This window comes from Schistocerca americana, chromosome 8, assembly GCF_021461395.2.
Source record: "Schistocerca americana isolate TAMUIC-IGC-003095 chromosome 8, iqSchAmer2.1, whole genome shotgun sequence".
NCBI lineage: Eukaryota > Metazoa > Arthropoda > Insecta > Orthoptera > Acrididae > Schistocerca > Schistocerca americana.
The window spans coordinates 421,644,811-421,716,899 of record NC_060126.1 but is presented as its reverse complement, the minus strand read 5'-3'; positions in this window follow the sequence as shown (position 1 = coordinate 421,716,899).

Sequence of the window (72,089 nt, the reverse complement as noted above, 5' to 3'; positions counted from 1 at the left end):
CTCATTACGATCGTTCTATCGAGTGGAATCTTGGCTGGGGAAGAAAACTGATCCATGTTAGGGGGACTGAAAGAAAAACATCAGGCTTGTTTCCCATGAGGATGACGGAAGATGCAGCACCACACGCGCTACTGAAGTTGGTTTCACGCGCATGCACAACAGGATGCGCAGAAGTATGTGGAGGTCGCAAATTTCGACTGAACTGCTCCTCGGCATGCAAAACACTGTTGTGGCTTATCTTGCGAGAACGCTCCAGAAAATGGGATCGACACGGATGAAGAAGAGATAGAAGGTATGCCCCAGGACGAGGGAGTTGGTGAATGTGCCTCTATGGTTCCTGAATATCGGATGCTGGACCGGGACATGTCGCAGTCTGCCAAACGACTTGGGTGGAATTAAAATTTGATAAAATGCCAATCTTTGAAATTTAAATTGTTTTTTTTAATGTTGTCATGCCATTCTATAGCAACCCACTGTTACCAACTAAGGCATGAATAAAAGTACATGTGAATAAACACGATTAAAAAGATATACACAGAGAACACATTGCGCTTATTAGAGAGCAGTTTTCCCACTGGAAATTTTATTTCATTGACTAACTTTGACTTAAAAGTAAAACAACAAAATAGAATTAGTTTGGCTTTCAGGTGTGTAAACGCTTAGTAGTGCCTAAAACTGAAAAGCTAGATGCTTTTGTAACATGAAATTTCATGCTCTACAACTTCGATAACATGACCTTTTTCTTTTGGAGTAACAGTTTTTGAGTTACAGGCGTTGTAGCCGACTTTTTAGCCAAGTTGGTAAAAATGAAAGAACTTTGACAACTGATAACAACCGAACGGTTGCACCGATTTTGACATTTAGATCATTCAAAGCAAAATTTAATTTTCTTTCATTTTGGTATGGGTAACATTTTCAGTGGGATACATAGTTTCAAAGTAGGAGCCGAGAACCTGAAGAAAGTAACAATATTTCTTGGTTTTTTGGCCACAAAGGTTGTCCCAAGGATTTTGGAGGTCGAAAACTTGGATTCAATATACTCTCAAACAAATACCCAAAATAAAAAATAAAATCTTGTACCTCGTTTATTGCAAGAAAAAAGTATTCCTTTGCTGGACTATTTGGGTTTCCTAGTTTTAATAGTACAATGTGGATCAGTGTGACAGTGCTTGACAGTCTACATCTACAACTACATATATACTCCGCTAGCCACCAAGCGGTGTGCGGCGGAGGGCACTATTCGAACCAAAGTCATATCCCCCCCCCCCCCCCCCCTCTGTTCCACTCGCGGATCGCGCGAGAGAAAAAAGTCGATCTGACCGCCTCAATACGAGCTCAAATTACTCTTATCTTTGAATGGTGATCATTGAGCGATATACAAGTTGATGGTAATAATATATGCTCTACATCCTCGGCGACGACCTGATTTTGGAATTTAGTGAGCAGCCCCTTCCGTTTAGCGCGTCGTCTATCTGCAAGTGTATCCCACTTCGTACTTTCTATGAGATTTCTAACGCTGTCACGACGGCTAAATGTACCAGTCACGAATCTTGCCGCTCTTCTTTGGAACTTCTCAATCTCTTGAATCGGACCCAACTGGTAAGGGTCACATACAGACGAACATACTCTAAGACTGGACGAACTAAAGTATTGTAAGAAAATTTCCTGTGTTGAAGGATTGCATCGCTTCAGGATTCTACCAATAAACCGCCATCTAAAGTTCGCCTTACCCGTTACTTGTGTAATCTGATCGTTACATTTGAGATCATTTCGAATAGTCACACCCAGATAATTGACGGATGTTACCGCTTCCAAGGACAGGGCTTTTATATTGTACTCGTATATTAAGGGGGATTTTTGCTTTGTTACATGCAGTAGGTTAGAGTTACTAATATTAAGAGATAAGTCAGTCATTACAAAAAAAATGGCTCTGAGCACAATGGGACTTAACTTCTAAGGTCATCAGTCCCCTAGAACTTAGAACTACTTAAACCTAACTAACCTAAGGACATCACACACATCCATGTCCGAGGCAGGATTCGAACCTGCGAACATAGCGGTCGCATTTTACCGTCCACCTCGCCTTCTGCATCCGTTTACCTTACCCCATAAGGATCCTTAACAAATTCATCAAACCCCCGCCTCCCTTCACTCACACTGGACGCCACCGAATAACCTACGCCATCAGCAAACTCGACTTCAGTAATCCACCAGCTTCCCCTCTTCTAATCCCCGAAAGTTTCCGCGCGTCCACCGACATGTCCAACCAAACGTTCGCCAACAAACCCTCTGCGTACTGTCCCAAAGAAATTTCAGCCAGCTCCCTTTGCCAGACAATCAGATCCGCCCCGATATTTATCCCTCATACCAATTTAAACTCTTCCTCACCTATCCCACTCCACTTCAGGGCTCCTCTCTCCTTTTTCCCTCTCCATTTATCTCCATCCTTTTCCTCTTAATTACCACTACCTTACTCACACAACAAAGTACTACTCACCCTATGTTTTCCCCTTCGCTGTCTTTCCTCTATGCACCCCAGTTCCTACTTTCATATCCACAGTTTCCTACGCAGCAGACCGCTATCATTTCTAACCACACCTTTCAACCTCTATGGAATATATTCTCTCCTCCCGAAATCGGTCTCTCCCAGTGTACAGGCCCGTCTGACCTTAAAAGAAAGTGCAGTGGTTTTTCTCAGAACAGTTTCACCTTCCTTGGAAAGTGTTTGTACAATGCACATATTTTCATTTTTTAGCTGTTCTTCCCATGATTTTGCATCAAACAAAAGAAGTAGTCTTAATGTTTCTTATGTAGATTCCAACAAAATCCATCCGTTCATTGTTTTTAAAACCATGTGTAACATTTTTCCTTTCGTAACACTTCTTCCTAGTTATAATTTAAAAAATGCTCTAGAATAGCGGAATATTGTACCGCTGACTACCCCCCCCCCCCACTATCGTTCCTCCCTCTCCCATATAGAACGAGTGGGGGGGGGGGGGGGGTGAAACAGGAAGAAAGTAAAAAGATAAAAAGATAGACTTGGCCCCTGACGACGATGATGACGTAATGGTGATGGAAGGCCTCGGATTTTATGCAAATTTGGCGCGATCACATAACCGAGAACTACGTCGATAAATGCTTCACAGCCGTAGTACAGTTATAGTTTGTGACCTATCAAAATGGTGGCACATAGTCTGAGTTCGCTACCCATGAAATCTGTATGGCATGTTACTCGAAACTGACTATGTGAGCTTCAGCTAGTCGTAGAACTAAGAAGAGATCCTACTAAATATTTTAGCGCGTTGAAACTTGAGCTGAATCTTTAGTTTACGGCGAAGTTTCTCCGCGAGGACTGCACTTGACTGCAAGAGTGGAGCTGTCTGTTAACCAGAGTGGCAGAAGACGCGAAACTGAGCGCAGTCTTTTTTTTTCCTTCACATAAAAGAAGAAGAAAGCGTAGCCACGTAGCACTCGACAGAGGCTTCCGTGTCGGAGGGCTAGACAGAAAAGTGGCGTGATTGGTTATCAAAATGTTCTGGGAGGCATCCTTCCGAGAACTTCAGGGAAGCTGCTACACTACTGTGTGATTTTACTACGGTGTATTCCACTGGGCTCCAGAATTGTCGTTGTAATTCCAGCAGCTGATATGACGCCACACGTCGGTACCAGACATGGCAAAGTAAGGCCGAAAATTGCCTCACCTCTCAAGTAAGTCTTCAACGCATTAGAGCTTCCTGCCTGCACCTTCTTAATGGAGGGAGGACTTTCATGAAATTGACCGAAAATGTCGATTTTCAAATCATTATTAGTAGTATTCACGGGCAGTAAGTTCCCTAAGATCAGTGATGTAACCGAAGTTCCTGAAAAATAGTTACATGTATGGCACGACCTTCTTTTTATGCACGCTTTTTGAAGTAACACTTCACTATCTACGTGCGCCGAGGGGTAAAAGCCGAAACTTTCAATATGTATCTTCCTCTAAAAAGTTCTGTTCGTGGGAAAACAAAGAACTCAGATGAGTCCCTAAATTCACTCATATGGACAAGATTCACTAAAATCACATTCATTTGCAGTAGTTGTCGGAATTACAACTTATGATGCAGTTCCTATTCAGTGATGAGAACGTAAGGGGGATGAAGGTATTAGAGAGAATGGGCTTTAAGGCAGGAAATTTCACTAAAGACATTTTTGAGAAAAATAGATTTACAGCGCCTCTCTGCAGCTTAAAAGTCAGTTGAAGACCTGATAAAGGAGACAAGGCAGAAAACAAGAAGCCAGAAGAGAAGTCTTGAAGGTAAAGAGGACTGAGTACAAATCTGGGGCCTGCTGAATAAATGACAAGGAAAAACGTTGTGTTGAACTTCAAACTGCATTTCTTAAAAATTAAAGTTAATGCATTTTCTACTCAGAACCGTTGAAGGCCAGAATTATGAAATTTCATACACTTGGAACTTCCTGGCAGATTGTGTGTCGGACCGAGACTCGAACTCGGGACCTATGCGTTTCGCGGGCAACAGATCTACCACCTGAGCTACCCAAGCACGACTTACGACCAGTCCCCACAGCTCCAACTCCTCCAGTACCTCGTCTCCTACCTTCCAAACTTCACAGAAGCTCTCCTGCGATGGTAGGTGACGAGGTACTGGCAGAATTGAAGCTGTGGGGAATGGTCGTAAGTCGTGCTTGGGTAGCTCAGATGGTAGAGCAGTTGCCCAAGAAAGACAAAGCTCCCGAGTTAGTCTCGATCCGGCACACGGTTTTAATCAGCCAGGAAGTTTCATATCAGCGCACCCTCCGTTGCAGAGTGAAAATCTCATTCTGGTTTCATACACTTATTTCTATAAACGTAATTTTTTTTTTATGTTGTTTATATAACAGAAATTATGTTGAATCCAAGTTTTCGATGTCCAAAACCCTCGAGACAACGTTTTATAGCCAAAAGACCAAAAATTTTGGCCATTTTTTCAGGTTTTTGCCTATTACTTGGAAACTACGCATCCTACTGAAAGTGGTACCCTTACCAAAGTAAAGAAACATGAAATTTTGCCTCGAATGACCTACTTAAATGTCAAAGTGAGTGCGTTCATTTTTACCAACTTGGCTAAAAAATCGGTTCCAACGCCTGTAAATCAAAAATGGCTATTCCAAATTAAAAATGTCGAGTTATCAGAGTTATAGAGCATGAAATTTAATGTTACAAAAGCATTTAATTTTTAGTTTCAGACGCCATTAAGAGTTCACACACTTGAAAGTCAAAGCAATTCCATTTTGTTATTTTTTTGTAAGTGAAAATGAATTCTAGGTAAAGGGAAAAAGTGTGTTGCTCTGTCACATGCAGTGATTTCTGCAGTAAGGTAACGGTCATTTCCATCTTCACTATTGATTGGGATCAGTACATCCGTGTACGAAAGATTCGGATCAAGACTTATTGTCGACGTTGTTAGTGCAATTGGATTCGCAGCTCCACATACGGAAGCTTCCCTATTTGAGACGTCCTCGACTGTATGACCTGATCATCCTAATATAACCAGTGAGTGATTCATCCAGCTCATCTCTGATAACCCAGATTTTAACATCTGCACCACTGACGGTTGAATACTTTCCGTTCCATGCGAGGAATCGTGGCAGTCTCTCTCTGCATAGCTATAGAGTCTGAAAGGTGCATTGATCTGGAAAGAGGACGATCAACTTCTGAATTTTTGTCTACCCCTTAGCAAAGGAGAACGAAGTCTTCTAAAAGATCTCGTCTCCATCAGATATAATTTTCGATGAAAAAGCAAATGCTGCAGTCGAACATGAGAAGTTTCTCGCAAATCAGAGCGAAATGAACCACTCGATTTTTTATGCCCATAAGGTAGTTTGAGGATATTCAAGTGCTACAGTACAAGCTAACATCCTAAAGGGGTTGAACCGCACTTGTCGCATTACACGCCCTAAATTAGACACTTGTGACCCTTTGGTTATATTGTCTGGATGATGACAATTTTGCGAAATACAAAGTAAACATAACATGTAGTAACAGTAATAATAATATTGGGAACTAAATTAACGACCTATAAATGATGTAGGCCACACAGTTGCCATTTGGTTAGAACAATATTTATTCCGAAAGCAAACTAATAGTGAAAGTGGTGTCATTTAGAGTTATTGTTACACTCGAGCGCACATCCATTTGAAACAGTTACATCAGTTACAATCTCATCGCGAATTGCCAGTCCAATACTCCACCTCGTTAACTATGCGAAAAGTTACAGTTCCCAACAGGCGCGCGGCTGCTCACCGCTCAGATACCAAGTCCCGCGATATCACAAATCGCGAAGTTTTCTAAGTCGTTTCACTTCCTAGCTGCCGAAAGACCGACTGCCCGTTTTCGCGTCTCAATCCGAACTGTGCTCTTTGATGTCTAGACCAGCACTGTCTCTCTGCTCGTCACCGGCCGCGTTTTCCCGCGCGCTGAACATCTTCAATCAACTGACAAGGGCAGTTCCCTCTCCTAAGGCAATCCAATGGATTGACTGCAGCTTATTCTACATTATTTTACGTTTTTACATAATTAATCAAAGCGTGACCACATTCACGTTCTAAGTAAGGTAAAAATAATGTCCATTACATGATAAACGTTAAATTATTTCACATAAAATCAATACAATTTCCAATATTAACAGTAGCCTTGCAGCAATATGCTGTGTGATAAATAAATAAAGAACAAAAGTAACTATTATGCACTAAACCTTACAACAAATATTGTATTACCTAATGATTCAATCAGGTGTCATGCTGACATCGTTCAATGTGTTTTGTGTGGAAGAAATGATGATCTGATGCTTAACCAAAAATACATATAATTTAAATTTACTTTATCTTTTAAAGAAATAAAGTTTTAGGGTTGACATTAACAACGTTTGTCATTTTAATGATGAACTTCTATATGAAATGTCGATCTTGAAGATCGACGAAATCGTTCAGATTTTAGCATTCAGGTCTTTGTTACATAACTTGTCAGTTACACTTTAACAGTATATCCTGAACTATTATAGATATGAATAATATTTAACAGTAAATCCTAAATTATTATACCAAATGGTACCAAATGGCTCTGAGCACTATGGGACTTAACTTCTGAGGTCATTAGTCCCCTAGAACTTAGAACTAGTTAAACCTAACTAACCTAAGGACATCACACACATCCATGCCCGAGGCAGGATTCGAACCTGCGACCGTAACGGTCTCGCGGTTCCAGACTGTAGCGCCTAGAACCGCACGGCCACTTCGGCCGGCAAATTATTATAGATATGATTAATATTTTATTGGGATCACCATGAAAATTTATGAAGGATGACGGATTAAAATTACTGTGGCTTAATTCCCTGCACTACTACAGAATTAAATAGTTTTGATAAATGTTTCCTTTTATGGCCGATCTTAGGTCCGCCATATTTAACTCTGCTACCTCTCCTTGGCCACAAAAGCCTTCTACTGGGTTTTCCTATAATGCAGGTCCTCGTCTGTCTCACTCGCACACTGCAGTCCTTAGGCCTCAATAAACCATAGACGTCTGTGAATTCCCCCATCTCGTGGAGAATCAGCGCCCTTTGCGGCACGCAGTCCTGGACGACAGGGTTCGTTTCACAATTCCTGAAGGCTGACTCTTTCGGGCATATATTTAAATGAGAGCGAATGCTCGTTAACTCACAACAAATAATTGTCAAAACAGCTATTCCCCAAGTTCCTGAGTCTGCCAGCGTGAGAATCATAAGCGAAGACATTGGCGTGCTTGTTCTCCTAATGGGTCGAGGAAACAACTACAACTTGTAATAACATAAACTGGGAAGAGGAAAATCAGCAGTATTGTTTGCAGATGGCGCCGTCATTTACTGTCTAGTTACGTCATCATATGACTAAAACTAATTGCAAAATGATTTAGATATCTGTAGGGTGTGAAAATTTGCTGTTGACCCTGAATAAAGAAAAATGTGAAGTTATTCACAAGGGTACTAAAAGAAATCCGCTAAATTTCGATTACATGATACGCTACACAAATCTGAAGGCTATAAATTCGACTAAATACTTAGGGATTACAATTACAAATAACCTAAATTGGAACAATCACATAGATAACGTTGTCGGTGGTGCAAACCAAAGACTGCGATTCATTGGCAGAACACTTATAAGGTACAGCAGTATTGCTGTGCGGTGTGGGATCCGCATCAGGTGTGACTGACGGATGACATCGAATAAGTTTAAAGAAAGGCAGCTCGTTTTGTATTATCGTGAAATATGGGAGATAGTGCCACAGACATGACAGGTTAATTGGAGTGACAATAATGAAAACAAAGGCGTTTCTCGTTGCGACGAGAACTTCTCATGAAATTTCAATCACCAAATTTCTCCTCCGATTGCGGAAACATTTTGTTGGCACCCACCTACATAGGGAGAAATGATCATCACGATAAAAGAGAGATCAGGACTCGCACAGAAAAATTTACGTGCTCGTTTTCCCACCAGCAGTTCGAGAGTGGAACGGGTAGAGAGGCATCTTGAAGGTGGTTCATTGAACCCTCTGCGAGTCACTTTATTGAGAATAGCAGAGTAATCACGTAGTTGTAGATGTAGCTGAGTGTGGTACTCCTGCAGTTCTTTCAATTACGATCCTACATGTCCCTTTTCAGCCGTACTTTCACAGACTGTGATAACACATCCTCTTTTCTTGGCCAAAGAAAAGGGAAATTACTAAGCTTTACGGAGCAACAGCCACACTTCAAAGGGCAAGCTGCTGAATTTGTTAAACCGTCAGTCTCTCAAGGCTTAATAGCACAGACTAGAGAGCAGCCTGATGTTAGCACTGTATGGGAATTCCAGTTGCGTTACTTTGGACGAGCTTTTGGTAAAGTCTGGCCCGAGAAAATCTTTCAAATATGGAAGGCAACATCCAATATCGGAAGCAGCAAGGTGCTACTCATTACGATCGTTCTATCGAGTGGAATCTTGGCTGGGGAAGAAAACTGATCCATGTTAGGGGGACTGAAAGAAAAACATCAGGCTTGTTTCCCATGAGGATGACGGAAGATGCAGCACCACACGCGCTACTGAAGTTGGTTTCACGCGCATGCACAACAGGATGCGCAGAAGTATGTGGAGGTCGCAAATTTCGACTGAACTGCTCCTCGGCATGCAAAACACTGTTGTGGCTTATCTTGCGAGAACGCTCCAGAAAATGGGATCGACACGGATGAAGAAGAGATAGAAGGTATGCCCCAGGACGAGGGAGTTGGTGAATGTGCCTCTATGGTTCCTGAATATCGGATGCTGGACCGGGACATGTCGCAGTCTGCCAAACGACTTGGGTGGAATTAAAATTTGATAAAATGCCAATCTTTGAAATTTAAATTGTTTTTTTTAATGTTGTCATGCCATTCTATAGCAACCCACTGTTACCAACTAAGGCATGAATAAAAGTACATGTGAATAAACACGATTAAAAAGATATACACAGAGAACACATTGCGCTTATTAGAGAGCAGTTTTCCCACTGGAAATTTTATTTCATTGACTAACTTTGACTTAAAAGTAAAACAACAAAATAGAATTAGTTTGGCTTTCAGGTGTGTAAACGCTTAGTAGTGCCTAAAACTGAAAAGCTAGATGCTTTTGTAACATGAAATTTCATGCTCTACAACTTCGATAACATGACCTTTTTCTTTTGGAGTAACAGTTTTTGAGTTACAGGCGTTGTAGCCGACTTTTTAGCCAAGTTGGTAAAAATGAAAGAACTTTGACAACTGATAACAACCGAACGGTTGCACCGATTTTGACATTTAGATCATTCAAAGCAAAATTTAATTTTCTTTCATTTTGGTATGGGTAACATTTTCAGTGGGATACATAGTTTCAAAGTAGGAGCCGAGAACCTGAAGAAAGTAACAATATTTCTTGGTTTTTTGGCCACAAAGGTTGTCCCAAGGATTTTGGAGGTCGAAAACTTGGATTCAATATACTCTCAAACAAATACCCAAAATAAAAAATAAAATCTTGTACCTCGTTTATTGCAAGAAAAAAGTATTCCTTTGCTGGACTATTTGGGTTTCCTAGTTTTAATAGTACAATGTGGATCAGTGTGACAGTGCTTGACAGTCTACATCTACAACTACATATATACTCCGCTAGCCACCAAGCGGTGTGCGGCGGAGGGCACTATTCGAACCAAAGTCATATCCCCCCCCCCCCCCCCTCTGTTCCACTCGCGGATCGCGCGAGAGAAAAAAGTCGATCTGACCGCCTCAATACGAGCTCAAATTACTCTTATCTTTGAATGGTGATCATTGAGCGATATACAAGTTGATGGTAATAATATATGCTCTACATCCTCGGCGACGACCTGATTTTGGAATTTAGTGAGCAGCCCCTTCCGTTTAGCGCGTCGTCTATCTGCAAGTGTATCCCACTTCGTACTTTCTATGAGATTTCTAACGCTGTCACGACGGCTAAATGTACCAGTCACGAATCTTGCCGCTCTTCTTTGGAACTTCTCAATCTCTTGAATCGGACCCAACTGGTAAGGGTCACATACAGACGAACATACTCTAAGACTGGACGAACTAAAGTATTGTAAGAAAATTTCCTGTGTTGAAGGATTGCATCGCTTCAGGATTCTACCAATAAACCGCCATCTAAAGTTCGCCTTACCCGTTACTTGTGTAATCTGATCGTTACATTTGAGATCATTTCGAATAGTCACACCCAGATAATTGACGGATGTTACCGCTTCCAAGGACAGGGCTTTTATATTGTACTCGTATATTAAGGGGGATTTTTGCTTTGTTACATGCAGTAGGTTAGAGTTACTAATATTAAGAGATAAGTCAGTCATTACAAAAAAAATGGCTCTGAGCACAATGGGACTTAACTTCTAAGGTCATCAGTCCCCTAGAACTTAGAACTACTTAAACCTAACTAACCTAAGGACATCACACACATCCATGTCCGAGGCAGGATTCGAACCTGCGAACATAGCGGTCGCGCGATTCCGGACTGTAGCCCCTAGAACCGCTTAGTCATTACACCACGCATTTATTATCTGCAAAATCTCACTGATACGTTCACAACTATCGTGTGATACTACTTTCCTGTAGACTGCAGCATCATCGGCAAACAGTCTAATACCGCTGTCAGTATCATCACCCTGGTCGTTTATGTAAATCGTAAAAAACAGCGGACCTATTACGTTGCCCTAGGAAACACACGATGTCACGCTTGTTTCTGTTGAAGTCTCCCCATTCAGGACGACATACTGCTCTCAGTCTCTTAGAAAACTCTCTATCCAAGCACATATGTCATCGGATAGGCCGTAAGCGGACACGTTTTGGAGCAAGCGACAGTGCGGAACTGAGCCGAACGCCGTTCGAAGGTCAAGGGATATGGCATCAACCTGGGAGCCAGTATCTAGAGCCTGTTGTATATCATGCACAAAGAGGGCCAGCTGTTGTATATCACGCACAAAGAGGGCCAGCTGTGTCTCACAAAAACCGTGCTGGTTTCTGCAGATGAGCTTCTCAGTTTCTAGAAAGTTCATTATGTGTGAACACAAAAAATGTTCCATAATTCTTCCAACAAATCGATGTCAGTGAAATTGGCCGGTAATTATGAGCATCCGATATTCTACCGTTTTCATAGATTGCTGTGACCTGGGCCTTCTTCCAGTCCCGTGGAACTTTCCGCTGTTCCAGTGATCTCTGATAGAGGATGGATAAGAATTGTGCTATGTTTGTAGCATAGTCAACAGAAAATCTTACGGGGATACCTTCTCCCTCTGGGCCAGACACCTTCCTGGCGTCTAAGGATCTTAACTGTTTCACAATCTCAGATACACTATTCACTATGTCAGCCATCCTTGCGTTTGTTAGATAACTGAAAGGGAGAATGGTGCTCCATTCCTCTACCGTAAACGAGTTTTTGGAAGCTAGGTTTAGAATCTCGGCCTTCTGTTTATCATCATCCGTTACAAATGGTTCAAATGGCTCTGGGCACTATGGGGCTTAACATCTGAGGTCATCAGCCCCCTAGAACTTAGAACTACTTAAACCTAACTAACCTAAGGACATCACACACATCCATGCCCGAGGAAGGATTCAAACCTGCGACCGTAGTAGTCACGCGGTTCCGGACTGAAGGGCCTAGAACCGCTCGGCCACCGCAGCCGGCCATCCGTTATATTACCCGTACTGTCAGCAACAGAAGGTATTGAATTATTTGTAGCGTTCATAGGTTGCACGTACAACTAGAATTTTTTTGGATTATTTTTAGAATCTGCAGATAAAATATTGCTTTCAAATTCGTTAAACGAATGTCTCATTGACCTTTTGACAGCTCCTTTCATTTCGCATAATTTTTGTCTGTCAGCAGGTTAGTGACTACGTTTAAAATGACTGTGCAAAATTCTTTGCTTCCGCAGCAACTTCCTAACATGTTTGTTGAATCAAGGTGGATCCCTCCCCTCCCCTATATTTTTGCTAGGCACGTATTTCTATAACTCGTGGTGGACCACGTGCTATACCAAAGATGCTCAATTCCGACCAAAGATGCTCTAAATCTTTGTGTCCAACGGTGAATGCTTGCAGCTGACTATGAAGATAATCATTAATGCCACTTTTATTTGCTTTCCCAAACAAGAAAACTCTACGCTCTTTCTTTGGTTTTTTGCAACTGCCACTGACATATAAGCCCTAACGACATTATGCTCGCTAATACCTTCCTCTAGATTAACTTCCTCAGAAAGATCAAGTCTGTTTGTCACTAAGATATCTCATATGTTCCCATCTTGAGTTGGTTTTCCAACAAATTGCTCAAGGTTCTATATTGAGAGCGCTCCTAGAATAACTTCACACGATTATTTGCTTCTGCCCCCTGTGATAAACGTGTTATGTATGTAGTGCCCAGGCGTCCTACAACCTTCCACTTCACACCGCAATTCGAGGAATCGACAACCATTTTCGTCACAGTCGACGTAGCCTCTGGTTTACATTCTTCAGTCAACTCCAAACCATATGAGTCTTACTACATTGCAAAGTATAGGCATGTTCGGGGATGTGCACATTTATGAAATTGAGAGTTGTTGTTGTTGTTGCTCTTAATGTGCTTTTTAATTGTTAAAGGCCTACAACTAGATTTATTAATTGGTTTGATTGGTCTTTTAAGCATACGTTTCTCAATAACTATAGTATTGGTCATAAATGATGTTCAGTCCTTACATGGGCCTAGTCCTGCCCCCTCCTAGACAACCTCACACACTAGCAGTGTACCACTTACGCTCTTCCAGTTAATTGTGTCCGCCTTAATGCATCCTTCCTTCTAATCGCTCATTCTTGGTCACCATTAACCACACCAAATCCCGTATATCCCGTACCTTCCATCCCACTGCAGGACTCTCCTCTTCTCTCGTGTCTCGTCTACAAGGTGGATTCGCCCAAACCACTTCCATCAGTCCACCTCCTCCTGTATGCTGATTACAACGCTCTCTACCGTACCGTACAGAAAGGCACCAAATCCACCTCAGTTTACCTCCTGGAATAACCAATGGCTCTTCTAGGTCAGTCCTTACGAATCTCAGGTAATAATTATGGGACGTATGACCCGGCTATCCGTTTCCATGACTTCTACATCACCATTTACAACCAACCTATGCAGTTAACTAATGCACTAAAATGTCCTGGACTAACCACTGACCGACAGCTAACGTGAAAATTTCACCTATGAACCATCCAGCAAGCAGTGAAGAATAAATAACCAACTACTAACTGGTCGAACCTGGTGATTGCATCACATCACTGGCCTCCATACCTACAAAATCTTGAGCTGATCATTCTCTGCCATGCAATCCTGGAACATTTTACCGTCCACCTCGCCTTCTGCATCCGTTTACCTTACCCCATAAGGATCCTTAACAAATTCATCAAACCCCCGCCTCCCTTCACTCACACTGGACGCCACCGAATAACCTACGCCATCAGCAAACTCGACTTCAGTAATCCACCAGCTTCCCCTCTTCTAATCCCCGAAAGTTTCCGCGCGTCCACCGACATGTCCAACCAAACGTTCGCCAACAAACCCTCTGCGTACTGTCCCAAAGAAATTTCAGCCAGCTCCCTTTGCCAGACAATCAGATCCGCCCCGATATTTATCCCTCATACCAATTTAAACTCTTCCTCACCTATCCCACTCCACTTCAGGGCTCCTCTCTCCTTTTTCCCTCTCCATTTATCTCCATCCTTTTCCTCTTAATTACCACTACCTTACTCACACAACAAAGTACTACTCACCCTATGTTTTCCCCTTCGCTGTCTTTCCTCTATGCACCCCAGTTCCTACTTTCATATCCACAGTTTCCTACGCAGCAGACCGCTATCATTTCTAACCACACCTTTCAACCTCTATGGAATATATTCTCTCCTCCCGAAATCGGTCTCTCCCAGTGTACAGGCCCGTCTGACCTTAAAAGAAAGTGCAGTGGTTTTTCTCAGAACAGTTTCACCTTCCTTGGAAAGTGTTTGTACAATGCACATATTTTCATTTTTTAGCTGTTCTTCCCATGATTTTGCATCAAACAAAAGAAGTAGTCTTAATGTTTCTTATGTAGATTCCAACAAAATCCATCCGTTCATTGTTTTTAAAACCATGTGTAACATTTTTCCTTTCGTAACACTTCTTCCTAGTTATAATTTAAAAAATGCTCTAGAATAGCGGAATATTGTACCGCTGACTACCCCCCCCCCACTATCGTTCCTCCCTCTCCCATATAGAACGAGTGGGGGGGGGGGGTGAAACAGGAAGAAAGTAAAAAGATAAAAAGATAGACTTGGCCCCTGACGACGATGATGACGTAATGGTGATGGAAGGCCTCGGATTTTATGCAAATTTGGCGCGATCACATAACCGAGAACTACGTCGATAAATGCTTCACAGCCGTAGTACAGTTATAGTTTGTGACCTATCAAAATGGTGGCACATAGTCTGAGTTTGCTACCCATGAAATCTGTATGGCATGTTACTCGAAACTGACTATGTGAGCTTCAGCTAGTCGTAGAACTAAGAAGAGATCCTACTAAATATTTTAGCGCGTTGAAACTTGAGCTGAATCTTTAGTTTACGGCGAAGTTTCTCCGCGAGGACTGCACTTGACTGCAAGAGTGGAGCTGTCTGTTAACCAGAGTGGCAGAAGACGCGAAACTGAGCGCAGTCTTTTTTTTTCCTTCACATAAAAGAAGAAGAAAGCGTAGCCACGTAGCACTCGACAGAGGCTTCCGTGTCGGAGGGCTAGACAGAAAAGTGGCGTGATTGGTTATCAAAATGTTCTGGGAGGCATCCTTCCGAGAACTTCAGGGAAGCTGCTACACTACTGTGTGATTTTACTACGGTGTATTCCACTGGGCTCCAGAATTGTCGTTGTAATTCCAGCAGCTGATATGACGCCACACGTCGGTACCAGACATGGCAAAGTAAGGCCGAAAATTGCCTCACCTCTCAAGTAAGTCTTCAACGCATTAGAGCTTCCTGCCTGCACCTTCTTAATGGAGGGAGGACTTTCATGAAATTGACCGAAAATGTCGATTTTCAAATCATTATTAGTAGTATTCACGGGCAGTAAGTTCCCTAAGATCAGTGATGTAACCGAAGTTCCTGAAAAATAGTTACATGTATGGCACGACCTTCTTTTTATGCACGCTTTTTGAAGTAACACTTCACTATCTACGTGCGCCGAGGGGTAAAAGCCGAAACTTTCAATATGTATCTTCCTCTAAAAAGTTCTGTTCGTGGGAAAACAAAGAACTCAGATGAGTCCCTAAATTCACTCATATGGACAAGATGCACTAAAATCACATTCATTTGCAGTAGTTGTCGGAATTACAACTTATGATGCAGTTCCTATTCAGTGATGAGAACGTAAGGGGGATGAAGGTATTAGAGAGAATGGGCTTTAAGGCAGGAAATTTCACTAAAGACATTTTTGAGAAAAATAGATTTACAGCGCCTCTCTGCAGCTTAAAAGTCAGTTGAAGACCTGATAAAGGAGACAAGGCAGAAAACAAGAAGCCAGAAGAGAAGTCTTGAAGGTAAAGAGGACTGAGTACAAATCTGGGGCCTGCTGAATAAATGACAAGGAAAAACGTTGTGTTGAACTTCAAACTGCATTTCTTAAAAATTAAAGTTAATGCATTTTCTACTCAGAACCGTTGAAGGCCAGAATTATGAAATTTCATACACTTGGAACTTCCTGGCAGATTGTGTGTCGGACCGAGACTCGAACTCGGGACCTATGCGTTTCGCGGGCAACAGATCTACCACCTGAGCTACCCAAGCACGACTTACGACCAGTCCCCACAGCTCCAACTCCTCCAGTACCTCGTCTCCTACCTTCCAAACTTCACAGAAGCTCTCCTGCGATGGTAGGTGACGAGGTACTGGCAGAATTGAAGCTGTGGGGAATGGTCGTAAGTCGTGCTTGGGTAGCTCAGATGGTAGAGCAGTTGCCCAAGAAAGACAAAGCTCCCGAGTTAGTCTCGATCCGGCACACGGTTTTAATCAGCCAGGAAGTTTCATATCAGCGCACCCTCCGTTGCAGAGTGAAAATCTCATTCTGGTTTCATACACTTATTTCTATAAACGTAATAAATGTTGTCTGAAAAAAAATTTTTGAAATTTTGATTGTCAGCTGAGATATCGGGTAAAGTCCTCGGACTTTTCCGTGAATTTTATATTATACTTATAGAATTATAATTTAAAAAATATTAAAATGTTCCTATTCGATATCTTCAAGAAACCTCATGAGAGAAGATTACTATACGAAAAGACAATAAACAGAGAAAATTTTGTAGAAATATCTTTAATAGTTTGAGACAAAGGCATATATACTAGTTTTTGAAAACAAAATTTTTAAATTCCATAAAAAGTTTATTACATAATATTCAAGGCACTTAACAATAACTGCCTTATTTTCAGGTAAAGCGTGATAAAAAATTTCATTTCATATCTTCAAAATTGTAGATTTGGTGCATATATTAAATAGTGTGTGTTTTTCATGAACGCCCCCTTTTATCGATAGTGCGAGGGTGTACTGAAACTGTTCATTGACTTCCTGCTATTTTCATAGTGATGCCCAACAGGGGCAGCACTTGCGCATAATGGAAAGGTTGAACATTCACGAATGTATACCTCAGATTTCCACTGGGAAAAAGTGCTTCTGATGCACCTGAAACATAGTAGAAGTTAATGTACACAACTGTAGCCAGAGAGTCTGAAAGCGTTAATTATCCTGCTTAGCTCATGTGATCGTACGTGCATCGGATTATCCGATCCCATATTGCAACGAGTATGTTCTAAGCACACACAGTTACGGAATCTCACTTTTCAGTGGTACCAAAATTTTGATATCAGAATTTTAAAATATGGAAAAGTTTATTCTTATTGGTTGGCAATGGAAATACTCCTGACATTTTCCTACCATAAAGTATAAAATGGCAAAATATAATAACATGACAAATAATTATGATGCGTCCATGGACGCGCACATGAATTCAGTACATGTTACTAATCTGGAATAATCAGCGCTGCTACTGCAATTACATATGTTGTGCAGTTAATGAAATATATTAGTGCAAAAGCCAGAAGATTTCCTTGCAGCGACTTTATACAACTTTAAGTTTCAAACACACTAATGCACTGTGGTTTTGGACTAGAAAATAAAAGAAATGGAGTTCATTACATCGTCTTTTAATAAATTCTGTGTTGAAAGATTTGTGGAAATAGGCGCTGAGAAGCGGCACTTTACAACAAATTTCTTGATAAGCTTAGTGGTTCGATGCATTGTTCGCGTGGGCTCCGCGTATTTTAGTGGCACAACAATGGCATTTTCTCACCTCATCAGACTGGGTAATAACTTTTCCTTTCCTTTATTAACACGTTGGCGCTAACTTTATGAAAAGCTGCACTGTTATTACAGATAGTACTGTTCCATGTCACGGCATTCCAAGCGCGCACATACCGCCACACTGTCAACCGGCAGAGGAATACTACTTATACTACTCTACGCTTTTGGAAGGAATAAAGTCATTGGCTAACCAGAGCAGTTATTTTGCTAACGTACTAAAATGTCTGCATACTTCTGTTCCTCTCAGTACACGCTGTACTGTTTCGTCACTTTACGCCGTTATATAAAGTGTACCACAAAAATGATAACATTTATTAACTCTGGTCAGAAAGAAACTGAAAACATTTATGGAAACAGTTTCCTATGCCACTAACAGGTGGCATTATGTGTTAGGTTCATAACACGTGCGCATATACAATGTGAATCACCTACAACTTGCACCGCAAATACACTCCTGGAAATGGAAAAAAGAACACATTGACACCGGTGTGTCAGACCCACCATACTTGCTCCGGACACTGCGAGAGGGCTGTACAAGCAATGATCACACGCACGGCACAGCGGACACACCAGGAACCGCAGTGTTGGCCGTCGAATGGCGCTAGCTGCGCAGCATTTGTGCACCGCCGCCGTCAGTGTCAGCCAGTTTGCCGTGGCATACGGAGCTCCATCGCAGTCTTTAACACTGGTAGCATGGCGCAACAGCGTGGACGTGAACCGTATGTGCAGTTGACGGACTTTGAGCGAGGGCGTATAGTGGGCATGCAGGAGGCCGGGTGGACGTACCGCCGAATTGCACAACACGTGGGGCGTGAGGTCTCCACAGTACATCGATGATGTCGCCAGTGGTCGGCGGAAGGTGCACGTGCCCGTCGACCTGGGACCGGACCGCAGCGACGCACGGATGCACGCCAAGACCGTAGGATCCTACGCAGTGCCGTAGGGGACCGCACCGCCACTTCCCAGCAAATTAGGGACACTGTTGCTCCTGGGGTATTGGCGAGGACCATTCGCAACCGTCTCCATGAAGCTGGGCTACGGTCCCGCACACCGTTAGGCCGTCTTCCGCTCACGCCCCAACATCGTGCAGCCCGCCTCCAGTGGTGTCGCGACAGGCGTGAATGGAGGGACGAATGGAGACGTGTCGTCTTCAGCGATGAGAGTCGCTTCTGCCTTGGTGCCAATGATGGTCGTATGCGTGTTTGGCGCCGTGCAGGTGAGCGCCACAATCAGGACTGCATACGACCGAGGCACACAGGGCCAACACCCGGCATCATGGTGTGGGGAGCGATCTCCTACACTGGCCGTACACCACTGGTGATCGTCGAGGGGACACTGAATAGTGCACGGTACATCCAAACCGTCATCGAACCCATCGTTCTACCATTCCTAGACCGGCAAGGGAACTTGCTGTTCCAACAGGACAATGCACGTCCGCATGTATCCCGTGCCACCCAATGTGCTCTAGAAGGTGTAAGTCAACTACCCTGGCCAGCAAGATCTCCGGATCTGTCCCCCATTGAGCATGTTTGGGACTGGATGAAGCGTCGTCTCACGCGGTCTGCACGTCCAGCACGAACGCTGGTCCAACTGAGGCGCCAGGTGGAAATGGCATGGCAAGCCGTTCCACAGGACTACATCCAGCATCTCTACGATCGTCTCCATGGGAGAATAGCAGCCTGCATTGCTGCGAAAGGTGGATATACACTGTACTAGTGCCGACATTGTGCATGCTCTGTTGCCTGTGTCTATGTGCCTGTGGTTCTGTCAGTGTGATCATGTGATGTATCTGACCCCAGGAATGTGTCAATAAAGTTTCCCCTTCTTGGGACAATGAATTCACGGTGTTCTTATTTCAATTTCCAGGAGTGTATTACGGAAATGGAAAGTCCTATTGATGCGCGGATTTCAGAGAATGGATTGTTAAACAGGCACTCGTATTGTTAGGGAATCAACAGATTGTAATAATGCTGAGAAAGTGTAGTTTTTGTTCAAACATACACATTTTAATGGAACTTTGCCTACTGACTTTAACAAACCAGGGAAAATAAGAGTGCCAGCGGTGCTTTTTGCACAATTCTTGTGCGAGTCGTTTACGAAATATCGTATTTGGAAAAGTTTCCACGCCGAGAGCTGTACAATACCTGTCGTAGCACAAATTACAGAACAAAGCAAGTGTATACAATAGTTGTTTGGATTCTAACCCGTAACGAGACAATTGATCATTACAGGTTGTGTTCAGAATGACCACCAGCAGCGGAAATCCTTTAAGTCTGACAATGAACGACTGCTGCACACGTTCTTGCATTTCAGCGGGAATGCCCGATCAGGCTGCAATACGTCGTTGCGTATGTCTTTTTAGACAGCATCTTTCAGCTTTCCCTGCAGAAAGTCTACAGGTGTCAAATCCGAGAAACGGGCCGGCCAATGCACAGGGCATCAGCGTCCGATCCAAAAATTTGGAAACAATTTGGGTAGACATGCTGTAGTTCTTCGTGTACTATGGGCTGGACAGCAATGATGTTGGTGCCACAGGCTCCTCCAAGTCTACAGGCGAACGTCATCTAGCATCCGTGAAAGGTGGTCTGTTTGGAGGCTGCGATACATATGCGCGTCAATCTATGCATAACGGTTCCATGAGCTGACGGTTCAGTGCCCTGCACCATACGTTTACACTCCATGGACGCCGACGTTCCACCTGACGATGCCAGCGGGGACTGTCAACTAACCAACAGTCCGTGTTTCGGCGGTTTACCTGGCCATGATTGGTAAATTTCGCTTCATAACTAAACTTGATGCATGATACATCTGGAGTATCCTGTCTTAATGGTCATGTCCAGAAGTTAACACGATTCTCATAATGGTTTCCCTGCAGCTCGTGACGGAGAGAGATGTGATAGGCAGGGAACGTACGTCGATGGAGAATGCGTAGGACACAAGCCTGACTCACGCCACTTCCTCGTATGATTGCGCGGGGTCCAACGTGCGGATCCACTTCAACAGTAACAAAAACATTGATTTCCCCTCTTCTGTCACCGTTTGTTTCCTTCTGTTATTTTGTTTCGGTGTTACACTACCACTTTCACGTAACTGGTTGAAGAGTTTGATAAATAACTGCCGGGATTGATGACGTCTATTGGGATATTTTCCCACATACATCGTACTAGAAAGAACTGCATTCTTCCTACACTCTCCGCACACCATGAACATTTCGGCTTTTTTCGCATTGGTAAACCCCTTCGTTCACTCACTACCTACTGATTGGAGTGTCATTCACTAACTGACTGGCAAGTCGCAATGCACTCAAGGAACACACAAGCACACTGTAAGCAAACATAACAATATCGTAGAACGAAAAACCAGTCCAAGTTGCAAATTTTGACTTCTTATTCATTCGATGACTCGTTTCAGGCCGAGACCCATTTTCAAATCATCGTAACACAGTCTAAAGTGGCGTTTCCGAAAATGTCAAAAATATACAATCAACATTTGCACCTTGGACTGGTTTTTCGTTCTAGTGTTTAAAAGAGGTTGCTAACCCAAGCTACTGCAGCATGCTGGAAGTTCATAAGAACATCGTAATTAGCAACTAAGCAGGTTGAATAGCTCAGACAAGTGTCGGTGTGTAAAATCTTCAAGATACGATATCTCGAAAACAACTCCCACTAGAATCCTGCACAAACACCACTGACATTCTGATTTACCCTTCTTTTAGTCATTCTTCCATTCAAAACGTGTATGTTCGAGCCCATGACTACTAATCAATTCTGCAACAACAGCACATAAGTATCACTTTTCATTTCCGCGATATCTGCGGCACAAGTTTTAGGTGATTCAACCTGTATAACGGAATGCTCCATAAACTCATTTTAAATTTGCAAGACGGAAGGAAGAAAAGATGCCTTGCATTACTTTGTATGTCTTTTAAGTGTGCATTGTTGTCTAGGATTTACTGTGTCACTACAGCAATGAGGTCGCCAGCACAGTTAGTGCAGGCCAATATTGATTACTAGGAACCGTGCCAATTACTAAAAACGCTGACCTTTAGATGGTAGAATTTCTGCCAAACGATAAATATGAACAGCGGGACAGTAGGTGTTGCAAACATACCACTTTGTCTGAGGTATCAGATACAGTTTTGAAATTATTTCACTGTGTCTGTAAATGATGATTCAAGAAATATAATTTAAGTGACATGTTACAACCCGTAATGCAGTATGATCTCAGTTGTTCTTCTACAATATCGTGAGAGTTCCGCGCCCTGTGGCTTCCTAAAAAGTTCTTCCACACAATTGTGACTGACACCTTGCTACTGTTACAACACCACTCAAGAAATCTGTCGAATGTTCATCTGTCCTGAATTCCTTCAAATATTTCTTTTTTCAACACACAAAGGAATTGACATTACCTGCCAGTGTGCATTGATTCAAATCAGTAAAGCTGAAAATTTGTGCCAGTCAGGTCTCCTGCTTACTATGCATAAGCGCTGAGCAGTACGTCATCCGGACACAGTGGTCAATGCAGTGGATGGACTACCCTAGCGCACCTCCCGCCAGACGTAACTTCCCAACCTAGTGCCCCTTGCCCATTGTCCTCATTACTCGCGGAATTTTACCGTTTTCCGTAAGAGTTCGAGTGTAGTGTGCATCTGCTATAAAATGAAACGGCACCCCAGACCACAACCCCTGGTTGTCGGACCGTATGAAGGGCGATAGTTAGGCCGGTATCCCACCGCTTTCTGGGGCGTCTCCAGATGCATCTTCGGCCAGGAATCTCATTTACTCGAGTGGAATTGTCTTCAGTGATCAGTGTCGCTTCGAAATGAGCTCCAATGACCAGAGAAGGCGTGTTTGGGAATGTCCCAGACAGTGGTGCAATACCAACCTGACTGTCGACCGCCACACGGCTTACAACCAGGAGTGTTGGTCTGGAGTGCCTTTTCTCTTCTAGCAGGACTCCTTTGGTTGTCATTCGCGGCACCCTCACAGCCCAGCGGTACGTCGACGATATTCTACGCCTCATTGTGTTGCCCTTAATGGCATCCTCTGCTTACGTTTCAGTAGCATATTGCCCGCCCACAAACAGCGAGAGTTTTTACCGCTTGTCTTCGTGCTTGTCAAACCCCACCTTCGCCAATAGTGTCGCCGGATCTCTCCACAATTGAGAACGTTTGGAGCATTATGGGCAGGGCCCTTCAACATGCTCGGGATTTTGACAGTCTGGCGCTCCAGTTGAATGTAACTTGGCATGATATTCCCCAAGATGAATCCAATAACTCTATCAATAAATGTCAAGTTGAATAACTGCCTGAATAAGGGCCAGAGCTGCATCAATGTGTTATTGTGGTTTGGAAATTGTGAAGCTCTTTCTCTTGAACAAATCGTTCGATTTTTTTCTGAATTAGTAATCATTTGATTGTCTGTACATGTACATCACATCTACCAGTTGCTACCCCATTCGGATAATTCCTCCGTGGTGCGACCTTCTCCTTCTTCGAGTGTATATGAGCAAGCGCATCACATTTAAACTGAAATCATGAGCAGGAATCTCCATTACGAACTCGGTATCGTTATGCAATACTACGTCACCTTCCTTGGGATATTCAGGATAACAGCATAGCAGTTAGGATATACTCTCCATTTCGAGTCGTGAAGAAGAAGATTCCATCCTTTGAAACAGGAAGCTGAAAGCTGAGCTTGTTCCTTCAACAAACTTAAGGAGGGTAGGACGTCAAATGGACCGACTTGGAGCTGGAGAGGTACCACAGGACATTTTAATTCGTAAGACTTTGTCAGCATACCCAGGAAGGATTCAAAATTCACACTCATAGCAGTGGAAGTTCGAAAACGTAACGAAATAATTTTTTACATGTGAAATTTCATCATTTTTTCACTTACTAATTGCAGTATTTGATGCTATAGGTACACTTTTCTTCATAAGTAAGAGATTCTTCGATGATTTGTGCACAGCATACAAACCATACGTAAAGGTGTATGAAACTCTAGAATTTTCGAAATCTATAAAAACTGTGGTGTTTTTCCTAAACATGAAGTTTAAAATATAACAGTTCATTCGGTTTTTCACAAATTAGATAAATTCTAGAGTTTCATACACCTGTGAGTATGGTATGTATGATGTGCAAGATTCATCGAAGAATCTCTCTAACTTATGAAGAAAAGTGCACCTATAGCAACAAATGCAGCCATTAGTAAGTGAAAAAATGATGAAATTTCACAAGTAAAAAAATTTATTGTTATGTTTTCGAACTTCCACTGTAATGAGTGTGAATCCTGAATCCTTCCTGGTAATGCTGACAAAATTTTATGAATTTATTTGTAAAAGGATAGACACTGGAAATTAAAATGTCCTGTGATGCCTCTCCTGCTCCAAGTCCCATTAAGGGGACCAAACCCTGCCTATGTAACCCATCTTAATTTAGGTAAGTATTGGACCCATTTCTGAAAAAAACTATTTGATGCAAGACCTTAATGGTTTTACTGTATATTACATAATGCTAATAGTCAACTGGACTAAAATCTACTTTATCCATGTTATAGTTTTTAAGAAATACTTCTTTAAATTTATTAACAAAAGTTAAATTTGTTTAGCAGAAAATGTTTTTGTGAACTTCTTAATGGGGGAATATTAATGAATGTAGTAACAGAGGTGACTTTTCCAGGTGCCTTTTTATGTTATGCAGACATAATCTCTGAAAATTTCATTCATTTATCTGTGATAGTTTCTGATATAATGGGGCATATGTACTGAAAATTTTAGTTTGCGGGAAATTGACTTTAAAGAAAACACTTTTGAAATTTGTTACTTACAGTTAATTAATACTGTTCAGCTGCATATTATGGCCCTTCTTTGGCCTCTATCAGGTCTTCCAGCTTCTTTTTCACCTTCCTGGATGTTTGTCTTGCTTTCTTGGCCATATTAAATGCAGACCTGTCTGTATCGTCTATCTTCATTTTATCGCAATGTTGCAGCCCAGTGATTATAATTTCACTGGGATTAATTCTCATCTTTTTCAGTACCCAACACTTTCCAATATTACCACAACTGAATGTAATAACAGCATCATGAACTCCTAGTTTCATTGTATGCATGCCTACAAATACAGTTTTAGGAAGGCGGTTCCAAATTATGCTGTTGAAACAGTCCTTTGCGTTCTGTCTGCCCATGCAGACATTTCCTTAGAAGGTCAGGATGAGCAAAGTCTCTGAAAATATGTTTAATTTCTGTAATAACAGCAGCAGGAAGAGAATGCTGGTGAGAATAAGATTCTCCATTTGCCTGAGTCCTATTGTATTTGCACCACGAATTTTCTCCTGATGGACACAATCCATGACATGGCTTATCATCAATAGAGCAGTTACGGAAAAATATGGCCCAAACATCTATCTGCATTGCCTCCAGATTTATTTATTTCTCCTAATTGCCTACCCATAGTATATCTGCATCTTTTCTATAACAGTTACTCGCAATCACACTTGAACAAACCTAACCGCGTGATTGAAAACATGTTGTTTACAAACAGCAGAAACTAAACAATACCGACCGTTGCATTCCAAGGATAGCCAACAGACTCTGGAGTAAAAACAAAATCCCTAACGTGCAATGTAGGGGCTATAAAGATCTAAAATATATGCTGGAAAGTGGGTGACAGAAATGTGGGCGTGGCATATAAACACACTTGGTAGGAAAATGCTCGAAAAATTTTTTTTTCATCGAAATCCTTTTCAGAGTACTTAAATAAAACCTTAATCTATCGAAATCTAATGAAAACCGAAAATCGATTATTTTGACCTGAACCACGGTGTGGTCCCCTTAAATCATCAAGATCGTTGAAATCCACTTGGGACAAAAATGTATCAACTTTGAATCAGAATGGCGTTGAAATGCTGGGTGGCCCCCACTGGATTCGCCTCCACTGTCACATTATCAGTGGGCACTGGTGTCGAGAATTCTTCAGTGTGACGCACAGTCCTTATAACAAGTGGTAAATTAGGCTACTGCGCAGTTTTTCTGTTTTAAAGGTGATTCCATCTATTGTTGTTTGACAAAAATAACAGTTCGTCTGTGGTCCGTTGGTTCCCTTCAATTCACGGTGACAGCAAATGATATGCGACGTGATTCTTTCAACCAGCCAGTCAGGAGTGCAGGACAGGTCTAGCAGCACATGGGAGGGGCCATATTCTAGTGCTCGTAGCCAGATTTACATCCGATATAAAGCTTGTAGCAATTCTGTACAAGTGTTAAGTTATCCTTTTCGCGATTTGGCAGTCAATTCTCTCCAGATACAGCAAAAAGGATTTCCGCTATTTATGCAAGTGCGAATCTTTCATTCTTCTGAATTAAAACAAGAGACAAACAACAAACCTTCACGAACTCAGAATAACGGGGACTCTACTCCAACAACTGTTAGAAATCTGAGTGCTAAGATGCAAGCGACAGTAAACAGCAGCGTGATGCAACAGCTGTGCTGCCAAACGAGCTTCATTTCCCAGAGGTAGCTTTCATGAGCTAGAGTCATGTGCGGTAATCCCTTATAGATATTTCGATTATTTTCAAACAACTGGATCTGCATATTACGCAATTTAAGCTGCAGCAGAATAACCAAAAAAGGCAGAGTTTTCAAATTATTTGACAGACAGAAGGCAGCGTGCCACGAGAAGATTCACCCCGATAGACTAATGTGTGTCTTTTCGTATTCAGCACCCAAAATTTAGCAAACAATACCATTTACGCCCTTTGTGACAAAAAAGTGGTTTACTGCTGTCGAGAAGTAGAGGCTATACAGAGGACTTGCGCCTGAGCCGGTAGGCTGCTCTGTGAAACAACGTGTTAGTTCGGATGGATGGAAAACTGTCACAGAAAGTGCGGAACACGCGCGGTGGCTAGTAACCGACTATAATTCAAGTGGATCAATGACCACTGCTCACCGTTACCTTGTGTACACCTCAATACGGTGACAGATACACACACACACACACACACACACACACACACACACTCACACACACGTATAGGCGTGGCTCAGGTAATGCGCCGGACAATACATCACCCAGTTAGTCACAATGCCGGGTAAAGCGTGTGTTGACTGATCGTAACGGATGATCATTGAAGAGGACTGAAAACTATGACAACGGCTACAATAGTCACACCAAAACTGAATAACGCACTCGCCAACTCTTAACTCTGTCAGCACGAAGGCAATTGCAAGGCAAACTGGAACTCGAGAACAACTTATCAATAATGCAATTTCCAGTAACTGGAAAACGTGGTGCCGAGTTCATAAAACCTGAACTACGGAGGTGAGACGTGTAATACACGCTCAAGGATACTTCAACTCAGTAAAGACAAGGCAATAATTACCGATGAAACACAAACTCTGGCTTGTAATTTCCAACAGATTTTATTTAACAGTTGCATGATAAGAGAAAACTGCTGCTACCCAGAATAACATACGTAATTGCCCTAGAATTTGAAACATTATTAAACAGAGAAAATGTATGTGGTCGTCAAAGTCCACCCCAAACAATAAATAATTTTAAAACCCTCTTTACATAAGTCTTAAGAACCACACAAACAATAAATGGTTTACTCAGAAAACTTCCACAGAAGCAGGACACCTTTTAAGATATAACAGCAGAAACAACTCACAATTTCTCTTTCAAAATAATATATTAAAAATCCAGAACAATGCAAGGCATCTTTCAGGTATTACAAAATTTCAATAACAAGTTCAAATGGTTCAAATGGCTCTGAGCACTATGGGACTTAACTTCTGAGGTCATCAGTCCCCTAGAACTTAGAACTACTTAAACCTAACTAACCTAAGGACATCACACAAATCCATGCCCTAGGCAGGATTTGAACCTGCGACCGTAGCGGTCGCGCGGTTCCAGACTGAAGCGCCTAGAACTGCTCGGCCACTTCGGCTGGCAAACATTAGAACAATTTCAAAACAGCAATACGGCCACAAGGGACCCACAAGCCATTCACATTCAGTATTAGTCTAAATATCTGCACTACCTTGTCATTAATAGTATTTGTAGGCAGGCTTCTTACTGCAAGAGAAGGAAGTGATAATGTACTCGAATATATAAGAAGCTGGTAATAGTGCTAAATTACCCTCTCGTAGCTTAACTCATAATATAACCCCAGAGCCAATTATATATACATATATATATATATATATATATATATATATATATATATATATATATATATATATACTCACAGTAATCACAATAAGACAGGACTCTAGCACATAATCATTTTTCATCATTAAGCCGTTACTTGTTTACCTCTGAACACCTTACGTAAATACCAGGAGACAGCCAGGAAACCGAATCTGTGGTTATTTCGGAGTGCACAGACACACACTTAGATACACACTTCTTGCCCATATCTCACGTGCATCCAAAACAGGCAAACCTCATTCACGCAGGTAACCACTGTTCAATAAGTTGTGCACCAGTGGTCAATACGAAACAGATAACATGGGCGTCCAAACAACGGGAGAGCCATTAACTGTAAACAGCACGAAATTCAATATACATATACTGGGTGTAGCGAAATTCGCGCACTCGGGCTTCGCAACGCGACACCCCAAAGGCAAACGATAAAAAAAATGTCTCTCACAAAATTCCGTCCGGCCAGTATATTCGGCAGAAAAAGAATTTTAAAGAGTGGCAATCTGGCAACGCTGTAACCACATGTATGGTAACTATCTCTGTTGGCATATCTGAGTGAAATGTTCAAAGCGACCTCCCTGTATGTCCAAACGTTGCGCAACCCGCCGGATCGTACAGCTCTGGACCCTTTGCAGCAAGGCTGCGTCCACAGTAACAAGAGCAGCATGAACACGCCCTACCAATTCTTCCACATTCGTAGACGGATTAGAGTACACGTGCTCGGTCAGGAGTCCCCACAGGAGGAAGCCCAGGGGATTTACGCCACGTGAACGTGGTGGACATACAGCTGGACCTCCACGTCTGGGCCATTTCCCTGGAAATGTTGTTCTGTCCAAATACTGTCGCACATTAATTCCAGAGTGTGGAGGTGCACCATCATGTTGGAACCATATCCTCTGCCAAACATGTAGAGTAACATCTTCTAGTGCATCAGGCAGATAGTTTGAGACGAATGCATGACACCTTCTCGCAGTCAACTAGTCAGGCAACGTGTAGAGGTCCAAACACCTATCGCCCGATATTCCAGCCCAGATTTTGATACCAAATCGAACTTGATATCCAGAGTCGCGGGTGACATGCAGGTTAACCTCACACCAATGGTGGGCATTGTGTTCATTGAAGACACCCTCAAGAGTGAATGCTGCTTCATCCGACCATATTACGGTGTTCACAAAGTCATCGTTGGCTTCCTGTTGTTGTTGGAACCATTCACAGAATTGCATCCGCTGATGTCGATCTGCAGAACACAGGTGTTGCCTGAAAGCATAATGATAGGGGTGCTGCCCATGCTCGTGCAGCACCTTAACTACTGTGCAATGCGAGACATGCAGCTGCCTTGCTACGCTTCGTGTACTTCGCTGAGGTCCCTGGTGTATGACCTCCAGAATAGCTTTCTCAATAGCTGGAGTATGGCGAGTCCGTGGATGACCTCTATCGCACGATGGTGGAAGGAGAGAACCTGCACCCGAAGGCGCAGCTCCAGTCGACGAAACACGTTTTTATCTGGATGGCGTCGACGAGGATATCTAGCAGCATATTCACGAGTGGCAACACCAGCCCGGTTATCAGATGCACCAAGCTCCAGAAGCATATCCACATACTCATCGTTTGTGTGCGCCATAAGTCTGCCACACTGGTTTAAAGGTTTACAATGAGAAAATTCCATATGTGTACGCTTGTACGTTGCAATCTGTCATGGGCGCGTTACTTCGATCACAAGTAGTCTCTGTCTTATGGACAGCGCATACAGTATAAACACGCTGTCAGTCCTGCGCGTTGTTCCATCTAACGGCATTGCCCCTCTGACGGACGTTGTTCTGTATGAGTCATCCCTACACTGCTAATTGTGAAATTTTCAATTTTGAATTACACTATTTCCATAATGGTAATAGACGTGATGTTTCCAAAATCCCATCGATGGAATAATAATGACAACAACAATAATAATAATAATAATAACAACAATAATGCATTGAGAAACGCACTGAACAGCATGCGGTTATCAGACTCAATGTTGAAAGGCATAATTAGTGGGATCATGGTGATAACACATACAAATAGTAACCGAGTTTGGACATTATTCGCAAGGCCCTAACGAAATGTAATATACCTGAACGAGGCAAGACTAATAGTTGGTACTAATGTATGGGACCACTGGAGGAGGGTACAAAGAAAACAGGTTTCGCATCTAGCAGCTGAAGTGGTATGAATAAATTCACGCCCACGACGTGGAAAGAGCTTCTTTCAAAGCTGATCAATCTTCCATTTCTACGATTGTAGTATGTAAGTAGAAATGTTTTCTAGAGGACCCGCTGCAATCGCTGTTGAAGATTACGATGCCAGATACCATACCACCCGGTGTACATTTACCAAATAAAAACATATGCCTCGACCCAGGATCGAACAATCAACATCCTTCATGCTAAAGCAAAACTCTATTCACTGCACCAACTGTAGTGCACAACTAAAAAGTTCTGTCACAGGTAGTTACCATACATGTCGTTACAGTGTTGCCAGATTGCCACACTGTAACGTCGTTTTTGTGCCGGATGTACTCGCCGGACGAAATTTTCAGAGAGAGAAATTTTTTTGTAGCTGGCATGTGAGGAGTCGCGCTGCGAGCCCCGAGTGCGCGAGTTTCGCTTCACCCTGTATACAGCATGACTTAACCTGAATAATTCCCACCGTTTGCTTCTGTAGCGTATCCGGTTGCAGGCTGATGCATTTCAAAGCCACTTTCTCATGTTCACATCGTTTAGCAGTACACACGAGACCACCACCCTCTCACTGGACGGAGTACACACTCGCCGACCGCAGGCACGTCTCCGTCCACAGCCCCACTGGCCAACTGGCAGAAAGAGGCAGAGCATGCGCAAAGAGCGACCGCCGACAATCGGAGCGCGCACTGGAGCGCCAATCCCCGACCTATAACCAGCCGTCTCCCCACACCGTAGCCGAAAAGTGACCAAAGAGGAAAACCGCGACCACGAGATACACAGTCGATCGGAGAGATCTTAAATGAATAAATGGCTCTGAGCAGTATGGGACTTAACATCTGAGGTCATCAGTCCCCTATAACTTAGAACTACTTAAACCTAACTAACCTAGGGACATCACACACATCCATGCCCCAGGCAGGATTCGAACCTGCGACCGTAGCGGTCGCGCGGTTCCAGACTGAAGTGCCTAGAACCGCTCGGCCACCACGGCGGCTTGTTAAATGAATATAGAGAAGCGAATGGCACCAACGGTGCCACGTATCACGTGGGATGGGAGAAAGTCATTTTGTCGAATGAATCTTGTTTCACACTGGTTCCAACTTCTGGCCGAGATTACGTTCCAAGAGCGGAATAGAGCGGGGCTCAGTAATGATTTGGACATCCATATCGCGGTATTCCATGGGGCGCTTGGTTCCTCTTTAAGGTCGCATTAGTACAATTGGTTACGTGACCATTTTTGTTGATCTGGTCCAACCCATGGTGTGACGTTTGTTGATCCTGTGCTGGCGCTGTACTGCAAGACGACGGATCGGCTGGTCTACCCGTTCACAAAGCTCGCTTTGTCCAGGATTGGTTTTGTGAGCACCAGGGTGACCTGTTGCACGTCCCGCGGCCACGACGCTCAGAAGACCTCAATATCATTGAGCCTTTGAGGTCTACTTGAAAGGTCTCTGTTGGATTCCTTTCATGTTTGATTTCTTAAATCTGTTGTCATTTACGGCATAAATTCCTCTTCTAAATTTACTGTGGCGTTTCTGACTATCTGGGAGGAGACTGAGTAGTGGAACGTGTTACTTTTACACATAAACAAGAACGATCTGTCACACTACTACACTTTAAAACACAGTTTATATGTAATTCATGTCACACAGTCTCATAAGGAACCTACATCCGCTTATATACTGTATATGATAAGATACTGTCATCCCCCTTCCCTTCCGTGTGAGAGGATGAATGAGCAAATGTATTTCTAGTTGCATGCTTGAGGGTAGCAGACAAGCCTGTCTGCTAGAGAACAGTAGGACCAACGTCGGAACGGGTAGCTACGCTTTCTAAAAGCAAAGAGGTTTCTATCCTTAGTATGGTTCTGTCCGTCTCTTGTCATGTTGGTATAGGAAGCTGCCCCTCTGGCCACTTCCGTTTGTATTTGTGAGCCACCCTCAGAAAGGGACCATGCAGTCTGTCCGTGGCGAGCGTCTGAAGTGGTAAGATCTCCGGCTAAGCGCGTGTCTGCTAAGTCCGTAGGACAATGGATTTCTTAAGTTCAGCCTAACTGAAAATTTAATCACCTTTATTTCAGGTTTAGCTCTAAAATATCTAATGTTATCTTAAATTGCAGCGCAGTGTAATTCTCGTGTGAAGTTCAGAATATATTCCGGTAGTTGCTTTGTCACTACTTTGTGAGTAAAGTGGAACCACGTGTTGATCAGTAACTCTAACTAAATTCATCAATCTTCAATGCGAATGTGTGTGAGATTATAAAGTCTCGTCTTGACAATAATTTCCAATATAGCAACTTTTCTTTATGTTCAACCCACGTGGGGTGTACTTTGTGAAACCAGTACCACGTGCTTATACAATTGTTTGACCCATCAGGTTAATAGCAAGACGATAGTAACCAGTTCGAGGTTTTTCTTTTGTAAATTTCTTTTCGATCTAATTTATTTTAATTATCAAAAAAAATGGTTCAAATGGCTCTGAGCACTATGGGACTTAACTACTGAGGTCATCAGTCCCCTAGAACTTAGAACTACTTAAATCTAACTAGCCTAAGGACATCACACACATCCATGCCCGAGGCAGGATTCGAACCTGCGACCGTAGCGGTCACGCGGTTCCAAACTGACGCGCTTAGAACCGCACGGCCACACCGGCCAGCTAATTATCAAAATTATTGTGGAGTTACACTCTTTGTGTAAACCAAGTTTACCACGTGAAGCATGTGGTGTAATCATCAAAATAGCCCTCAGCTATTCTTTTCGGGAAGATTTCACAAAGAGTTAATATGAATTTAATATACCAGTGTGTGGTAATTACATGACGGACAGGATTGTGCTACGAACGTAACTTCTTTGGGTGAAAATTGAATTGGTTGGTAGTGGTTAATTTTCTGTTGCATATGTTTCAACGTTCTTTGTGTGTTGTTTTACGAATGCAGTGTTGTATGCAGTCTCCCAATCTTGGCTCCATATTTGATGTGTTCCATAAGATTACAATCTCACATTTTCACAATCCTAAATAAAACACCAGTGTCGTTAGGAATCAAGTTTAATATGCTGACATTTCAATGATCAATGTTAAAATAAATTTCCAAATATAAACTGATTTATTTCTTTTTATTTAAATTCTCTGTTATATATATATCCCCAGTTGTCGTATGACTATTAAAAGATTATAATTAATGTTAGTCTGGTTGGGAATTTGGTAAGCTAGACTGGATACCTGGTGAAACAGTTGCTCAATAGTGCAAGGTTAACTTCCCCAGACAGCTCACAGTTTTAACCCGCTTTTAGTGTCCATCAGCACCGCTAACAACACAAGATAAAGCAACAACTTTACACATGGCGACCCTGTTCTGTGATCCCGCTAGACTCTGGAATCTGTGAAACGTTAGATTGCAAGTGTTGAACAATCTTAATTTTTTTCCCTACAGCACTCAAACAACTTCTGCGTTGTTTCTGAGGAGACTTTCAAAAGATTCACTGCGTTGTTGAGCGGCGTTGTGTTGTTTGTCTTGTTGTTTTGTTTTCTGTATTTGTGTGTTTTATATGTGTGTGTGGTTTTTTTTCTTTCTCGCTTGTAAATTCCACTGTTTCGATCAAAGATAAAAATTTGTTTTGCGTGTGAAAAAGTGCGTACTAGGTTGGGTATCTTTCGTGTGACTGTCGTAATTTTTGTGGGATACATTTATTGTGATTATTGTGTTGCGTACTGGGTATAAATTGAACGAATGCAGACACGTAACCAAGCTAAAAGAAGGCGGTCCAACAACTTAAGCAACATGGACCAAGGGGGTAATTTGATTTCGAATACTAACACGTCAGACGGTTCCGAAAATGCATTGGGGAATACTTCAGAGGAAATGCAAAACAGGACAAACGGGCTCACATCAGAGCCAGAAATTAGTTTGCCTCCAACTAACCAAATTGATTTGGCAGAACTCATGAAAGCCTTATTGCAGCAAAATAAAGAAAACGCAGAGAAATCTGAAAAATCGATCCGAGAGCTAGGCGAACAAATGGCGCAGAAATCTGAAAAATCTATCCGCGAGCTAGGCGAACAAATGACGCAGAAATCAGAAAAATCGTTCCGAGAACAAAAAGATTCATCCGTGAGCTAGGCGAACAAATAGACGAAAAACTAATCCAGCAGACAAATAAAGTTGACAAGTCGATGCAGAGAGTGTCCGATGATATCTCACAAAGAATAAACAATCTGGCAAGTGAAATAAAAAGCGATATTATGAAAGAATTAGGTCGTACATTTGAACAAATCGATGATCGTCTGCAAGCCTTAGAACAGGGCAAGCGGAGTCGCGATGCGGAATCGAAAGAGAGCGAAGAACAGCTACTTAGGAATTTCCAAGCGCTGAGAGAAGAATGCCAAAGAGAACACCAGCAGGTACTCTCGAGGGTCCAGGAGGTGGAAACGCATTGTCCAGCGTCCATTAGCAACACAGTAGCGGACAACAGTCAAGCGATTCACACTCTCGAACAGCAAGTAGAACAATTGAAGCAGACTGGGATGGAGGACAACAGACAAATACATGATAAGATTGCGGCATTAGAGGACATCGTAGGCACGATGAAGGTGACGGAAAGCGAGAACAATACTGCACCGGTAGCGGTCACAGAGACCGAAGAAGTGCGTTCTTCGCTTCTTAGATTTCAGAAGGGACAGTTCGAAGTGAACAGGCGGCACAAAGCTGTAACAGGCGAATTACAAGAACGCGTGGCACATCTGGAAAACCGCATGGCGTGTGATTTTGAACTCGCCAATAGCACAAAAAATAGCCGTACGGACAGTGCAGAGAGGGATTCCGGCCACGAGGGAGATTTTGACGACAGGGAAGAATGTGTTTTGAGGGGCAGACATGAGAAAAATAGAAATATTCAAGGGCCTCGCCAGGAGGAAATGCGGGGATTTGATTTCAAACATTTCCTTACGGTGAGAAAGTTTGAGATATTCCGAAATTCGCAAAAAGGAATACATACACGAGCATGGCTCGAGCAATTTGAGTTTTGTCTTCACCCGACTGGGCAAGTTCACATAAGGTAGAATATATGTGTGGCTATTTGGAAGGCGAACCGGCGATTCGCATGAGGTCGGCAGCGCGTCACTGCAACTCCACTCGGGAGTTTCGACAAGCCTTTCTGTCCGCCTATTGGTCGGAAGCGCCACAAGATAGGGTCAAGCATGGCATAATTATGCTGCCAAATTTGAACCAGTCTGGTTTCGGCAGCCCAGCACGACTATTCGACCACATGCTGCAGGCAAATCAATTTTTATACGACCCATACGGGCCTGCGGAACTAATTAGGATATGCATCACCAAAATGCCGATGCACTTGCGCCACGTCATTCTTGCGGGACGATGCAAAGAGGACGTGGAAACGTTTAAGACACTTCTCCAAGAGTTGGAATGTAATACAGCAGAATGCCCGCCTAATCAGGCACAAAGTTATTACGGGGCACAGCAGTGCGATCGCAGTCGTGGCCGTAGTACTAATCAGCGGCGTGACTGGTCTACATCTACATCTACATTGATACTCCGCAAGCCACCCAACGGTGTGTGGCGGAGGGCACTTTACGTGCCACTGTCATTACCTCCCTTTCCTGTTCCAGTCGCGTATGGTTCGCGGGAAGAACGACTGTCTGAAAGCCTCCGTGCGCGCTCTAATCTCTCTAATTTTACATTCGTGATCTTCTCGGGAAGAATAAGTAGGGGGAAGCAATATATTCGATACCTCATCCAGAAACGCACCCTCTCGAAACCTGGCGAGCAAGCTACACCGCGATGCAGAGCGCCTCTCTTGCAGAGTCTGCCACCTGAGTTTATTAAACATCTCCGTAACGCTATCACGGTTACCAAATAACCCAGTGACGAAACGCGCCGCTCTTCTTTGGATCTTCTCTATCTCCTCCGTCAACCCGACCTGGTACGGATCCCACACTGATGAGCAATACTCTAGTATAGGTCGAACGAGTGTTTTGTAAGCCACCTCCTTTGTTGATGGACTACATTTTCTAAGCACTCTCCCAATGAATCTCAACCTGGTACCCGCCTTACCAACAATTAATTTTATATGATCATTCCACTTCAAATCGTTCCGTACGCATACTCCCAGATATTTTACAGAAGTAACTGCTACCAGTGTTTGTTCCGCTATCTTATAATCATACAATAAAGGATCCTTCTTTCTATGTATTCGCAATACATTACATTTGTCTATGTTAAGGGTCAGTTGCCACTCCCTGCACCAAGTGCCTATCCGCTGCAGATCTTCCTGTATTTCGCTACAATTTTCTAATGCAGCAACTTCTCTGTATACTACAGCATCATCCGCGAAAAGCCGCATGGAACTTCCGACACTATCTACTAAGTCATTTATATATATTGTGAAAAGCAATGGTCCCATAACACTCCCCTGTGGCACGCCAGAGGTTACTTTAACGTCTGTAGACGTCTCTCCATGGATAACAACATGCTGTGTTCTGTTTGCTAAAAACTCTTCAATCCAGCCACACAGCTGGTCTGATATTCCGTAGGCTCTTACTTTGTTTATCAGCCGACAGTGCGGAACTGTATCGAACGCCTTCCGGAAGTCAAGAAAAATAGCATCTACCTGGGAGCCTGTATCTAATATTTTCTGGGTCTCATGAACAAATAAGGCGAGTTGGGTCTCACACGTTCGCTGTTTCCGGAATCCATGTTGATTCCTACATAGTAGATTCTGGGTTTCCAGAAATGACATGATACGCGAGCAAAAAACATGTTCTAAAATTCTACAAGAGATCGACGTAAGAGATATAGGTCTATAGTTTTGCGCATCTGCTCGACGACCCTTCTTGAAGACTGGGACTATCTGTGCTCTTTCCCAATCATTTGGAACCCTCCGTTCCTCTAGAGACTTGCGGTACACGGCTGTTAGAAGCGGGGCAAGTTCTTTCGCGTACTCTGTGTAGAATCGAATTGGTATCCCGTCAGGTCCAGTGGACTTTCCTCTATTGAGTGATTCCAGTTGCTTTTCTATTCCTTGGACACTTATTTCGATGTCAGCCATTTTTTCGTTTGTGCGAGGATTTAGAGAAGGAACTGCAGTGCGGTCTTCCTCTGTGAAACAGCTTTGGAAAAAGGTGTTTAGTATTTCAGCTTTACGCGTGTCATCCTCTGTTTCAATGCCATCATCATCCCGTAGTGTCTGGATATGCTGTTTCGAGCCACTTACTGATTTAACGTAAGACCAGAACTTCCTAGGATTTTCTGTCAAGTCGGTACATAGAATTTTACTTTCGAATTCAATGAACGCTTCACGCATAGCCCTCCTTACGCCAACTTTGACATCGTTTAGCTTCTGTTTGTCTGAGAGGTTTTGGCTGCGTTTAAACTTGGAGTGGAGCTCTCTTTGCTTTCGCAGTAGTTTCCTAACTTTGTTGTTGTACCACGGTGGGTTTTTCCCGTCCCTCACAGTTTTACTCGGCACGTACCTGTCTAAAACGCATTTTACGATTGCCTTGAACTTTTTCCATAAACACTCAACATTGTCAGTGTCGGAACAGAAATTTTCGTTTTGATCTGTTAGGTAGTCTGAAATCTGCCTTCTATTACTCTTGCTAAACAGATAAACCTTCCTCCCTTTTTTTATATTCCTATTAACTTCCATATTCAGGGATGCTGCAACGGCCTTATGATCACTGATTCCCTGTTCTGTACATACAGATTCGAAAAGTTCGGGTCTGTTTGTTATCAGTAGGTCCAATATGTTATCTCCTCGAGTCGGTTCTCTGTTTAATTGCCCGAGGTAATTTTCGGATAGTGCACTCAGTATAATGTCACTCGATGCTCTGCCCCTACGACCCGTCCTAAACATCTGAGTGTCCCAGTCTATATCTGGTAAATTGAAGTCTCCACCTAAGACTATAACATGCTGAGAAAATTTATGTGAAATGTATTCCAAATTTTCTCTCAGTTGTTCTGCCACTAATGCTGCTGAGTCGGGAGGTCGGTAAAAGGAGCCAATTACTAACCTAGTTCGGTTGTTTAGTGTAACCTCCACCCATAATAATTCACAGGAACTATCCACTTCTACTTCACTACAGGATAAACTACTACTAACAGCGATGAACACTCCACCACCGGTTGCATGCAATCTATCCTTTCTAAACACCGTCTGTACCGTTGTAAAAATTTCGGCAGAATTTATCTCTGGCTTAAGCCAGCTTTCTGTACCTATAACGATTTCAGCTTCGGTGCTTTCTATCAGCGCTTGAAGTTCCGGTACTTTACCAACGCAGCTTCGACAGTTGACAATTACAATACCGATTGCTGCTTGGTCCTCGCATGTCCTGACTTTGCCCCGCACCCGTTGAGGCTGTTGCCCTTTCTGTACTTGCCCAAGGCCATCTAACCTAAAAAAACCGCCCAGCCCACGCCACACAACCCCTGCTACCCGTGTAGCCGCTTGTTGCGTGTAGTGGACTCCTGACCTATCCAGCGGAACCCGACGCGACGCGAACGGAACAATAATCGGGACCAGCCGTATAGAAACTGGGGTAACAGTCGCGAACACAGGTGGAACATCGGAAATGATCGAGGACGTGGACAAGATCGTGAACGCTACAGGTATGGCAACCAGAATCGATACTACGATAAATACGGTGGGAATAGGACTGTAGGCGGAGCACCTCATGATGTTGAAATTCGGCCAGCTAACCCTAGACATAATCCAGCAAATGGAAATGAACAAAACTGGCAATGACAAACGATCAGCGCAGAAGGCGCCTAATCGGAACAAATGAGCGACATGGCAAATGAGTAGAAAGGACAGTGAGAAGTAGAGTGGACGGTGAGGAGAAAGAATTGATTAGTTTAAATTTGCGACGTATGCATTTTGGATAATATGTTGGTAAAAATAATGATAAAGATGTTTCTATATGATTGATTGAAGCGATGTTTTTAAATTTTTTTATTTCCTTGTGCAATTAGGACTTAGGTTGGTTCAAATGTGAAGATAAAAGGTTTCTTTGTGAATGAGTGAAATGCTGTTTATGGTTTTTTTGTGTAAACTGAAAAGATTCGCGCCTGAGAGAAGCAAGATCTGTGTTGAATTAATGCAAAACTCAGGGGAATATCCGATCAGTGGGTATTATGTGTCTGGCAAACCCAGGTCCCCATCTGTCAGTAGCCTTGTTTCCGATTTTCTGCTTTCAGTGTTACTATCTATCTATTATTATTCTATATCTGTCAGTATAAATGAGGATCTCTTACTATAGTATGCGTGCTGTATGAATATTTTAAGATAGGAGAACTCTGAGAAAGGAATGAGTAAGTTTGCAATCTTGAGTATGTAAAGTGCTGTCTGTGGATTTCGTCAGTATATTGATTCCCTTCAAGGTGAAAGAAGAATTGTGGTTTGTGTAATTTACGTGGCCCTGAAATATTATTGTGGTAGTCAAATACGAGCAGTTTTTCAGCAAATGGAGAATGGAACAGAAATATTGGTCCTTTCTGTAGTCTTGATTGATGTTGAGCCAGAGCCTGAAAAATTATTCTGCGTTAATACTTGTCCTAGAAAAGAGACGTTTATGTGTTTTGCTGATGCTGTGAGCATTACAGCTTACTGTTTTCGCTGGTGCGGGATGCACTGCAGCCTATATGATTTGTACTGAGGAAATTTCCCTCTTGAAGGTAGAGGAAGATTAAATAGTTTTGATTATGGGACCGAAGGAAAGCTTGGTTTAAGGTAATAAGGATGAAGCAAAACATTTGTCATTTAAACTACAGGAGGATTCGGATCTTTTTTGTCTGTTGTAAGTACAATATGTTAAGATGAAACTGTTTTACAGAATAGAGGAGACCACAATTTTGCCATTCGTGAGATATGAATTCAGAATAACCACCACAGGCGAAATAACTGATTTGGAAGCGAAAGGTAACTTAAAGAAGGAACGAAATCGCAGCGAAATGGGTAAGAAAAGGTAGTATAACCTGTATGATGCAGATATTTTTACCGTTCTCGGAGTCATCTATGTGATTAATTCTTGTGATAACGTAATTTTAGATGAAATTTTCTTACTGTTTTGTGTGTGAATATATAAGTATGATAAATGTATAATTGCGAGTCTCTTATCAGGTGTGTGAACTGGTATAAATGTTTTGATTTGCAAATAACCATTGTTCTTTCTTATTTGTATGTTTTAGGAACGTTTCTCCATGTTTATCATGTGACAAGACGTATGCCACGAGCATCAAGAAGAGGACGAATTAGAACAATGTTGTAGTGGTATATACACGGTGTTGAAATAGCATTGAAGTAGCTTGTTGGCTTAACTAGTAGTGGATTGAAGTAAAATTTTGAGTAATGCATGTTTATGGGTAGTTAGTTTGTAGAATAGACAACAGGCGTGCATGTGTGTGCGTGTAAATAACATGTGAACCCTATGCTGTCCTGACCTATACTTGCACAAGGCATAATCCTATTCATTTTAGTGAATTAATAAGCAGCATTTGATTTATTAAAACGTAAGTGAACCACGTTAGTGATGTGGATTTAAATATTATATTGTCAGTTCATTTAAATTTAATTTTATATTGTCAAGTCATTTCACTTTTATTTTTTAATATTGTCAAGTCATTTAACTTTTATTTTTTATATTGTCGATTCATGTAATTTTTTTTATTTAAAAGAAAAAAGAATAAGTCTCACTTTTGTTCTTAAAAAATTGTGAAAGACAATACTAAGCGGTATTATGTATGACAATTTCTGTGAATGCAGTTGAGAACGTGAAAGCGAACCGGCTAAATTCTTACGTGACAGCGGGAGCAGCAAGGAGGAGGGCTAGTTGTAAACTGGCGGGTTTCCCAGCAGTACACACTGTCAACCGCGCCACTTCAGGAGCACGGTCGACAACAAAAGAAGGGCATGCGACAAACACTTTCCCTTGCACCTGGAGCTAATGGGCGGCCGCACCAGTGCGACCCTTCGTGGAGGCGATGACCTGAGATGGCCGAGCGGTCCACCGCAAGGAAATCCATCTGCTGGCAACGCACCACACGCATGCGACCGTGTCGAGACGGCCGCGGTGAAACGACAAAAGACAGGGGATAAAGGGGCGTGGAGCCTTTTGACAGGTACTGTCCAGAGAAACTTGCAGGCGACAACGACGCCTATCGACATTTCCTGACTGATGCCTACTGTCAAGCGACAGTAAATCATGGTTCGATGTTCTCTGGTCGCTAAGGCTGATACAAAGAAGAGCCATTAAGTGTCATCCTTGCCCAGGAATATCAAACCGGCGAGCCAATTGAGGATAACTCAAGAATGTAACAACACAAGGGGCGTGGAGCCTTTTGACACGTACTGTCCAGAGAAATTGGCCGCCTTCAACGACGCCTATCAACATTTCCTGACGGATGCCCACTGTCAGGCGACAGTAAATCATAGTTCGATGTTTTCTGGTAGCTAAGGGTGGAACAAAGAAGAGCCATTAAGTGTCATCCTTGCCCAGGAATATCAACCTGGAGTGTCAAACGAGGATACTACACGAATTTGACAACACAAACATGGAACCAAATCGAGATGTACGTGACACAGGCCACCAAGAGAAACTTCATGAGAGGGCAGAGACGGTGGGATTGCACGCAACAGATGGACAAAAAATCCCTACTGACAGCTGCGGCGACGAACCCCCCCCCCTCCCCCGCCCCTTATAATGTGCCTCGGAACTGTGGAACTACTGAGTGTGTCAGTGAACAGTGATTATACGGTTCTTAGTTCAATGCATATACGTGTGTTTCTGTCAGGGAAACTTTGACTCCTGTGTTTTGCAGGGGTTCGATTTATTGGTGTTTATTAGACTGACTTGTATTTTGCAGGTGTTCTATTTATTGTTTTTTTTAGACTTTGACTCTTGTATTTTGCAGGTGTTTCATTTATTGGTGCTTTTTTTTAGACGTTGACTATTGTACTTTCAGAGCTGTTTTATTTATCAATGTTTGTTTATGTGTGATGTATTAGATTTGTAATATTTTGTTTCGTAAATTCATTGCTGTGGCATTGCTTCGTTTATCAGTCAGATAGCTTTTCATTCTCATTGGACTGTGATCGATTAGCCTTTGCATGGGGCATATTTGTAGTGAGGAACCCCATAAGGATAACAATCACATAATTAATTGTGGTTTCAGTATAACGACACAGTGATCATTGTTTGCTAATTAACTGAAATATAGTAGAGTGATTAAATTTGTGCCACAAAGTTATTTTAATTCTGCAAATTATTAGTTTTATAAGATATAGAAGTTTTTTGTGATAACCACTTTGTAAAACATGTTTTTTTCCCTTATCATTTTTTTGCTTTTGCGGATTGTGCATTGTAATGTTCTGCTTTATAATACTGATGTTATTTCATGCTCTTTTCTAATTGCTGTGGCACCTTTGCTATTTTCATAAATTTTGCTTGTTAATAAACAGTCATAAATTTTCCTGTGATCAGTTGGCTCTTGCAATGAGCAAATACTGGTGAACTCCATAAGGGTAACAACCAGAAATTGTTTTCATATTAATGACACAGGAACCATTGTTTTTACTTGCTGACCGAATTAGGTCTACACTATCTTTTAAATAAGTGTCACAGATTGTATTCTTTTTTTCTGTTTGAAACTAGTAGATTTTAAATATTTGTTGAAATTATTGTGCTTTAGCAAGTAGCTGGTGACCTTTTGCCTTTTCTTTACACTTTTGGTTTAAGTTGGGTGTGAGAAGCCTGCTTGGGAATGTCCTAGCATGGCCAGAAAGTTCCCTGCACAGTCTTTTCCCGGAGCGTTGGGGTTATGAAAGGTCTCTGTTGGATTCCTTTCATGTTTGATTTCTTAAATCTGTTGTCGTTTACGGCATAAATTCCTCTTCTAAATTTACTGTGGCGTTTCTGACTATCTGGGAGGAGACTGAGTAGTGGAACGTGTTACTTTTACACATAAACAAGAACGATCTGTCACACTACTACACTTTAAAACACAGTTTATATGTAATTCATGTCACACAGTCTCATACGGAACCTACATCCGCTTTCTTTTATATACTGTATATGATAAGATACTGTCATCCCCCTTCCCTTCCGTGTGAGAGGATGAATGAGCAAATGTATTTCTAGTTGCATGCTTGAGGGTAGCAGACAAGCCTGTCTGCTAGAGAACAGTAGGACCAACGTCGGAACAGGTAGCTACGCTTTCTAAAAGCAAAGAGGTTTCTATCCTTAGTATGGTTCTGTCCGTCTCTTGTCATGTTGGTATAGGAAGCTGCCCCTCTGGCCACTTCCGTTTGTATTTGTTAGCCACCCTTCAGAAAGGGACCAGGCAGTCTGTCCTTGGCGAGCGTCTGAAGTGGTAAGATCTCCGGCTAAGCGCGTGTCTGCTAAGTCCGTAGGACAATGGATTTCTTAAGTTCAGCCTAACTGAAAATTTAATCACCTTTATTTCAGGTTTAGCTCTAAAATATCTAATGTTATCTTAAATTGCAGCGCAGTGTAATTCTCGTGTGAAGTTCAGAATATATTCCGGTAGTTGCTTTGTCACTACTTTGTGAGTAAAGTGGAACCACGTGTTGATCAGTAACTCTAACTAAGTTCATCAATCTTAAATGTGAATGTGCGTGAGATTATAACGTCTCGTCTTGACAATAATTTCCAATATAGCAACTTTTCTTTATGTTCAACCCACGTGGGGTGTACTTTGTGAAACCAGTACCACGTGCTTATACAATTGTTTGACCCATCAGGTTAATAGTAAGACGATAGTAACCAGTTCGAGGATTTTCTTTTGTAAATTGCTTTTCGATCTAATTTATTTTAATTATCAAAATTATTGTGGAGTTACACTCTTTCTGTAAACCAAGTTTACCACGTGAAGCATGTGGTGTAATCATCAAAGTAGCCCTCAGCTATTCTTTTCGGGAAGATTTCACAAAGAGTTAATATGAATTTAGTATACCAGTGTGTGGTAATTACACGACGGACAGGATTGTGCTACGAACGTAACTTCTTTGGGTGAAAATTGAATCGGTTGGTAGTGGTTAATTTTCTGTTGCATATGTTTCAACGTTCTTTGTGTGTTGTTTTATGAATGCAGTGTTGTATGCAGTCTCCCAATCTTGGCTCCATATTTGATGTGTTCCATAAGATTACAATCTCACATTTCCACAATCCTAAATAGAGCACCAGTTTAGTTAGGAATCAAGTTTAATATGCTGAAATTTCAGTGATCAATGTTAAAATAAATTTCCAAATATAAACTGATTTATTTCTTTTTATTTAAATTCTCTGTTATATATACAGGGTGAGTCACCTAACGTTACCGCTGGATATATTTTGTAAACCACATCAAATACTGACGAACCGATTCTACAGACCGAACGTGAGGAGAGCGGCTAGTGTAATTGTTTAATACAAACCATACAAAAATTCACGGAAGTATGTTTTTTAACACAAACCTACGTTTTTTTAAATGGAACCACGTTAGTTTTGTTAGCACATCTGAACATATAAACAAATACGTAATCAGTGCCGTTTGTTGCATTGTAAAATGTTAATTACATCCGGAGATATTGTAACCTAAAGTTGACGCTTGAGTACCACTCCTCCGCTGTTCGATCGTGTGTATCGGAGAGCACCGAATTTCGTAGGAATCCAAAGGGAACTGTGATGGACCTTAGGTACAGAAGAGACTGTAACAGCACATTACGTCCACATGCTAACACCTTTTTATTGGTCTTTTTCACTGACGCAAATGTACATTACCATGAGGGTTGAGGTACACGTACACACGTGGTTTCCGTTTTCAATTACGGAGTGGAATAGAGTGTGTCCCGACATGTCAGGCCAATAGATGTTCAATGTGGTGGCCATCATTTGCTACACACAATTGCAATCTCTGGCGTAATGAATGTCGTACACGCCGCAGTACATCTGGTGTAATGTCGCCGCAGGCTGCCACAATACGTTGTTTCATATCCTCTGGGGTTGTAGGCACATCACGGTACACATTCTCCTTTAACGTACCCCACAGAAAGAAGTCCACAGGTGTAAGGTCAGGAGAACGGGCTGGGCAATTTATGCGTCCTCCACGTCCTATGAAACGCCCGTCGAACATCCTGTCAAGGATCAGCCTAGTGTTAATTGTGGAATGTGCAGGTGCACCATCATGCTGATACCACATACGTCGACGCGTTTCCAGTGGGACATTCGCGAGCAACGTTGGCAGATTATTCTGTAGAAACGCGATGTATGTTGCAGTGCTCACCGATACACACGATCGAACAGCGGGGGAGTGGTACTCAAGCGTCAACTTTAGGTTACAATATCTCCGGATGTAATTAACATTTTACAATGCAACAAACGGCACTGATTATGTATTTGTTCATATGTTCAGATGTGCTAACAAAACTAACGTGGTTCCATTTAGAAAAACGTAGGTTTGTGTTAAAAAACATACTTCCGTGCATTTTTGTATGGTTTGCATTAAACAATTACACTAGCCCCTCTCCTCACGTTCGGTCTGTGGAATCGGTTCGTCAGTATTTGATGTGGTTTACGAAATATATCCAGCGGTAACGTTAGGTGACTCACCCTGTATATAGCCCCGGTTGTCGTATGACTATTAAAAGATTATAATTAATGTTAGTCTGGTTGGGAATTTGGTAAGCTAGACTGGATACCTGGTGAAACAGTTGCTCAATAATGCAAGCTTAACTTCCCCAGACAGTTCACAGTTTTAACCCGCTTTTAATGTCCATCAGCACCGCTAACAACACAAATTAAAGTAACAACGTTACATACTTTTGGAAGAAGGGTGCATAATCGCTGTCTACACGCACCGTCATTATCGGCAGTTGCTGCTAGTTTGCAGGAAGAGTGGTGTAAGATTCCATTGAAAACATGCAGAATATGTATTTAGCGGTTCCAGGACGACTGGGAGCTGTTTTGACTGCCAACGCGTTTCCTGCACCTCATTAGTAGTTGGAAACAAGTGCGGGTCACAGCCGTCTACAGTCAGGGAAGTAGAAGTGATCCACAAAACTGCCGTCCTGTACCCTTGACACCAGTTTGTTGAAGAGTTTTAGAACACATTCTGAGCTCGAAAATAATGAGGTATCTTGAAGAAAATGACGTCCTCTGAGCCAAACAGGATGAATTCAAAGAACATCGATCATGTGAAAACCAACTCGCACTTTTCTCGCATGACGTACTGAAAGTTTTGGATCAAGGCAGTCAAATAGATGCAGTACTCCTTGATTTTTGAAAAGCATTTGACTCTACACTCACGCTATTGTCAAAAATACGATCATACTGGGTATCAAGTGAAATTTATCACTGGACTGAAGACTTTTTGGCAGGAGAACGCAGCATCTTATCTTGGATGGAGAGTCATCGTCAGATGTAGGAGTAACTGCAGGTGTCCCCCAGGAATGTGTGTTGGGGCCATTGCTGTTCATGTTGTATATTAATGACCTTTCAGACAGTATTTATAGTAACCTCAGACTTTTTGCAGATGCTGCAGTTATCTAAAACGAAGTAGTGTATGAAACAAGGTGCATAAATAAACTTCTTGTAGCTGGGATCCACAGTCGTAAAAAAATTTTTTAAGAACATCTTTACGCCAGTGACTGTCATAAGTTTTATGCGATTGCAGGCTTTCTCGGCGTATTTCAGCTACGAAATCGTCACGGGTTATCAGCCGAGTGGCGTCGTCTTCTACTCGCAACGTTTCAATGGATTGCGTGTCCATCATCTTCATGCGAAGAGAATGGATACGCGATCCATTGAAGCGTTGCGAGTAGAAGACGACGCCACTCGGCTGATAACCCGTGAAGATTTTATAGCTGTTATAAGTTTTTATTACACTACTGCAATTTCGACCTTAGGCCATTACGAAGTGCTGATATTACGTTGATCTGGCTCAAAGCAATAATATCAGCACTTGATAATGGCCTAAGGCCGAAATTGCAATAGTGTAATAAAAACTTGTAACAGTCACTGGCGTAAAGATGATATCCTTCAAAAAGAGTTGCATAAATGTTCAGTCAGACCTTGATAAGGTTTCAAAGTGGTGCAAAGATTGGCGGTTGGCTCTAAATGTACAGAAATATAAGATTTTGCACTGCAAAAAACGAAAAAACGTAGCATCATGTGAATTTAATATCAATGAGACACTGTTGGAATCTACCAACTCATAAAAATACCTCGATGTATCAATATGTAGGTATGTCAGTTCGAAAGGTCACATAGGCTCAGCCTCAGAAAATCAGGTTGTAGACTTGGATTTATTAGTAGAACACTGAGGTTTCGGTTGCTTACAAATCATTCGTGCGGCCGGTTCTAGAATATCGCTCAAGTGTGTGGGACACGTACCAAATAGGAATGACAATGAATATTTAACATATACAGAGAAGGGTAGCATGAATGATCACAGGTTTGTTTCATCCGTGGGAGAGTGTCACAGGGACACTGAATGAACAGAACTGGAAGACTCTTGGAGGCAGACGTAAACCAATCCGAGAAAGTCTGTTAAAAATGTTTCAAATACCGGCTTTAAATGATGATTCTAGCAGTATATCCCCCACGTATCGCGTTAGGCAGTTCTGTGACAGTAGTAAACAACTTAAAAGGATATACTGAAGGGCCACGAAACCAAAACAAACTCGTTTGTTTGTTTGTCATGTAAACCTTAACTTAAGCAACATGTCTGAAGTTAGGTAGAGTTATATTCTTACACATTTAGAAGGCTCCAGAAGTGGGCGAATTAAATGCAAACACCGCTAGTGTGCAGCCGCAGGGACGGCGATGTCAGATAACGCTCCTAATGAACCGAGGGCGTGCGGGGAGCACGACCGCCTAATTACATGCAGCGGGCGGACACTGCGGCAGGTAGCGCACGCGTGTCGCGGAGGGAGGGAAGGGGCAGGGGCGGCATTAAGGAGGAGCCCACCTGAGTGTCCTGTCCGGCTTAATTGATGGTCCCCGTGATTAGTCGCCTGTCGCAAACCACATCAGCCGCACCGCACGGCGCCCCGCACACAGCGCCGCAACTGTGTGCCGGTCGAGGACAAAGGGCGGAAGGCACTGTGTGCCAGGACGTCACCCGGAGACACGCACGAGAAGCTGGCTGATCTAAAGGGAACATGGTGGTCTTTCAAAAAACTTCCATTTAGACGAGTAAGAGAAGTTCGGCTATCCTCTTAAAGAGCGACTTAGCTGTAAAAGGAAAAAGACCACACTCAGCAAAATACTTTTAAATTGGATTTCATTTAGCTTAGAGAGATAAGCTAACGACCTAATTACATACTACCAACTTTTAGGCAGCAATCAACAATGTTTTTTGCAGTTATATAGAATAATTCAAACAATGCTAGAAGGAAGGGAAATTTTAGTGTAGTGAGAAGGAATCACAGAGGAAGTCCCACAAGGTTCAATTTTTGGTGCACTCTTCTTTCCTATCAATACGAACTACCTTGCCATTAACAAACATCAGTTTGTAGTTTCTGGAGAGGATGCCAGCACTGCAATTAATTCTGTTCCAGTGAAAGAACAGAAGAAACTTTTAATGCCATTTTTGAAAGCACTATTTAAATGGTTGTCACCCTTAATTTTGAAAAAAATGAAGTTATATTGAATCCTATCGAACAAAAAGAACAACATCAGCAATTAATGTGCCACATGAACAAGCATCAGTAAGCACGAGAAAATTTTCCGATATTTGGGTTACATGTTGAACAAAATTTAACCTGGATGGACCATTCTACTGTGCTGCTCAATCAACTAAGCTTAGGAACTTTTTCTCTTGCTGTAATTTCTAGTTTTGGAAAAAGCAAGTCATGTTTTAACATACGCCAGTGAGCCAACACAATGTGACCACCTGCTTTATGTTGGACGATCTCTGCAATGCCTTACAGAAGCGATCCTGCATGGTACAGATCTGTGTAAGTTTGAGAGAGAACAAGTTACTCTCTCACCTATTTTCCACACTTGGAAAATTATTAAAGATTTTATTACAACGTAGCGAAACCTTAAGCAGGACTCTACAAAGTTAACAGCCTAAGCAGACGTTGATGGAGCCTGGTAGGTCGCTAAAAGCATGAACCATTTTTATGGTTCTTAGTTCATAAAACTGACATGTTGGGAGATGGAAGCAATTGGTGGCCAGCCCATTAATCAGTAAATCTTGCCGGACAAGCCCACAGCTGTACAGGGCAGACAGAGCATCCCTCGTAGAGACAGGTCTCCAGCAGAACAATGTTGAGCTACCTGCCACGGCATCAGCAGAGGCCTGGACTGGGAGCGACGGTCTGAAGGAATGCGTCTACACAGTGAGGTCGTAAATTGGGCACTGTGCGCAAAGTCACATATAATAAAAATTCACAAGTTGTCATATTCGCCGATACTTCAGTTGGCCCCCTTGGTTGTATAAGATACTCCAGCGTCCGAGAAACGTTTAGACATAGAATCTTTATGACACTTCATAGCTAGGAATAACAAGCTCCAAGGTACAGGCGATTTAGATAAAAATCTTTAAGACCTTATCTGTTCACTTCTTGCCGAGGGAAGCAACACGACTTCACAGAAAATCATCTTAACCCTCTGTGAAAACTTTAAAAAGCCAATAATTGGAGGTTTCATTGTTTCCAGAGACGTAGGTTTCTTTACTCTTGCCCTGGTTCGACATGCGTTTGCGCTGTCGCGTGGGAGGGGAGACTTAGCGCCTCTAGAGCCCTGTGATTGGCTCAAGACGGCGTGAAGGCGATGTTATTCGTGCACTTTGCGGGAAAACGTTTTTTTTTTTCTTCCGAAGAGGTGTGAAGCACCCGGGTGCTGGACTTTGGTCTGGTAAGTGACTTCTGGTCGATGCTCTGGCATGTGTGGTTGGTGCTTAGGACCTATCCTGAGACTGACTTCACTTGCGAGTAGTTCAGACTGGACAGCCTGTGGTGAAGTTCTTACTGAACCTACAGTGTGTCTTCAAACGTCTCGAACTACTCCTTTGCAGACGGCACACTTACTCGTTTTTGGTTTAACAGTCTTGAAGTTTGGTGTCCTTGCATGCTCTGTCGTATAAGTGAGCCAGATTTGTCCTTGGTACGATCAGCGAATGGGTGTGTTACACATTAAAATCTACCATAACTTCAGGGCTCTGGTAGAGTGTCAATTGCGGTCCATCCGCCTGATAGCTAGACCGTAAGCTTTTTGCATTTCTTTATTGGCCGCGATCGATTCACAGGTGCCTCCACCGCACACATCTCGCCAGCTGCAAGTTATATCGCCGCACGAAGCAAACATGGTACCGTACTGCGGCTCCGGCATTATCAGGGCGTCCAGATCTCAATCGCCACTTGCTTTCAGCTGCACCTATGTACTACAGAAGGTTTGATTAATCAAAGTCTACTCGGCGTCAGATCAGTTCCGATTGCGTTATCCACATTTTTAGGGTCAGAGTACTTGACTCACTTCTGTCACCCAGGATCCTTGTCCATTGTACTCTTAAACCACCTGTTAGTTGTTTACATTATTTAATCAATAGCTTGTATATCATAATTTATGTCTGGTTCAACAAAGTAAATGTTGCTAGTAATTTTTGCTTCATTCTCAATCATATATATAGTCGCCACAGGGTTAACTCTCATTGTGGTGTCCTATGCCAGGATCTTGGATTGATGCCACCTTCTGGTACCGCCAGATTGTGTTGCCAAGCGTAGTCATTCAACTTGACGTCGCTTGCGCAGAATTTTGAATTGATTGCATCTTCTGTGACAGTCGGACCGTAGGTAGTGTTGCCTAGTGAAGTTTCTTTTCCCCATGTTTAATGTGGTGCAGTCGGTAGAGTAGATTCGCGTTGCTGGCGCCTAGACGCAGTACTAACATTTAGTTACTGGATGTTTGTATTTTCATGCTGTGGGTGTGACTTCTGTGTCACCTGATTGTTTCTGACGTCGAACGGCGTTGTGCTGATTTGTTAGGATAGACTGAGGTATTCGTTCGTTAGTACAGGCAAGTGTGCTGTTATTTGAATTCGTTGTCAGGAACCAGGAATCCGTAGTTCACGGGAGTTTAATTCAGAGTAGATTCTGTGGCTTAGGAAAGTGTAGTGTTTAAATTCGTCTGGGTCAGAATTAGAGCTCACGCTTACAAGAAGAAAGGCACGTTTATTACAGAGTATCAGAGGTAATTGTGTTTTGTTAACCATGGATCCACGTCAGATTATTAGCGGTGACCAGGCACATATTACACGGGATTCTCAGGTAAATGCAGTGGAAGACCGGGCAGAAATGTTGAACGTAGAACCTGCAGAATATGACGATATGTCTCAGTGAGGTGATGAAAGTGAACGGGAGACCGCAGCAGAACGAAATGTAGGCGCTGCTGGTACGGGACGCACCATCAGTGGGACTGGCAGACCAGAATCACGGACCAGACGTCACAGAATGATGGAATCTCGTTCATATAGTCCTGGTGGCTTTAGCGGTGGATGTCAGTTGGAGGCTCTCATGCAATTCATGCAAGAGGCAGAGAAAAAGAGACGGAAGGAAGAGGAGGAAAGACGCAAATTAGTCGTAAGAACGGTCACAGACGGTATAGATGGAGTCGAGAAAGAGATCGCAGGAATCCAAGAAGAGCTAAGGAATGTCAAGGAAACGACAGCAGAAACGTGTGAGGTCGCCGTCCAGGAGAAGCACGATGCTAAAACAGCGCAATTGGAAGCGCAAGTAGCACGAAAGGTCGAGTCAGGGGCCAAAGAACAAGTTAAACTGGCAAGAACTGATGTGTGTAAGACAAAAGAGGCACTTGAAACTCTCCAAACGGAAAGCAAAAAAATTGTTCAAGAAACGCAGGAAAAAATGAGTGAGCCGGCGAAGCGAACCGAACAAATAGAAATCAAACAGGTCGAAAACCCTGAAACTAAAGATCAGCAGATTCGAGTCGCCGCGCAACAAAAGGAGTTGGCTAAGGACGTTTGGCAGGCACATGAGCGGATCGCACAATTGCAAATACAATCTCGTCCGGTAAAGCGCCACCGAGAGCATCACAGAAGTAAGAAAAGTTTTGCGACTCTCCGAACCGCTATTTGAGGACACACCCCCTGCGCATGGGAGAATGCAGCAGGAATATGCTCCTGTCGCGGCGGAACGCGTAATAGAAAATGATCCGTTGGTAACACGCAGCATATCAGAGGCAGAGCCGGAAAACAATTGTACACGTCTACGGAGGTCAGAAATGTTATTACGTGAACACATAACAGTGCACGAGGATTGTTGGGGCACGGATACATGGATTCACGCCCTGCAGACGAGAGGGAAAATTCGTACGGCGGATACGTCGAAACTTTCTACCTGAAACTTTTCTTGACCATCCAGAATTTTCAAGTCTACAAGGAGACAAATAACGCATTACATCCAAAGATCTGGATGGCTCAGTACGATCATGTGCTACCAGAATCTTGGGCACTGATGTACAAGTTCCAGTTTATCTGTGGTTTCTTAGAAGGGTCGATTGCCGAACATATGCGCGGAGTGGCGGAGAGTTGTCGCTCCTAACAAGAAATTAAGGACGCACTCATTAACACATACTGGTCGCAAGACACACAGGACAGGATAAAACAGGAGACCATGTTAAGAGAAAGGACTTAGAAGAGTCTGGATTGCGGAGTGCTGTCAAATTCTTCGAATCCCTGGTCAAGAAGAACCGATTCTTGGATCAATTGTACAGTCCCAAAGAATTTATCAGGCACTGCTACGTTAAATTACCATTACCTTACCAGCAACTGCTCATCGGCAGACGCATCGATTCAATCGAAGACTTGAAGAGTGCGCTGTGCGAACTCGATTACGTGAAAGAAATTCACAACTTGTTGGAAAGAATTAGAAATAGTGAACGTAACTGGCCAGATTCACCGGAGAGGAATGACAATGGACGAAATGGGGGAAAACATTGATTGAATCGAAAACAAAATTCTAACTTCAATGGGAATAAGCAACCATCATGGGAAAACGGGAGACGAGAAAATTATAATCATTACAATGAAATGAATACCCTTAGCTGCATACAGGCGTTGATATAAGTCAATGGGGACAGTTGAAAATGTTTGCGTCGACCGGGACTCGAACACGAGATTTCTACTAGCTCTCTGACCGAACACTCTGAGCTACCGTGCCGGCACCCATCTGAGCCACCGAGGGCACAGAGAACAGTGCAGCTGCAGGGACTTCTCTCTGGCACGCCTCCCGTGAGAGCCACATTCGCAACTTACTGTTCCGCACTATATTCATCGTGCCCCTGCCCATCACACTCATTACTCGCTGCCTTACTGCCGATTCCTCTAAGAGTTCGGGCACTGTTTGTGCATCCGCATAGGAGAAGATGGTCAAATAGCCGTGAGCCTTAACTACATATATATGGAGATGGTATCCGTTCTTTCGGACAAGTCAGAAAGAACAGATACCATCTTCATATATAACTATAATCATAACAACAACTACCAACGAAACGGAGACTGGAGAGAGCAACAAAACTCGAACCAGGATCAACAGGATTCTAGGGACCAACCGCAAACAACAGCAGGACATACAATGGTCGACGTCAATGGAACGAACAACGTAGCGTATATGTGGAATTGAGGCCACCTAACCCATCGCAAGAAAATTCAAACAGGAATTGATATACAGCCGCTGCGGACTCAGCTCAAAACAATGCCGCAGAAACTATTGTAACGAGTGATATTAACCTGTTATAGTACTAAGATACAAGAGAACTGCAACGGGAAGAGAAGGTGCAATATGTAAACAGTCTGCATTGATGAACTGTTTAAAGTAATTTAATGTTGATATTGTGTTGCTTAGTGTAATTTTCCATTTGTTCTATTTCAGTGTTATTTTGTTTGTTTGTCATTTGCGTTAGTTTTCAGCATGAGCCCTTGCTGAACATGGTCAAATGAGTTGCATATTTGTGCCATCTTCAGGCCAACATTCACTGGCAGGTGGTAGATTGAATTACAATTCCGTTGCAAGTGATATGTCATCAAGGTGGAATTTTGCCAGCGCCATGTGAGCGCCGTCGGCGAAATATTGTGTATGAGAAATTAACAGAGACAAGTGCAAGTCATTGTAGAGTGGCGAACCCCAGACCTGGAAACAGGAAGCAGAAATGAAATGATGGGCCATGGATGAGACTTCAATTAGAAAAATATTTATATGTATATATAATGCAGATGCTTTTGCTTCATTCCAGCAGCGGCGATCCTAACAGAGGAGACAGGAGGCACCCCTCTACTAAGCAAAATTTCGTGTACACAAGCTTAAAATACCACTACAAGGATTTCAGGGAAATCACCAGCACCTGAGTCAGTAGACACACTTCCTGACCACTTCAGTCTCAGCAGACAACACGGCTGAACATCGAAAAATAAAAGAGGAGTATACAAGGAATAAAACGCATGAAAATTCTCTTCAGTGGATTAGCAAAATCACAGGGTAGATATGATACTGCGTGAAGAGTTTGACAGAGCACTGAAAGACCTAAGCAGAAACAAGGCCCCGGGACTAGACAACATTCCATTAGAACTACTGACAGCATTGGGAGAGCCAGTCCTGACAAATCTCTACCATCTGGTGAGCAAAATGTGTGAGACAGGCGGAATACCCTCAGACTTCAAGAAGAATATAATAGTTCCTATCCCAAAGTTTTTGACAGATGTGAAAATTACCGAACTATCAGTTTAATAAATAACGCCTACAAAATACTACCGGAAATTCTACACAGACGAATGGAAAAACTGGTAGAAGCCGACCTCGGGGAAGTTCAGTTTGGATTCCGTAGAAATGTTGGAACACGTGAGGCAATACTGACCCTACGGCTTCTCTTAGAAGCTAGATTAAGAAAAGGCAAAGCTACCTTTCCATCATTTGTAGACTTAGAGAAAGCCTTTGACAATGTTGACTGGAATACTCTTTCAAATTCTCAAGGCGCCAGGACTAAAATACAGGGAGCGAAAGGCTATGTACAATTTGTACAGAAACCAGATGGCACTTATGAGAGTCGAGGAACATGAAAGAGAAGCGGTGATTGGGAAGGAAGTGAGACAGGGGTGTAGCCTCTCCCCAATGTTATTCAATCTGTATATTGAGCAAGCAGTAAAGGAAACAAAAGAAAAATTCGGAGCTGGTATTAAAATCCATGGAGCAGAAATAAAAATTTTAAGGTTCGCCGATGACATTGTAATTCTGTCAGAGGCAGCAAAGGACTTGCAAGAGCAGTTGAACGGAATGGACAGTGTCTTGGAAGGAGGATATAAGATGAACATCAACAAAAGCAAAACGAGAATAATGGAATGTAGTCGAGTTAACTCGAGTGATGCTGAGGGAATTAGATAAGGAACTGAGACACTTAAAGTAGTAAAGGAGTTTTACTATTTGAGGAGCAAAATAACTGATGATGGTCGAAGTAGAGAGGATATAAAATGTAGACTGACAATGGCAAGGAAAGCGTTTCTCAAGAAGAGGAATTTGTTAACATCGAGTATAGATTTAAGTGTCTGGAAGGCGTTTCTGAAAGTATTTGTATGGAGTGTAGCCATGTATGGAAGTGAAACATGGACGATAAATAGTTTGGACAAGAAGAGAATAGAAGCTTTTGAAATGTGGTGCTACAGAAGAATGCTGAAGATTAGATGGGTAGATCACATAACTAATGAGGAGGTACTGAATAGAATTGGGGAGAAGAGGAGTTTATGGCACAACTTGACTAGAAGGGATCGGTTGGTAGGACACGTTCTGAGGCATCAAGGGATCACCAATTTAGTATTGGGGGGCAGCGTGGAGGGTAAAAATCGTAGAGGGAGACCAAGAGATGAATACACTAAGCAGATTCAGAAGGATGCAGTCTGCAGTAAGTACTGGGAGATGAAGCAGCTTGCACAGGATAGAGTAGCATGGAGAGCTGCATCAAACCAGTCTCAGGACTGAAGACCACAACAACAACAACAGGGTAGTACAATAAGTTAGTATTTAGTACTGCGAGAAGTTTGTACGTTTGGTGGAGGTAAAGAGGTAGCGCCGGCGTAAAATTAGTGCATGACAAGAGTAGAACTAACCAAAACTAACAAAGACACGTGCACGCACAAACTATGACACCTCGCACCATACATTTTATGTCCATACAATGTTAACAGGGCCCTGCAGACATTAAATTTATTTTTGGATTTTCGTCCTTAGTAATATTACAAGGAAGAGAAAAATATATATGTAAAAAAAAATTTTCACTCTTCAGTATTTTTTTCTGTAAGTTGTTATATCAATGTAATGACATTTGTGAGAGAACATGGAACTTGACCACACTTGAGGACTGTGCAGACTCTGGAACCAACACGGCAGACTGGACGTCACGGCCCACGCCAGCCAGCGAGGGGCGAGTGGAGCGGAGAGCCGTAATGAGTCAGCTGTGGCAGCCCAGGTGCGGGGAAACGGACCGCCCACTGCAAACGGCCGCCACCAGCTGACATGCCTACGTCACGCAGCCCAGTTGTCTACCAGTGCAGGGGGCACGTCTCAAGCCAGCGCAGACAGCGTGACGCCACCACATGCTGACAGCAACCCCCTACCGGCCAACTACCCAACAGGCTGCTAATCGACGGACAAGCGAGAACCGAGCCACTACAGTTGACGTGCGCGCCGAGTCTGACCGACCTAGGACCTAGCAGGGTGCCGAGAGGGACCTGCCCCGTCGACAAATGGCGAGCTAATCCGATGTCCTGCGCCGGCAGGCACGCGTTCCGATGCAGAGATGACTGGGAACAGCAGGGCTGTCCCACGTCTCGCTAACGCTAAATGGATTTCTACAGCAGGGGGCGGGTTGCACATCAAATGCAACGCTGTCACGCGAGTCGCTGCCGGTTGACTGCGGCCTGACCAGGATAATGCCAAGAGTCCAGCTCGGTCCGTAAGGTGCCCAAGATGCCCAGACACCAGATGCTGCAAGACAAGAGGAAATGCCAGAGATATCTGCTCCACTTCTTCCGTGTCATGTGCTGAGTGAGAGGCCATTCCACTCTGGCGCAAACTGCTGTTCTTCACTCCTTCCAGTCACACACTTTGTGCCATGTTCTCAATTTGTATGACATTTCCAATTGTAAAATTCGTCTCCCCAGGGACCTTTGTGGAGGGCGCGATAGAATACTGTAAGCTAACCTGTTTCTACAGGTTAGTACGTAAAGAGTGGGAATGGAAATGGTTATTGATTGTGAAATTAACGTGAGAAGATTAGGGTCGCCAACGACTCTAACCATACCACTAATCAAAGGTTTGGCCGAGTCGGAAAATAAATTAATTTGATCACAGACCAAAAACTAATAAAAATACGTATGTCGTGATATCGTTCATAGGGGATGCGATGTAATTAATAGTATATCCCGTGCACCTTCCACGAGAATCAACCATTTAAAATAAAATAGCACATGCATGAACCTGTGCAGAAGATCAGACAGCTCCCAGCAACACATCTGAAAATAAGACTTAATCTAAAGCATTTGTATTTTAAAAAAAAGGGGAAATTAATCACTGGACCTGTGCCTAACGAAACGCGTTGGATGTGCTAACAGGAAAGCTACGAGGTGTGTGGCTTAGGCGCAAAAACGTAACCTCGGAATGCAAGAGAAAATTGTGTATAAAATCATTTATTCCTAAGATATGGATGTGAGGCATGTACACAATTCCTGATAACATTAATTCCTAAAACATTAAAGAAAAGCATCGATACATACACCGTTATAATCTATAGCTAAGATCATTGGTGTGAATCATTCATATAGCTGCTGTTGCCTGATAACTGATCGCAATAACTCGCGAAACGGTACACGTTTCGAAGTACACCCGCATGCCCATGTGGTTTGTAGAGACGCAATTTCTAGGTATCGTGGCCACGTTGCAACAATATCACATCACACAATCATGAACAGTTAACATTCTTTGAAACAAACATGAGACGGGCAGTTTGTGACGATGGTAGCCCAACAAACTCTAATGTTCAACCACGTGGTCGCCCCCCTACGGACGAAAGATACATAAAGCAAGGAAAATTTACGAGAAGGCAAAGCTATAAATATTTAGAAAGATGAAAGCTTATACAGGCACAGCTGAAGGCAAACAGACATTTATACAGAAGCGAGTGCTCACTTCTTATCGACACCTTTGTGTGGCGCTCTTCCGGTGGATCCAAGTCTGCTATAGAAATTTACTAGAAGAAAAATCTGCCAAAGTTTTGCATTCCTTGCTGCGACAAGGCAAAGCAATCTTTCAGAGCTGAAAAGCGAGACCAAAAGCTAACAGCTCTCCCCTCGCCAAGTAACAACGCGCCACGCGGTCAGTCTAACTCACCCTCCTTCGAATGGAGCACAGCTGTGGACGCTTCCCTTACCGGCGGCAGACTGCCTCCTTTTTCATCTCCAGCCTCCTCCACGCTCCGCGTGGCCCGGAAAACCCAAGGATGCTATTTCCGGCACCAACCTAACGCAGGTGGATTTCTCACAAGTAGCGCAAACCTCTTTGCCTACTTGACCGCTACGAGAGTTGGCTATAGGACCGTTTCAATACCTTTCTGTAATATCACTAATTAATATCTTTTTGTGTTTTTGTATGCATCAGTTGAACTGTCTTGATTGTGATATATATTTTTGTGCACATTTATTAATGCTCTGATTATGTGCCTGTATTTGTTCTCAGGTTGTAGAAAATAACACACAAATTTACACAACTTAGGTAATAAGACAAACAGATTACACATATGATATCGTTGTTCATCGAGAATTTGAGAATGTATATGCTTGATGATTGAGACCAAATGAGTGATATAGTAGGGGTAAATCAATGAGATGAGAACAGTTCATACTCCAGGACATTGTAAATGGTTCAAATGGCTCTGAGCACTATGGGACTTAACTTCTGAGGTGATGAGACCAAACGAGTGATATAGTAGGGGTAAATCAATGAGATGAGAACAGTTCATACTCCAGGACATTGTAAATGGTTCAAATGGCTCTGAGCACTATGGGACTTAACTTCTGAGGTCATCAGTCCCCTAGAACTTAGAACTACTTAATCCTAACTAACCTAAGGACAGCACACACATCCATGCCCGAGGCAGGATTCGAACCTGTGACCGTAGCGGTAGCGCGGTTCCAGACTGAAGCGCCTAGAACCGCTCGGCCACAGAGGCCGGCGGACATTGAAAATGATTAGGGACATTAGACACCTCTGACCTCAGGATATGGTGTAAGTGGGTATATTTCTTTGCCGAAAGGCCTTTTAACTGCCTATTAAATGTTTGATGGAAGTCTGTGATGCAGCGATGACCCCTGGCTGTAAAGTAATTCATACTACTCACAGCAAGCTTTTCATGTACTCTTGCTGTCTTGCAGCTTCAAGTGAGTGAATGACCCCTGGAAAGAGTGACATCAAACTAGGATGTGTTTTAGCCATTGGCAATACTGATTGGCAAAGTTACCTTTTTCACATATATATCTGTTATAAGGATGAGATTTTCCTACTATTTTCAATTATTTCCTCTGGTTCGAGTCATATCAAACAATACTGAAGTGAGACACCACCCATGCAGTAATCGAGAGCAGACAGAGGGCAATGAGAGAGGACAAGATACTCTCTAACCTGTTTTCCGCACACACAAAATTATTAAAGATTTTATTACAACCAGGCGCACCTTGAGCGAGACTCCAGAAAGTTAACGGCCTGAACAGATGTTGATGGAGCCTGGTAGGGCGCTAAAAGCACGAGGAATTTTTATGGTTCTTAGCTCGTAGAAACGGCATGTTTGGAGTTGGAAGCAATTGGCGGTGAACCCATTCCTCAGTAAATCTTGCCTGACTAGCCCACAGCCATACAGGGCAGACAGGGCAGCCCACATCGAGACAGTTATCCAGCAGAACAATGCCAAGCCACCTGCCGTGGCGCCGGCAGAGGCCTGGGATGGCGGCTACAGTCTGATGGAACATGGCTAGACAGTGAAGTAGTAAACCGGGCAATGTGTGCAGAGCCACGCATACAAATATTCACAAGTGTTTGTGTTCGCCGATACTGCAAATGGGCCTCTGAACCAGCTCCAAGCCACAGGCGGTTTAGATAAAGATCTTTAAGATTGTATCTGTTTACTTGTTGACGTGGGAAGCAACAGGACTTCAAAGAAAATCGTCTTTCCCTCTATGAAAACTTAAAAAGACCAGTAACTAGAGTTTCTTTTCATTCCATAGATGCAGGTTTCTAAACTCTTGCCCTGGTTCGACGTGCGTTTGTGGTGTCGTGTGGGAGGGGAGGTTTAGCTCTTCTACAGCCGTGTGATTGGCTCAAGATGGCTTGAAGGTGGTGTCGTTCGTGCACTTTGCGGGAAAACAGACTTTTTTTTTCTTCTGAAGACGTGCGAAGCACTCGGGTGCTGGACTTTTGTCTGGTAAAGGACTTCTGGTCGATGCTCTGGCGTGTGTGGTTGGTGCTTGGGACCTGTCCTGAGACTGACTTCACTTGCGAGTAGTTTAGACTGGATAGCCTGTAGTGAAGTTCTTACTGTCCCGACAGTGTGACTTAAAACGTCTCGAACTACTCCTTTGCAGAGGGCACACTTACTCGTTTTTGGTTTACCAGTCTTGAAGTTTGGTGTCCTTGTGCACTCTGTCGTATATGTGAGCCAAATTGGTCCTTGGTACGACCAGCGAATGGGTGTGTCACACACTGAAATCTACTTTATTTCAGGGCTCTGGAAGCGAGTAAATTGCAATCCTCCTGTGTGGTCACTTGACCATGAGATTTTTGAATTGCTTTCATGGCCGCGATCGATTCACTGGTGCTGCCTGATCTCTCACCTCCACCACACACATCTCGCCAGTTGAAAGTTACATGGCTGCACGAAGAAAAGAGGGTAACGTACTGCAGCTCCAACACTGCCAGGGGGTACAGATCTCAATCGCCACTTGCCCTCAGCTGCACCTATGTGGTGAAACGACAGTGGATTTGATTAATCAAAGTCTGCTCAGCGTCAGATCAATTCTGATTGTGTTGTCCACATTTTTAGCGCCAGAGTACTTGACTCACTTCTGCCACTCAGGATCCTTGTACATTGCACTCTTACACCACCTGTTAGTTATTTAAGGTGCTCAATCAATAACTTGTGTAGCATAATTTATGTCTGGTTTGGCAAAGTAAATGTTGTTAGTAAATTTTGCTTAATTCTTAATCTTTTATTAAGTCCACACATGGTTAACTTTCAAGTTCTTGGTAGGTTTCCAGAGGTAAGTCGTACTATATGTCTCTGCACAGGTCACGAAATACCCTTAAATGATTGGCTGGTCATTTGTGAGAGCGGAGTTGGCACCGGATGCCATCGCAGATGTGCTCCACCGGATTCGGACCAAACGATTCTAGTGCTCAACACATCAATGTTACTTCACTGTCCTGCTCCTCTACCAACTGCAGGAAGATTCTGGTCCTGTGATACAGAGAGTTAGCCTGCTAGAAGCAGCTGTCGTCGTCAGGAAGGAGATCTAGCATGAAGGGACGCTGTTAGTCCGAAATAATGTTGAGGTAGTCCGCAGTGATCACGGTGCCTCTGATTACAACCACAGCTCCTATGAAAGACCAGGTGCATGTCTCTCACAATACAACCCTACCAGCCTGTATCCATGGCGCGGTGTGTGTTTCAAGCTGCCGTTGTCCTGAACGATAGCATGTCTGAGCCCGACCATCTGCCTAGTGTAACAAGAAACGTGACACATCTGAGCAGGCAATACATTTCCACTGATTCGCGGTCAAATCTCCATGATCCCGTGCCCAATGCAATCGTCAACATTGAAGTAGGTATCGTCTGCTGTGGAGTCCCAGGTCAATAATGTGCTCTAAAATAGCGTGCACCAGCACACTTTTTTCCACACCACAACTGTACTTTGTCGTGAGATCTACCTCATCGTGTCACCTATCTTGCTTTACAGAGTGGGTGAGACTCCACTGTCCATTTCCTGTGATGAGTCGCTGATGTCGAATACAGTGCCACCCACTCGCTGAGTTACTGTCGTTCAACAACTTCTCATGCACACTCACGACAATAGCGCTCGAACAGCCTATCAGCTTCCTTGTTTCCAAGATGCTCATTCCCAGGGGGCAGACCGTAACGGTCTCCCCTTACTCAGATATATTCGTGTCACTCTATTTCCCAATCTGCGGCCCGTTTCGACGCGAAAATCATTCCCAATTCGTCTGTGGGCCGCTTTTATACATTCTTCAACATGTCATGTGTCTCCAACGCCATTAGGGTGCATTCCATCTTGCGGTGTGTAGTGGACAGGATATTTGGGCTCGTCAGTGCATTTTGCATTCTTCCACTCATGAACATAGTGGAGCACAATTTTCTACGAAAAGAGAGAAAATATTCATTGCACAAAAGAGAGGAATGTGAATGAGTATGGTGCTTCCAGACAGTAGTCTATCAGAGGTCTCTTCAACGAGATGAATACTTTAACTGCCCTTTCTGATACCCCACCCTATAATTACTGATTCAAATCATTTATTTATAGTTTCTGTGCTGTTTCAGGACATATACTTCATGCTTCGTAACACCGCACTAAGCAAACAACGTGGAAGGTTTAGAAATGTTGATTGATCAAAATGGAAAAAAGTCTTCTTCGTTCTTTCTTGTAGTTCACGTGTAGGGGTTGACTTTCTCGCTTTCCTGTAGAATATTGACAAAACATTAGGATTTGGATCAGTTCACGGGTTTGATCTCGTTGCGTCAATTCCAATCAAAACAAAGAACACGTTCAGTTTTAACTTTGTTGATATATTTCGCAAATTTTAAGCAACATTTTTTTCTCTTTTGTTCAAATTATAAAAAGTTGCTTTTGAACTTTGTTATTTAAAGATAATGGGCAATACTGCCCAAGTTTGACCACATACGTCGATAAAAAACTTCTTTTGACAAAATACTCCCCAACAACTAACTTACTATGCGCACTGATAATCCGCAGATTCTTAAATACAAATATAACAACAATTTGATCAAAGATTATTAAATTTCTACGTGCTTACTCACCTCTCTCACATTTACAATCATCAAAGAAATAAAAACAAATTTTTACAAGAAATATTTACAAAATTTACGACAGCTAAAAGAGGGTATTGCAAAATATGTGATAAAACATCTTGTATCGGAAATTACACGTTGTTAACATAGATATTTAAGAGTTAGTAAGTCTTTTCTGAATGTACGTGTATGGAGTGTAGCCATGTATGAAAGTGAATCATGGACGATAATCAGTTTGGACAAGAAAAGAATAAAAGCTTTTGAAATGTGGTGCTACAGAAGGATACTGATGATTATGTGGATAGGTCACGTAAGTAATGAGGAGGTACTGAATTGAATTAGGGAGAAGAGGAATTTGTGGCACAACTTCACCAGAAGAAGAGATCGGTTGGTAGGACATATTCTGAGACATTAAGGAATAACCAATTTAGTACTGGAGGGAAGCGTGGAGGTTAAACATCGTAGAGGGAGACCAAGAAATGAATACAGTACTCAGATTCAGAATGATGTAGGTTGCAGTAGGTACTCTGAGATGAAGAGCCTTGCAGAGGATAAAGTAGCATGGAGAGCTGCATCATACTGGTCTTCTGACAGAAGACCACAACAACAAACAGAGAACATGATGAAGGCAGACCAGTTTCATTACAACTTTCACAGTTTGCATATTCATTGATCTATGTCGCCATAAAACTTCATGACAATTTGAGAAGAAGTTTGATGTCCACGGTTGCAAAAATAAGAGAATAATTACCAATGCCACTCATAATTAAAGCTAAGAATGAATCAGGAAGAATTTCAGTATTAAGCCTAAAATACTTTTGATCATTTGGGTGATAACTTAAAATGTCTGACAGGTAGCAAATCTACTTTTAAATACACTTATGTGCTTACATTTATTTTCAAGTGCTCAGGCCCAAATGACCTCGCAGCTACAACTTCCCTACTCTTCTGCCTTGTATCCATCGCTGTCATCCATTCACATCTACCGCAGACTGATTCAGTTCTCCATGTAGGCCAACTCTGCACCTCCTCTTCGGCCTTCCCGGAGGTTTCATCCCTATGGGAATGAAGTGCAGAATCTCCCATGGCCACCCGTCGTCTTGCATTCCAGCCACATGTCCAGCTCACTGTAGTAATTGGCTCTGATGATTCCTGTTAACAAGTATGATCAAAAAGTTTCAGTTCGAAGACTGTACAGTCCAGGATCGAAGTGCCAATCAGGCAAAATCGCTGTGAAGATTGAGGCTAGGTTGATGGTACCCGTTTGGTGGAACACTGTGCCCTATTACGCGATGGAGTCCTTAAATGCCTGCTGCACATCCTCGTCCGGCGGGAATCGTCAACCCTTCAAGGCCTTTTTTAAGGGAACGAAGGCGTGATAATCACTTGAGGAGCGATCAGGACTATGCGGGGGCTCTAGAGTCTCCCGCATGATTGGAGTATCGTATTTTACGGACCATAAGACGCTACAGACTACAAGATGCGCCTTAATTTTTAAGCAATTTTCAAAAAATAACATTTTTATCATTTTTATTATTGCATTTCAGAACCAGGCACAAAAGATATCTTAGTTTACAAAACCGAAATGGCCTTTAAAATCCCTGAAAATCGTCATCTGAACTTTCTTCTTCTTCTTTTTCCTCCTTGTCTTCATGGTTGTCCTCTTCATATAAAGGGTGATTCACGAAGATATGCAAATGTTTTAATATATTATGCTACAAGAAAAGCTAACGAAAAAAGTTCATATAAAAATAAGTCTGCAAATTTTTAGTTATGCAGGTACGGCTAATAAAAGATTTTTGCCTGAAATTTAGCAATTTCGCTAATATGAAGCCATCGCAAAACTGTGATAGGTTAAAGTAAAATACGATTTCCATTTATTTTGTTGTTCCTGATCTGGTGAATTCAATAAAACGTGTCCCGGACGAATATCTGCAGTAGTTTTCCAGAACACCCAGAGAAGCAGAAACGTCATTTTCAATTTATTAACTACTTGTCCCCATTTGTTTTTTAAATTCCAGATAATTGCACAAAGTTTTCAACAGAAGTCGTAGAGAATTTAATTTTGGAAAAATGTTTGTAATAACGTTAACTGAAACTGTATGAACGTGTCATATAATCTACTGTTACTAATACCATAACACAAGTGAACTCATGTTAAACCGGAAAAAATAAAGCTCAGTGTTAAGGAAGTTGTACAATGTACATACAGAGGTGGGTTGAAAAGTTCTCGGAATCACTAAGAGAGGTCAGCGCTAGCGCAACAAGCTATTCACGCGATATTCATTGGGCCTGTAAACACGTGCCACGTCAGTGTTCTTGTAAGAGAACTGTGGCGGTGACGCGGCTGCGTAGTGCTTTGCGAAGATGGGAAAAATCGAGATTCGAGCAGTGATTAAATACTCCGTAAAGAAAGACATGAAAGCAAAGGACATTCATACAGATTTCTAGGATACTCTAGAGGACTCTGCTCCTCCATATTCAACTGTTGCCAATTCGACGAATGAATTTAAACTTGGCCGGGAGAACTTAAATGATAATCCGCGCAGTTGTCGACGAAGATGTATCACTACTCAAGAAATCACTGCAAAAGTGCACAAAATGATCATGGAAGATAGCCCATTGGAAGTGCGTGAAATTGCTCACACTTGCCAGATGTCCTCTGAAAGGGTATATCACATTTTAACTGAAGAATTAGGAGCGAAGAAAAATTGTCTGCCGCGACTCTTGGCGCACGCCCACACATGTGCCGTCGCCAGGGGAAAATTACACAGACTAAGGTATGAATTGTTGCCACACCTGCCTCATTCACCTGATATGGCTCCGGTAGACTTCCACATCATCCCAAAACTGAAACTTTTTCTTGGTGAATGAAGATTCACTACAAACTAAAAACTGACAGCCGGAATTGACAATTATTTTGCAGGCCTGGAGGAAACTCAATTTCGAGATGGGATCAAGGCACTGGAACATCGTTGGTCCAAGTTCATTGATGCACAAGGAGACTACACTGAAAAATAAAAAAATGTTTTCGTGATGTAAGTACTTTTTTTTCTACTCCGTTCCGAGAACTTTTCTAACCATCTTTGTACAATTTCACAATACATTCACAATAAATGTTCGAAAATGTCTCCACAAGAGTTCAACACATTTAGCTGCAGATATATGAACAGATTTTGGTGCTCGTTCCAGTTTCACAGGTCTGGATGTTCTGGAAAACTATTGCAGATACACGTCTGGGACATGTTTTATTAGAGTCACCAGACAAATAACAATAAAATAAATGGGAATCATGCTTTACTGTAACTTCGTACAGTTTTTCGATGGCTTCATATTAGCGAAGTTGCTGAATTTCAGGCAAAACCTTTTATTAGCTGTAACTCCGTAACCAAACATTTCCGGACCTATGTTTATGTAAACTTTTTTATTTAGTTTTACTTGTAGAATAACATATTAAAATATTTGCATAGCTTCGTGAATCACCCTTATAAGACAATCTTCACTGCCATCGAGAGTGTTACCCATGCCACATTTACTGAAACATTTAGCAACAGCGTTTTCTCTCACTCTAGACCACGACTGTGATATCCACTGACACGGTTGTTTGATTGTAGGTCGTTTTAAAGCTCTCTTCAACTGAAATGATGTTGGATTTCATCTATGCTGTGCGTCAAAACTTTCCGCAAAGTTTGGTATTCTTCGACTTTGTGCCTCTGCGGTGGTGTCTTAAGTAATTAGCTTTTGTAATTTTTGCGATATTCCTGAGCAGTAACTGATCAAATGTAGCACGAGAAACCGGTGTGTAAAAAGCTAGTAATGAAGGGGGTTCCGCTGAAATTTGTTGTGTATTTGAAGGGCTTTTGTTAAATTGTTTCTGTCCGAATCCTTTTTTTTTGTTTGAATTTGTTATTATAAAACTGTTTGAAGGTAACCAAACGCATTTTGAAATATCCTCGGGCATTTTAAACTTTTTATCACAAATAGTTATAGAGCTTCAGTTGCAACTTGTAATTGATCTTATAATTACTTTGGGCTCAAAGACGATGTTTTCTACGAGTAATAACTGTTGAGCAAGAATTGCTGTTAATAAATTAATAACCAGCTGGGGTTGCAGACGCCGGGCATTTAGAATACTGAGTGCGAATGTGGATTGGAATATATCGGGCAGACACAACGACGTACCTTCCCGCGCTGTACTGAACACATCAGGAACGCACGACTAGGACAGACAAACAAATCCGCGGTAGCAGAATATAGCATTAACGAGGGGCACACCTTCGAATTCGAAAAAAACAAAGAAGCTGTGCAGCGCCAACGGTTTCTGGGAATCGATCTTCTAAGAGGCAGTGGAGATACGTCTGCACAACAATTCAGTAACCAGGGATAGCGGTTTTCAGCTCTTTCAGCTGAGTTCTGCGTGAAATCCCGCAATTGACAAAATAAGTCAGGAACGCTCCGATCAGAAGGAAGCGGCGAGCGGCTTCCGCAGACTGATTGGATAGCCACCGGTTCTCGACACCGGGCAGCACCGCACCCCCCCCCCCCCCCCCCCCCAACCCCGCACCCGCCACCCCCCACCCCCCCGACCACCACCACCACCACCACCGACGCGGAGGACGACGGCCAAGCAGCTATATAGATATGCAGAACACAGCATCCCGACACTTCACCAGAAGATGATGGGTACGAAACTCATCGAAACGTTACGACAACACGACGCCACCGCTCGGCTGATAACCCGGGAAGAATTCATTAATTATTGTTAGTAAATTTGCTTCAAAGGATGTCTGAATTCATGTTAGCTCGGGACCTTACCACTCGTTTACAGCTCCTACCAGAACAATGGTAGCAGAGTGCAAAAAGTAGGTGGTAGGTAAGGTTCTGTCGTGTCGTGTGGTAGGACTGGTTTCCATTTAAAGTGCTTGGCACCAATTGATTGCCTTAATTTAGTTATTCTTACGTTGCTGGTTACACCGGACGTACAGTGGAATCCAGAGAATTTTTGGGGATATCATATTTAACAAAAAGTCAACTTTAATATGAGCTCACCATTGGTCTATAGGAAGTTGATGGAAGCGTAACTGAATTAGAGCAACTCCTGCACGGAGAGCTGGGAGCTGGGACGCTGCGTTTTTGTCAACACTGGAACTGTGGGCCAGGTGAGTGACACCTGTGCGTGTTGTCATGTCTCCTAGAAACGGTGCAGGCTAGCATCTCATAGCCGCTCGCACGTTTTCCGGTTACAAGCGCAAACACATCATAGGCTCAATTATGTTCAGGATCTCGAAAATTTTGTTGCTGACTCCAAACAGAAAACGGGTACCCAGAATTTACATAATGAATTAATAAAAGTACAGTTATGATGGTAGTTTGCTAATATGCCAACGAAATGAGGGGAAGGAAGGCATGCATGGTTCTGCTCACCCTAGTGAAATGGCTTATAGAGAGGGCTGGGAAATGTATAATAAATTACCCAATAGTGAGTTGAGTAAACACTGTTGGTCACAAATTTGTTTCTACGGCTGTCTGAATTCTTGGTAGCCCAGCGCCTCATCCCTCCTTAATACGAGTAGCTCCTACCATACCATCATCCATCATCCATTTGTTCCATTCCTCTCTCATATACACTTTAAATGGTTTATATATCGAGACATCAAGATGTTGCGCTTATGAAGTAAATCATCCCGAAATAACAGCGATGTCTGTATTTCCGTATCTCGATTTCTCTTCCACAGAATTTTTCAAATGAGTATTAAACTCGCCTAGCACAATCACCTTTCTTTCTCTCCAACACTCTGTTAATCCATAATTTCACACAAGCTTCGTGCATCTGACCTTTTTCATGTGCTTGAACAACAGCACCTGGTGGTATGTCAGAATGTTTTGACATTGTTTTGCGCTTGAAAATTATCTTTGGATGAAGTTTAGTACCGTCTGCACAACATGAAAAGACAACAGTCTAGTGCATTTTTTCATGTCAGCTTGTTTTTATAGCTACAGTTTAGCACCTTTCATGTCGACAGTTCTTTTACTCGGAACATCAAATGTCAGAAGAGTTTCGTCCACACTCGCTATTTGAGATAGTTCCACAGAGATTTTCACTCGATGTTGTTGAAGCATAAAGTGATGGAGACATAATATTTTCTCTTCATACTCTTTTGGAGTTTTCAGAGATATTTTGGTTTTGGTTTGCAAGCTAAGTCCGTTACGGTTCATAAACCTGTAGCACCAACCAATTCCATCCTTAAAGTTTGTTAACTTCCACTGTAATGTATTTGAATCATTTTTATATTGATTTCAGTGTTATTTCGACGGTGCCCTTCATTTCAGCACGCCATCTTCTAGTTTTAGCCATTTTGCATTCAGTCCTCTATTTGCACGTTTAGTCTTCCTCAATCCTTTTCTTTAAAGTTCGTCTGTAGCAGCCCACCAATCACGAACAGTTTTTTCTGTTTGTGGAGGGCCGAAGTGCCGCTCAGCTGCTCTGTTTCTACGTTCTTGTGCACTCACTATTACTGTCAATTTATATACCGCATCATGAGAATACCTTTTACGTTTTCCCATTTCGAAACTAGCTACTAACAAAAACATTGTAGTTAAACCGATAATACAAGCCACTTTCAACTGAAGTTCACTGGCACCATAGACTGCAATGACGAATCGTAGGTTCGGCAGTGTACTGCGTTTGTGATGGCGGGGCGGGAATGAGGCAGTAAGCTTACGAATCCCGGCAAGTCATGTTCGTCGAATAGATGCACTGCTGCTGCCAGTTGAATCCAGTGTTGCCAGACAGAGATAGGTATCGAATATATGGCCATTTTTAAGACTGGTGATAATCTTAAATCAAACGGTGGACACTTTTATATTAATTTCGAGTATAAGACGCACCTGAATTTTGGAGGCAATTTTTCGAAGAATAAAGTGCGTCTGATAGCCCGTAAATGATGGTAACTTGTGCATTACATCTGCGGTATGAGGACGTGCGTTACGATGCAGCAGTAGCACTCCCTGTCCCACCATTCCACAACGATGGTCTTCGACAGACATGCTGCTCCATACTCGTTCTTCATTCTGAGACGACTGTCTACCAGAGTTTGTCCTTCGGCAGTCACAAAAAGAATAACAGTACGATGGTCCTGTTTGGACGTATTTGGCAACAAATTCACCATAGTTCACGTGTCTGCATTTACCGCACGCACGCCGGAAATACACGTATGCCACACTAACCCTTTTCCTACATGTCGGTGCTTATAAACCCGCATCAGAGACGCGTCTCGTTGCATATACGTTGTAGCAACGCCCTCAGACAGATAATTTTTGATCGTATCTTATATAGGGTGGTTCATGAAGATGTACAAATACTTTAATATGTAACTTTGAAAGCAAAACTAAAGAAAAAAGTTCATGTAAACATAGGTCGGCAAATGTTTAGTTACGGAGCCTACGGCTAATAACAGATTTAGCCTGAAATTTAGCAACTTCGCTAATATGATAACAGCGCAAAACTGTACGAGGTTATTTTGTTGTTATTGGTCTTGTGAATCTATAACATGTACCAGACTCGTATCTGCAGGAGGTTTCCAGAACATCCAGAGAAGCAAAGAATATTCTTCAAGTAAATTTGTTTACTGTACTTTCCATTAAGAATGTCATTGTTGGCAACCGTTGGTGAGTTGTTTCAATCATTTCCTAACCTTGAAACGAGTTAGTTTTCTGTATTTTTCAGTGAAAGAACATAACAACAACAGTGTATTGAAGTGAAACCACATAGAAACTGTGTTTTTTTCCTGTTTAACATGAATTCTATGGTATTAATAAAAGCAGATTATCTGACACATGCATACAGTTTCAGATGACGTTATTACCATCATTTTTCCAAAATTAAATTCTCTACAACTTCCTTTGAAAACTCTGTGCAATTGTCTGCAATTTAAAAACAAATTAGGCCAAGTAGTTAATGATTTAAAAATTTTACGAAATTACTTCTTTGTTTCTCTGGATGTTCTGGAAAACTACTGCAGATACACGTCTGGGACATGTTTTATTAGATTCGCCAGATCCATAACAACAAAATAAATGGAAACCCTGCTTTACTTTAAAAACGTACAGTTTTGCAATGGCTTCATATTAGCGAAGTTACTATATTTCAGGCAAAAACTTTTATTAGTCGTAACTCCGAAACTAAACATTTGCATTCCTATGTTTATATGAACTTTTTTCTTTAGTTCTACTTGTAAAGTAATATATTAAAATATTTGTGTATCTCCGTCAATCACCCTGTATAATGGCTTTTCGGTACAATTAATTTAGATTACGGCTATATGTGATCCTACATTCAACCGCTTTTGCATCTAACATCGGACCAAAGATCTTCGGTGGCAATTTTGTGTCAAATACGAGAATTTTACGTTATCCTTGCATTCTGACACTCCACGTCTCTCAGCCATGTAGGCGGGATCAAGGTTTTATGTAGCTGATCATCAATCGTCTCGAGAGACGTCTGGACCGAAGCAGTTAGGCTGCAGAAGGATCGGTTTCGCGCCTGGATCCTGGTGCCGATCTCAAGTTCGCATGACGAGTTCTCCGTGAAAAGCGCCCCAAAATATTTAAACTCGCAGTCTCTCTTGTAGGACCGGCCTCCCAACT